Source organism: Perca fluviatilis, chromosome 18, assembly GCF_010015445.1.
Source record: "Perca fluviatilis chromosome 18, GENO_Pfluv_1.0, whole genome shotgun sequence".
NCBI lineage: Eukaryota > Metazoa > Chordata > Actinopteri > Perciformes > Percidae > Perca > Perca fluviatilis.
In genome coordinates this window covers 11,594,986-11,653,660 of record NC_053129.1, presented here as the reverse complement: position 1 = coordinate 11,653,660, position 58,675 = coordinate 11,594,986, and the positions used below count along the sequence as shown (strand labels likewise).

Sequence of the window (58,675 nt, the reverse complement as noted above, 5' to 3'; positions counted from 1 at the left end):
TGAGCCTCACAGACTTCATCACCTGCATTCTGATACACTTTAATGCACTAATTTACGTGGAAATCCCTTTATTTAGCCTATTGCGAAGGAAAACACAGATGACAATTCAAAATATATCAAAACTATAATGGAAAGTATCTTGTTACATGTCATTGCACATTTTTAAGTGGGTATATGGAAATCCTGACGCTTTCTTAGCGGGTATACCTGCGTATCACGTAGACTACACCACTGGACAGCCCTGAGACGAAACATTCAGACCTTATCATGCAGCTTTCTACATAGGCTCCCTGATTGAGACAGGGAAGCCAGGACAGAACAGGTTTGGATTTCAGAGACTGGATGAATACTCTCGTCCCCTGTCCTGTGACCTACGATGATCTGATGTGTAAGCTTTTCCTTCAGTCTCATCATACCACTATGTGGTGTTTCTGGAAATTCCACCACAGAACACAACACCCAGTACTATCAGACAATGCTCTACTCTCTCTCATTTTCAATCACAATTGAAATCATGGCTAAAACATAACAGATCATATGTACTAAACATAGAGTTTCCTACTTAAAAAAAAAGACGTTTTTATGGTGTAATGTTTATGCTCTGTACCCCTGTCTGAATTATAACATTTGATGCCATAATTATTTGGTAGATTTGCTTGCCCAGGGACTGCTGATTCAATTTAGCTTTCTAGCTAACGTTAGCTGGTTGTGGGGAATACAGTAAGTAGCAAAACACACACACACACACACACACACACACACACACACACACACACACACACACACACACACACACTCTTTGAACTCTTTCATAATCCAACGTAACAACAGCAGTCACATTACCAGAAGCACCGCACGAGGTGATCTTCTAATTCCATTCAGGAAAAGCCCATTTGGCCAATTATCATTTTCTGTTACGGCGTTACAAAATTGGAATTCCTTGCCCACTACAATCAAAGATATACATACATATTCCACCTTCAGAAAATACCTTAAAACATGGCAGTCTGATAATTATTACTGTACACATTAATCTGTCAGATTTGATGTGTGTTTGATGTGACGTAGTGATTGTTGCTGTTGCTCCATCTCTGCTGCCTGCCTCTGTTATGTCTTGTATGCGCTTTCAATGTGGCCTTTTGAGACTCTTCTCTTTTATTTTGTCTACTTCATATTGTATTAACTGCATGGACTGCTTAATGCCATTGCCATTATCTGTGCTTGTCTGTTTGTGTGCCACTTTTTTTGTATGTTTTAACCCTTTTTGTTTAGACCTGCTGTTATTATAGATGTAATGTAACTGATTTTAATATGTTAATCATTGTATCATTGTTAATCACTTCTATTGTCAGCTGGCCGGGGACTACAGCTGGAAATTAGCCGTTGAGGCTAAAGCTGCTCCTTTTACTGTATAGTTCATTAAAGGGGACTGTCCACGACATTATAAACTAATAAACTAAACTAAACTAAGCTAAACACATACACACACACACACACACATACACGCACACGCACACACACACACACACACACACACACACACACACACACACACACACACACACACACACACACACACACACACACACACACACACTTTACATGTCTAATACTGATACCCAAAGAGGTTGAGAAATATATTTTTGACTTAAAAGAACCTCTGAAACTAGAACATTTTTGGGGTATTAACTTATTAATTTAATTTCGGGCTGACATGCATCTCTTTATTGTGTCTGACGGCCATTAGTAAGCAGGTGACAAGGACATGGCAAACAGCCAAATCCACCAAAATTAAATTGGCTATCAACAATGCAGTTTTTTATAATCACTTTGCTACTAATTTCAGAACCTTGACGTCATCTTTCAAAACTCTAGACACAAAACTCAAAACGGTCATCACTTGTAACATTCAAAAAACTAATTGATTGTGAAATACCATTGAAACGTTAATTTAGATCACCCACACACAAGCTACCCATAGTTTCACTGTGTCATTGTTTGTACAATCATTAAATATTGTAGTACAAAATAGGCGATACATGTTTCATTATGGTACTAGTTGTAAATACATCCCTGTAAAAGTACTGCAGTAGTAGAGAGAATACTAACTGTTGATCAAAACCTGAAACGTATTGATGAAAAACAATACGGTACGATCACAACATAGGTATATTTGAATCAAAGCAAAATAATTAGCTACAAAATAGAAAAGAAAAGACAGTACTGTAAAACATGCAGTGTTCCTCAACTTGCTTGTACTGTAAAAAGCAAAACAAAGAAGTGATTACTGTACTTCTACATCTTCATCAACTCTGTCTTGTGGATTTGGCCACAGGTTCTCATCTACATAGCGATTAGCCAAACATCTTGGAAAAAACCTTCGGGCAAGGCGAACAATGTGGTATGAGTATATATGTATATGTATATATACAGTATATATATAAAGTATATATCATCAGTAACGAGTTGGCAGAATTGGACAAGCAATTCCAAGGGCCTGCATGCATACAGTGCAGTAATAGTCTCAAAGGTGGTACATGGGACCATAGAAATAGTGTCTGATAAACAGTAATACATTACAGTAAAGAATGATGATGAAATATTACATCCATAGATAATGTAGTCTAATTGGTTCATGCTCCACGCTAATTGGTGACAATGAATCTCATTATCTTGAAACTTTCATGATCTAAACATGGTATATTGTTTGTCTGTTTCCATACAACTATGCATTAAGAGTAATGCAACAGTTATTCTCATTTTGAGCAGTTGTATCAATTGATAGTTAGATGATTGTAATGAAATGAATAGACAATCATCTGAAATGTAATGTGTGAATTGCCTTTTGAAATAGTAGTACTTTGATGTTAAGTTGTGTCATATTGAACAGGTGATCTTTGTTAGGTTTATGTGTATTGTATCCAAGCAATTGAAACAAGTGTTAAAAATGTGTATTTACATCATTGGTTTTGAGTTTTGTGTCTAGAGTTTTGAAAAATGACGTCAAGGTTCTGAAATTACTGCCAAATACCCACCCCCTCAACCCTGGATCTCTGTAAAACTCTAACAGGACATGAGAGACCACGTTAAAAATAAAAAACGCACTTACAGGTAGCGATTACAACAATAAAAAACATTTTGAAAATGACACAATTAACCTTTACAATCAGAGATCGCACAAAAAATAGAACAAGATTTACCCCAAAGATAGACTAGAATAACATATTATTTCAATTTAGCTAAAATTTGCAATCAACAGGTACTCCTCCCACATCCCAACCCCCTTCACCTACCCTACCTCCCTCTATTTCTTTTTTTCCTTTGCTGCTTTGTAAAGATTGTTCCATTATTCTTTCTTATCTCTCTGCTGTTCATCTTAAAGTATAATCTATGCTCAAAATAAAACAAGAGAAAAGGCCAAACTACTTCAAATCAATGTTTGCATCAAAACACGCTGCTTCAAAACAATATTGTTTAAATGTACTAATTAAACCGTAACTGTGCATTATTTTATAGCAAGCATGTTTTTCAGATAGCTCCCCACTGTGTGGACAGTTCCAGGCATGTAATAAGACTATGGTAATAAGACTATCAGGCCTGTTTATTTTCCTCTAAGTTTTCTGTCCCTTAGACTTGCCGTACCCTCTGACGTCACTGGAAAGCGACAAGTAACAATGGTAAGTGAGCAAGCAATTTTCTCTGGCTCGTATATTTATTTTACTAAATGGTATTATTTGCCAATACAACATTCCTCATAGTGCTTGACACGTTGAAATTCCTGCTGCTTTGTAGTTACAGGCGGCGTTATGTCTTATTTGTGAAGTAACAACAGAATTAAAAGTAGTTAAGAGCCTACTAGCCAAAGGCTAACGTTAGCTGCCTTAGCTTTTTCCTCGGTTGGCAGCATATCTATGGGTTGGCAGCAGTCGTTATCCTAGCGCTTATTAGCATAGCTAGCTAGTCATTCATATTGTAGAGGTACCTTTTTACTTATTTTGATCGAGTTTGTTGTGTTTTATCGTGGCTGACGCTGTTAAAGTTCGTCCCAGTTAGTACAAGCTAGATATTCTAGCAGTTAGCTACCTTAACATAACGGCGACGTCACGTTAAGCGAACTTAACTAACGTTACTAGCTACTGCTAATGAGCTGTTTAGGAAGAAATGTAAAGGTCAGAATGCACTGGTAGATGGTTTTCTTCTCCGCTTTATTAACACATGTCTGATTTTATTTTAGGGTCAAAGCCAGAGTGGAGGCCACGGTCCGGGGGGAGGCAAGAAGGATGACAAGGTGAGAATGACACAGCTTCTGCTAGCTAACGGTAGTGCCACAACTTGTTGTTTTGGTAACGCTAGCCAAGTACAATTCTTTTGTGTTGCCTCTGGACTAAACTAACTCGTTTATTATTGGCACTCAATTTTAAAATTAAAGCCAAAATTACATTTGCAAACAAATTGTATATGTGACATTTGATGACAAATATGTATATGTGACATATTATATTTAGGATGGTTTTAAATGACAATTACGGCTGCAATATCATATGTAATAAACGGTAAGGCGATCGCCTTTATATTTATTTATTCATTCAGTTAGAATCTAAATTATTCAAAAATATTTTGTTTTGCCTCAGCTCTATTTTTCTCACTGTCTGACCAGCCAGCTGAACATGCTGTTCGTTAAACACTGGTCTACCACAGGCTTTATTCAAAAACGAAAAGTAAAAACAGCTTATCTACTACATGTAGGCAAATATCTCGTAGGGCATTCTGTGCCTAGGTAACAAACAAACAAGTATTTAAACACTGTAGTTGATATGTGTTTCTCGCTATTACCTTTTCTGACACGTTTCATCCCACTTTGTCCCGATTGAAGGATAAGAAAAAGAAGTATGAGCCTCCAATTCCCACCAGAGTTGGCAAGAGAAAGAAGAAGACCAAGGGACCAGATGCTGCCAGTAAACTACCATTAGGTAAGGAACTGAAAAGGCAGAGAGTTGTTTTTCATGAGAAGTGTTCCATTCTCACGGCTACCGCCTAGCATTATTTTGACTGGGGATGCTGTTTGGGACTTATCCCGGACATCCCTGGTAGAGAGATTGTAACACAATTAAAACACCTTATTTGGCATTATTGAATAAAAAGAGAACACAAAGCAACACTGCTGTAACTGATAAGGGGGTGGAAGCAGGATATTGACAGCGTTCAAGATTAAGAAGGTCTGTGAAACAAAGTGTTTGTGGTTCGACCAAATTGGTGTTTATTTATTTTTATTTTTTCAATGTACACTTTATGCTTACCGCTGTGTGTGTCTTTCAGTGACCCCTCACACTCAATGCCGTCTAAAGCTGCTGAAGCAGGAGCGGATCAAAGACTACCTGTTGATGGAGGAGGAGTTCATCAGAAACCAGGAGCAGATGAAGCCTCTGGAAGAGAAACAGGAGGTCAGTTCTTGTTACACATGTACCTCACTAGCTTTTGTGTAGTATATTTGGGTAAAATGTAGGTACAATAATCCTCTTTCCTTTTTTAGTAGTACAATACAATTGATTGAACTTTGGTCATACTACAGAACTGACAAAATCTTCACCTCTCCTACTATTTTTCTGTTACAATATTCCTGATCTTATTTTTTTTTACAGGAGGAGAGGTCAAAGGTGGACGACCTGCGGGGGACCCCTATGTCCGTGGGCACTCTGGAAGAAATCATCGATGACAACCACGCCATCGTTTCCACCTCAGTGGGATCAGAGCACTACGTCAGCATACTGTCCTTTGTGGATAAGGATCTGCTTGAGCCAGGCTGCTCTGTCCTGCTCAACCACAAGGTAATATCCACGGAGAATCCTTAATTTGGGTTACCTTTTTTTGAAAACGCATTCATAAGTCACAAGTTGTCCTGTGTTTGTGTGTCACTTGTAGGTTCATGCAGTGATTGGCGTGCTGATGGATGACACTGATCCCCTGGTGACGGTGATGAAGGTGGAGAAGGCCCCACAAGAAACCTACGCTGACATCGGAGGACTGGACAATCAGATCCAGGAAATCAAGGTGCAGTATATAATGCACTGCAATGTCAAAATGGGCCTGGGCCCTGAGTAGGCCACTGTTCAGCAAAAGTTACATAGTATTGCTTTAAAGTCACTCACTTGCAACTGAGCGACTAACTTAAGCAGATTGAAGGTTGAATTGTTTATGTATAAAACACTTCCGTTTTCTGTTGGTTTTAATAGGAGTCGGTGGAGCTGCCTCTCACGCATCCAGAGTATTATGAGGAGATGGGAATAAAGCCTCCCAAAGGTGTCATCTTATATGGAGCGCCTGGCACAGGTGAGTGCTTCCATGTTACCAACAGTGGCTCTAAAACTCTAGAAACCCAAGAAAAACAGTCACATGGTGAACAATGTTGATTAGTGTTTTCCAAAGCCCAAGAGGACGTCTGCAAATGTCATGTTTTGCACAACTCAAAGAAATGGTTACGTTCATAGTGCAGTAAAGAAACCAGAAAATATTCACATTGAAGGAGCTGAAAAAAGAGAATTTCACCTTCTTTTTTTTCTTCTTAAAAAAAGAAAAACTAATCGATTAATCTTTGCAGTTCTAAAGATTTGACATTGTTTTTTTTGTATCCACTTCCACTAAGTGATAGGGAAATGAATGAAATGAAAAATATGGCAGAATTGTAATAGTTTTTTTCAGTTATTTCATGAAGGCTGAACATGGTACCTTACTTCTTACAGTCCACTTAAAATGCACGCAAAATTATCTCTTGCTCATAGAAAATGATTATAATAACCATCACTCTTTATGATACACTGATAAAGAGAATCATATATACGGTATACACGTATGTACATGCATAGCCTAACCTTAGGTTTCCAGTTCAGTCCGGTTTTCAAGTGAAATCCACAATAAAGGTGTATTTAGCCCAGATTGACATCACTGGCAAGTTCAATTTGGTCATTAGGGACCTTTTTGTTAAAGGGCACCACAGCAGGGAAGGTGAGAAACTGTCACTGACCTCCTGCAGCCGCTCAGTGCTGCCACTAAGTCTTCTACAGCCAGTGGAACACAGGTGGAATGATTTAAAAAAAAAAAAAAAAAATAAATAAACTTCAGCAATTGTGAAAAGAAATAGACCACGGGTCCTTTGTCACAGGGTACAGCATTTGAAAAAGTCATATTTTTCCAAATTTACAAATCAAATCTGTTATTCACTGGAGAAGGGTTATAGGGTTATTAAAGGTGCACTATGAGTTCCTGCATGGTTTCAGCGCAATTTCATTTTTGTCTCAAATTGTAGGCATCTCTCCTTGATCCGCCAGCTGCCTGCCCCCTGAATATATATAAAAAAATATATAAATAAATAAGTGGCCGGTCTCGGGAAACAACACAGGGGTGGTAAACGTTAAACACTAGGGGCACAGGCTGTGCACCAAAATACAACAAAACACATTCCAGGGGCGGGGGGGGCTAGCTTGCTCTGTTTGTTTGGTTTTTACTTGGAACGTCAACAGAAGTGACGTCATGCAGGAACTCATAGCGCACCTTTTAATAAGGGTTAAGGGAAGTGCACTTTGCTTTAGCTTGGCTGTGAATTTCAATACAATCTCTTTAATAGTTTACTTTTGTTTATGAAGAACTACACATCACGGTTACATATAGAATAGCGCAGACATAACGTTTAATTCCTGCACAAATGCAAGGGGAAGAATAATCTTTGTGTCAGTCGTCATATTTCTTTTTTTACTGTCTTTTTGAGGATCATATGCACAAAGATAACGTGTATTGCCAGAATATGGGGACAATAGTAAGAACCCTATAATGCATGTCTGTAATCGTTTTAAAAGAGCCATAAAAATCTTAGTTAGTCTTATTCAGTGCTACTGGTGGCACCCTGCATTGTTGGGAACCTTATCACCTTTTTATGAACCTAGTTTATGAAATAACACAATAGATACACTGACCTATTTTTTTTTTATTATTTTTTTTAAAGGTTTTGACCAGGCAATAATACAAAAAGTACCTTCCATCTTTATTATCTTTATTATCACTATCTATTAATGCCACACAATGCCCAGATAATTTAGATTTTTGTATGTTTATTCAAATTGGATAGAGAATAGTGTTATTATATCTCAATAAAAAATAGTTAAAAAGACAACAATTGCATATAAAACCTAGTCAGTATTGCAGAAAGTGCATATATTCATTTCTTTCAGCGGTGGTATTAATCTCGTATTGATGTGAATGTTATGTTGCATCTGGATGGTGACCGAAGGAGACTAATTAACTACACAATAATATGCGTGGCAGTTTCTAGGTGCATCCGGGAGGTGTGTGACATTTAGGGCTCCTACAAACCCTTTAGAACTCAAATAACAGATTTCCGGCAGTGAAAAATACATAAAGTGTATATCCTAAGAACAAACATCTACACCGAATGGAGAAAAAAAAAAAGGACAATTAAATGAGATATCTGACAGAAAATGTCACCGGGAACTGCCCACGCATTTGCAAATGAAATGGCTGCAGCTCTTTCTCTAAAGTGACTTGAAGTGGCATTCTGTTCACACGCTTTTTTTTTTTTTTTTATTTTATTTTTTTTTTAAATGGAAAACATCTCCAAAATGGAAACATCATATATCAATTTAAGTATCTCAAAAATCCAGTCTTGGTGTTGCTGTTCTACACCCCCCCCCCCACCACCACCTATGTAATGGTGCTACAGTGATGTAGTTATTGTATTCTCATGCTAAATGAATACTTAAAAATGTGGCAAAGAGTGAATGTATGATTTATTTTATGCGTTTACCAGGCAAGACACTGCTGGCCAAGGCCGTAGCCAATCAGACGTCAGCCACCTTCCTACGCGTTGTGGGCTCGGAGCTGATCCAGAAGTACCTGGGAGACGGGCCCAAGCTGGTCCGGGAGCTCTTCAGGGTGGCAGAGGAGTACGCGCCCTCCATCGTCTTCATCGATGAGATTGATGCCATCGGCACTAAGAGGTACGCGGATGTCTGCTTCAGACTATTTCAGACAGAGAAGGTGAGAGACGGAGAGCATAAGAGCAGTGATGATGTATCACCTTTGGTGTTGGAGAGTCACAAGTGGATGACAAGGTGTTGGATTAGTAAGTGCGATAACTGGCTACACCTATATATTACGGTTTTATTTTTTATTCAATAATTAACAGCACATTAACAGTTCAGATTAACTTTTTTTCCTCATCATCTGTTTGGGAGATTTTGAAAATGATGTAAGCGTATTAAACTAGAGCAGGGGTCACCAACCTTTTTGAAATTGAGAGCTACTTCATGGGTATTGAGTCATATGAAGGGCTACCAGTTTGATACACTCTTCTGAAATAACAAATGTACTCAGTTTGCCTTTAGTTATATATGATTAGTAATGATTAATGATAGTTATATATGATTATTAATAGTTATATATGATGATTAATGATAGTTATATATGATTATTAATGATTAATGATACTCGTCTATGTGAAGACACTGATCATGTTAATGATTTCTCACAATAATTATCAACAATGACTTAACAAGGTGGGAAACTTATAATAATCAATATTCAATTTTAATTTTTAGAACAGTCCTGAGGGCTACTCATGTGGGGTTACCTGACCCCTGAACTAGAGTATACCAAGTTTATTATATTCATCAAATTTCAGTATGCACATCACACTTTGCAAGTTTGTTTGTCAGGTGGCCATGATATAATGCAGTAGCTGTAGCTTTCTTCCTCCTTTCCAGAGAGGCACCAGGACAGGACTAGTGTAGAGAATACAAAATCAAAAACTTTTTGTCTGATTTTCATAGCAAAATGTCAACCAAATGTAAAAAAAAAGACAGTAATATTGTTAGGTAGGATATTGACTGTCTTAAATGAATGAGCCTGGTCGGAGGTTGACTCGCGTGAATAATGAATGAGCTAGGCTACTCTCTAAACCCCGTTAAATGGGTTTGTGCTAACAAGACTGTAGGATAAACAAGTCTGAAGTCCTGGAGTCTGAAGCGCCATGTAGTGGATTCTATAAATTCTTAAAGTGCTCATATTTATGCTTTATGGCTTTTTCCCTTTCTTTTATTGTGTTATATATCTTTTGTGTGCACGTTATAGGTTTACAAAGTGAAAAGCGCTAAGTCCACCCCAAAGGGACTTACCATCTCCAACAGAAAACACTGTTCACCAACTGCTCGTAACAGCTCTGCTGTTGTCCAGCCTTTACTTCAGAGACAAACGTGCGTCACTTTGTAACACACGTTATGAGCATAATATGAGCACCTTTTAACATAAGTGTGTATTTCCTCTGTGTTGTGTAGGTATGACTCTAACTCTGGCGGCGAGAGGGAAATCCAGAGGACCATGCTGGAGCTGCTCAATCAGCTGGATGGCTTCGACTCCCGGGGAGACGTCAAAGTTATCATGGCCACCAACCGGATAGAAACCCTGGATCCAGCCCTCATCAGACCTGGTCAGTCCCATCCTGTCGGTCTTACAGACCAGTCCCTCCAGAAGAACGCGATTATGCAATCGCATAATTCAATGCATAATCAGCCAAAGTCTGCATATTTATGCAGGGGCCGCAATTTTTCAAATACGTCGCTCTTTCGCCGCATAAATTGCCGATTTCCGCGCAAAATATGCGGGGCTTGCATGATTCCATAATCCCCGCATTTTCATTGCAAAAAAGTCCCATATATCTTAGCAGAAAGTTGAAAAATGTTGCGTTTACTTCACACAAGAGCAGCCATTTTCCCGTGTTGCCATGGGAACGTTATGAAGTGATTTTTTTTTTTTTTTTTTTTTTCTCTTTTTCATCAAACCGCAGTTTTTGCAAGTTCCTGCAATTTCCTTGCATAAAATTGCATAAATATCCCGCATATTCCATTGCATTTTTTAAGAACAAGTGCTGCATAATCATGGATTTTTGCCCCCAACAATCACAAAAAAACTCTTTTCTGGAAGGACTGATAGACATTTTGGGAAATGGTTGTATTCTGCTGAGTCATGGCAGGCAGTAGAAATTATGTTAGATAGATTTAGATTTTTTTCCTGACGTTTTTGACCCCTTTTTTTCAGTTTGTTTTTGCTTTTTCCAACGTTTTAAATTGTTACATTTTTCTTCTACACATTTTCAGCGCTTATTTCTATGTCCCATATTTTCTGATATAAAACAAAAATTGAAAACGGGTCAGTTTGACCTGAAGTCAACACAAGGGTTAAAACGTTTATCCGTGTTAAAGGTGGTCACCACTGCAAATGAATGTACTTCCTCAAAATGCTTTCTCATTGTTATTTCTTAAAGACTCAGAAGAGTAATTCATGTTTCCTCTTGACTGAAAACATGTTTTTGCTAATTTCAAAGATGAATTATTCATTTGACCTATTAGCAGTTATTATTAATTGGTTTTAGGCTTGCACTGAGACTGTTGCAGTATGGTCAGTTGATCAGATGTGCTTTAAAATGCTTTACTGTAAACAACTGTAAAAGCTTGGGGTTTGGGTGTGGGCAGAAAAACATTTTAAATTGGCAAAACTGTAAGACGCTCTTTTCAGCAGGTTGCAAGCAGTTTATGACGTTGTAGTTTTCTTCTTCTCTCCTCCTCCTCCTCCTCCTCCTCAGGGAGAATCGACCGCAAGATTGAGTTTCCCCTGCCGGATGAGAAGACCAAAAGGAGGATCTTCCAGATCCACACCAGCCGCATGACCGTAGCAGATGATGTCACCCTCGATGACCTCATCCTGGCTAAGGACGACCTATCAGGAGCAGACATTAAGGTAAGCAGCGACCACAGTCCACTTACAGCTGCAGACTGGGTTTCCCTCTGATCTCAGTAGCTGGTACGGCTGCACCATATGAGGAAAATATCAAATTGTGATTATTTTGACTGATATTGTGATTGCGATATGATTCACGATATTGGAGGGAATGATCATTTTTGTATCCATTATTTTTATTATTTTTATTTATTTCTTTTTTTTGCGAGGATCTGTACCAAACAAAGATTTTTTTTTTTGTCTGAAGGATACGATTTGTAGGCCCGGGACGTCTCTGCAGCACCACAATACTTTATTTTAGAATGGTTTGACACACATTTTGCCTTTAACAAATAATTGCGCCCCCCTCCCGCCCCGCGATTTTGATCTTGCACTAGTTCATATTGCAATATCGATAGAATTGCAATTAATTGTGCAGCCCTAGTAGCTGGGTCCAAAATCTACTTAGCAGTTTGACTTTTTGACCTGCCACATCGCTCTTCAGATCTTACAGATAAAGGCTAGGCCAATAGAGCATGGCATTTGCCAACAATAGCCCACACTTACATGCACTAGGCTAGGGCTAATGGTTTCGGGGGAGGCATTTTTTCTTTGTTTTTTTCTTTTCTTTTTTACTCTTACAGATGTGAGAGTACACTGTCTCCACAAAAGAGTGGAATAAGCAGCATGGTTGGGGTTTTGTCCAATCGAAGTGCATCCTGTCATCGAAGATGTATTCTGTTTTTTGTTTCCTTCATTTGCTCCGGGGTGGTTCAAGGGCCGTTTTTCAAAATGATTGTAGTATCAGCACTCGTTTCATTGTATTACGTTCTCCATTTAAAAAGATCTGATCCCAAAGTTACTGTACGTTGAACTCTTTACTTCTCACTGACTCAACTCTGCTGCCCTCATGTGGGAATCTGACAGAATTACATTCAAGAGTGGCTTTCCAGCTGTCTGCATGATACTTGAATATAGATAGGTTTTGTGTAGATTTATCAACATTATCACGTAAATGACGTCAGTCATTTGCAATAGTTGGTATTGAGCAGAAAATAATTCACCAGCTGCTCTGATATCTCATTCTGTCGGTGTTGAAAAACCTAGTATGAACCAACGTGTACGTTTGAGTGCGATAACTCCTTGTCCCTTTTGTGGGCCTGAAAGGTGGCCGAGGCTCATCCTGTAGTCTGAACTGTGCTACCTTTTGAATGATGTCTCTTTTAATTTCAAAGGTGACAGGTTGTCATAGTGGAATATAGGGCTGCACGATTATGGCCAAAATGATAATCACGATTATTTTGATCAATATTGAGATCCCGATTAATTATCACGATTATTTGTTGATTTTAGCCAAAACAAATTTTATTGTCACATAATTATATAATTATAACTGCTTTTACATCCATATTGTGCTAAATTCCTACTAATACATCCATATTGTGCTACATTCCTCCTTTATTGAAGGATACTGTGAAGGAGTATGCCATTTCAGCTGTTGTGCGACCGCTTTCCACACATGCATGTTTGCCGTGAAAGATACAGGCAACGCAATTTTCTGTTCACGTTAACGGCGCATGTGGTGCCTGGTATGCCTGGTATCTACCAGACGAAATAGCTACGCGGATTTCTGTGGCTCATTACACTGCCACTTACATGTCTGCGTTGCGCTCTGATGCTCCGAAACCCACGTTAGAGGCAACATAAACATCGCTGAATGTCACGCTAGTAAACACTAGTAACACGTTACACAGCAGCTAACGTTAGCCACAGTAGTAACTGGATTAAACACGGCTAAAATGCTGACTGCTAAACAGTGTAGTGTGTCTGTATTTCACTGTAGGATTCCAACAGCGGGACGTCCAACAGTCTGCTGCTAAAGCTATGAGCTAAAAGACACAAACTAGCACTGGTCACTGCTGTTGTCTGAAAAACTACACAGACGGGACAAAACGTTGCATTTACTGGTAAACTGGTAAACATCATGACCGGCTTATGATGACCGACTGCTACCTGTTGTGGAGTTTTCCTCACGTTACTCTGTGACTGTCTACATCTAGAAACTAAGCTGCGCGGTGCAGGGAACAACTCTGATTGGCTCATGGAGACATGTGATCAGACAGTGGTTTATGGAGCGCTAGATTGGCTTTGCAAAAACTGTTCTATCAAAGGAATGACGCATTTTAAATATCGCTCGATCACGCAAATTTGATCGTGGGAAGCCAAAATCGTGATCGTGATTAAAATTCGATTAATTGTGCAGCCCTAGTGGAATACAAGTAGAATAAAAACCACCTACAGCCAGCTTTAGTTAAATAATAGTGTTTATACATTGTCAAAGAAATGAATCGTAGTTTCTGTTAGAACTCCAAAGCAGCTATTTCTGTATTTTAGTAGTTTTGTCGTGTTGTTGTTGCATGAGTTACTAGTAAACCCTGTTAAGCAGGAAAGTTAAGTTGACACATAAGTCCACTTAATGACCAGACACAGCGGAGCATTGTTACTGCTGCTCCCCCACCGTGTTCGACTGAGCTTCCGCAATCATTCTTACTGTGGTGGAAACAGTGAGTGTATGCCTCCCTTTTTTTACAGAAAAAATAAATAAATAGTAAAGCTGAAATCAAGCTCGACCCTTTGTGTTCATGTCCTTTCCCCTTTTTCTCCTCTGTCCTGTGTCCTCCCAGGCCATCTGCACAGAAGCAGGCCTCATGGCTCTGCGGGAGCGCCGTATGAAAGTCACCAACGAAGACTTCAAGAAGTCCAAGGAGAACGTCCTGTACAAGAAGCAGGAGGGCACGCCGGAGGGGCTCTACCTCTAACCTTCAAACTTTTTCGGTTTCTCTCCCTCTCAGCCCACCACTCACCCCTACTCTTATCTATCGCTGTGTGAAAGAGAGGAGGCAGCAGTTGAGTTGTCTGTCTCCCCAGAGAGTTTTGATATATTTTGTGCATGTCATTGTCTGGCTTATCCCACTCTCCTGTTACCGTTATGTGATTAAAAGGACAACAAAAATAAATGGTGGTAGTGTGCAAGTCATCATTTTTTTTGTATTTATTTTTTTTTTTTCTGGAGCGTTTTAGCTCGCAGCACCCTCGCAAATCTTGTTTGTACAGAGGCAGCATCTGTTGACGTCTGCCGCTTATTGGATTTCCGTATATTGAGTTCATCGCCGTTCTGTAATATCTTGAGATAATTAATCGCATGAATTATTCATTTAGTTCGGTCTCTGTGCCCCTGGTGTCACAGACGGAATCCATCGTGTCAATATGCAGTCATGGTTTTGGCCTTACTTGTGTTCTCACATACTTCTCGGAGGACGATAACCCTGTAATAGCCATATCCCAGAGACGAGACAAAGGCCTGAAGGACTTCCCCATTCCCTCCCCTTTTTTTTTTTTAAAAGAAACATTCTCCACTAATTATTAGAATATTCCAAGGACTTAAAACCACCCTGACTGTAGCATTTTGCTCAGACATTACCTCCAGGACACACACACACACACACACACACACAGTCCTTGCTTCACTCTTAAATGTTTAAGGGGACTGTGCCTCAGCAATAGAGTTAAAGTGAATGTTGGTGCATGTTTTGGTTTTTGCACATTATTTGTGTGTGTGTGTGTGTGTGTGTGTGGGTGTGTGTGTGTGTGTGTGTGTGTGTGTGTGTGTGTGGCGGCGCGAGGGGATGAGGGCAGTCTGTGATTTGATTTCGCTGTCTTGAATTCAAATGAGCCTTTAAGTTATTACAGCGTGCTTAATTCAATCCAGCTAAGCTGCCCTTGCTGCAGTCTGACATGCGGAGAACGGCAGTGTTGATTTAATTCCTCTTGATGTGGAGCCATGTGTAACTCCGTGCTCAGCAGAAAGTGGCCCCCATGCAGCAAGCATCGAAACCACTTTGCAGGGCCATCTCTAGGCTCGGGTGAGAAGGGAGCTGCTGCTGCAGCAGCCCCCTCCTCTGAGAAAAAGAGAGAGGAAAGAAAAAACAAAAACACTCCTTATTAAATCAGTCACGCATTTCAACTGCAGCTCATACATCGCAGCACATTCAGCAAAGGGAAGAACATTTAAATCAAGCGTGGCGTGTTGAAGCAGAGAGTCCGGGAGGGTTACAAGAAGAGGGGTGTGCACTCTAATGAGCCATTTGCCCTGTCAGCTCAAGGCAAACTGGGTTGGGTGTTTCTAAAAGCACACAGATACTGATGATGGGGGGGGGGGGTGATACGGCAGGGCTGAACATGGTGGTGGCATTCTCTGAAATGTCACATCCGCATTATTCTTCATTCACGACGTGTACAGATGCTGCTCTAGTCGATAGTGCTCTGCTTAAAAGCAAATAAAAGCTGAAGATTGTAAATTCCTTAACACAAGAAGGGACAAAGAACTTCTTAAGAAATCCAAAAAATAAAAACTAATATATAGCATAGGATGGCAATATGGTGAAGATCAGTTGTTTGCCCTGCAAATCTTTAACAACAATCCTATATTTGTATACTTTAAACTGATATGCTCAAAGTCTTGCGTGGGTGCAGCTGCTGACTAATCCTTATTATTAGATACCCGAGTTTAATTTCTCCTCTGCAAGGGGCAGCGAGAGGTTTAAGCTGAGCAAACGGTTGCAGATCCCACATGTGCAGGGAGTTAACAGGAAAATAAATGGCAATGCTTATTCTCTCACCTCTGTGTTGCTGCCAAGAGTAAAGCAGTCAAAAAAGAAAATGTGTGTGTTTGTGTGTGTGTGTGAGGTAGTGACTGGGAGATGCAAAGCAGTAAGAAAAACGGACATCTGCTTATACATTATGTCATTTCAGGGCCGCACACTGAAGAAGTCCTATGGTTAAGAAGTCCCGAGTAGTTCCAGTAACAAATGAAATGGCTCAACTGGAGTTAAGAGTTACTAGACCGAGCTGCAGAGAGATGTGTTAAAAAAATGTTAATGGAGACCTCTAACCAGTTAACATGGAAAATTAGGAAGTTTGTTTATCTTTAGCGGATCCACATTTGCTGTAACAAGTGGGACAAGCTACTCTCCCTGAGGTCCACAGGGGGAAAAATTTTTTTTCATATGATTGATGACTTACATAATTATGCATATACAGGCAATTAAATTGAACATACAGCATTAGTTTGTAATGTAATCAGCAGCACCGAAGCATACTCTATACAATCAAATGTGCAGTCTACAAATAAAAGAATAATAGCCTACGCTTCCCTGTTATATTCTTGTTATAATAATATATAAACCCTCTAATAGTCCAGACAACCTTAAAGATATCTAGGACTCAATAGAAATCTCTTACGCTAACTAATGTTATTCAGGATTTCCTGATAAATAACGGTCAATTATTCCATTTAATGGATGGCTTGTACAAAACAGGCTACCTTATGGACCTTTTTTTCACGGCAGACATTTTTTGACTTGTCATAGTAGGAAAAGCACAGCTGGAATTGATAACCCTAACGATGGCTCAGTTCCATCAAGTGTCCCAGGAAGCTATTTCAGTGAGTCAGCATGAACAATACCAGGGCCTCTCCTGAGTGGAATGCAGCCATCATTAATGGTTTTAAATACACCTGAGCTTTTCCTACTCTGACATGTCAACGTGTCTGCCGTGAAAAAAGGTCTAGTATATATTGTCTTGAATGTGTAGGCTATGTAAAACACACCTAATAGGCTCCATTGACCCTGAAGGCGCAACACACACACACACACACACACACACACACACACACACACACACACACACACACACACACGGATACTCTTCATGGAGCACACACCTGTGCCTGTATGAAGTGTGCCGCCTGGCTGATGTAACCGAGCCGTTCATGGCTTCTACGCTTTGTCCACTGGGTGGTGCCTGTGTCAGGTCACTTCACACACTCCAACAGGCAGGAGGACTACTATGTGTGTGACAACACCGCGATACTATCCGCTTTGACAAATCCTGCGTCGTCATTCTAACGTTATAGCCTATCTACCGAAACGTATTGGGTTTTACTGAGGAAGCAGACATCATGTTAGCTTATGACACAACAAGCTGTTTTTTTTTTCTTCTTCATTAAATGCAACGCAGCCCAGTTGTTTACCGTTTAAATAAGATGGCACCATGCTTCCCTGTTAATTACACGTAGGCCTACCACTTTGTAGTAGCCAATAGTAAGTCTGCGCACTTCCCATATCGAGCCTATCAAACATTTACCCCGCACCAATGAAAACCTGTCGCATTTTCCGTCCGTCTCGACCAAATAAATCCAAAATATTAACAGACTAATAAATCGTTTGAAACACGAGGCTGAAAGGTTCGCTGGTTTTTAAGTTTCCTTTTATTTATATTTATTATATTTCCATCAAGTGCCACTGCCTGGTGCAATGCAGGTCCCGTGTAGCCAATCGATGCGGCCGACACATTGAGTATAATATTGCAGGTCTGCAGCGGCCAATCAGAAACGCCATCACACACCGGCACAGCAAATTCTCCAGCGTCAAGCAGGCGGCTTCCTGCACTAGAGGTATCCTTCCGCGGCTGAAAACTAGTACTCTGTGTTGGGAAAATCGAACTCTCTTTCTGGAATAATAAGAAGCCAGATGGATGGTAGTTAAAGCACCATTTAGGATTTTATATTATTTTTAATTTCTTTTTTTTTACATGAAGTTCACAATTAGCCTATATTCAGTGAAGTTGAGAGGTCTATCAATTAGTTGCTCCAAATTTAAAGGCACAGTCTGCATTTTTTTTCAATTCTATGAGTTTAATTATGGTGTTCAAAATTGCAACATATGGCAATACTATTGCAAATAAAGTTATAGCCTAGTTGCTAGACTTAAGTGTGGAGCCATTGTTTTTTTTGTTGTCTCTTTCCAAATTATATTTGTTATTATAGTAATTTTGCCAAATGCTTCCACATCAGTAACTTTCGATTGTTGATTTCTTTTGCCATGATAGGGACTATCCTTACATTGAAATGACATGTGATGGTTATCAGGCAGTGGAAATACGAAGAAAGTCTCTCTAACTAAGACAGACAGCTGCTAAAAATCCATACAAGTTAGTGTAGGCCTACCATTTACATATGGGATGATAAGGATGGTGGCTCAGTTCAGCTATAGTTTTTTGCCCACTCAAAGTTAATTCACATCTTCATGTAAACCATAATGCCCCAATAACTATTTAGGCTTAACTTTAATTTGCAGGCTTAACTTTAATTTGCAACTGTTTAATTATCAACTGTTGGTGATATAGAGCAAATATCCAAGTGAACCTTATTACTTAAGACTCTGGCATTGTTTCCTGTGATAGAGATCAACAGTTTAGTAACTGTTGGTTGTTTGATCCCCATTTGTAGGCACATCTTAAAAACATCCTCCTACACATATGGGTTTATAAATAATTAACTAAATATCCACTGCATCCCCAGTTATATAGTTTAATATGAGTTTAAGGATGCACTCCATGCACTGCAGGCGTTTCAGCCCCGGTGATTGGCATGTCTTCTGCTGGAGGCCTGCGCCGCTGCAGCAACCCTGAATTGAAATAAGGAAGTGAGTGATCAGTTTTAGTGTGGCGGAGGGATACACAGGCAATCCCCATTCTGGCCACGGCCAATATACACACTCCTAACCCGCCAGTGGAACTCCATCTAAGGAACGACCACACTCCTAGTCTGCCTCCACAGACCAACAAGCACACAACCTATCCGACATGGTATGTATTGTCATTCATTCTCTGTAGTGGGAAAACGTGTTTTAATTTTAGGAAAGCCTGCTTACTACAAGTGTAAACCCGGTATAGCTATCTTATTGTTTTTTCGTTCCTGCAAGCTAACGTTATTTACCAACTTACAGCCATTGATTCCGCGTATAAGCTAACTTACATACGGAAAACGCCCGCAAACCGCATTTTATATGTTCCAGCTAGTGCATGGGATAATGTGAAGCCTTATTGTGGCATATGTCTCTTTTTGTTATGACGGATTTATTTATGAAATGATGTTCACCTTCAAAATGGGACCGTATTTCCTCATAACTGCGCAATTCATACAGCGTTATCGGGTATTCGGCTATATCGGGCCAAGTAGTTGGTTCACGGCTGCATGGTGCAGATCGAATTAATTCTTGGACTAGATTTAGTGGTATCGGAATAACTAGCAAGCTATTCTGGGTCATTACGGCATAATTCTGCAGCCATAAATGCATTAGAGTGCATTTTACAATCCGCCTTAGGAGCTCAGGGAAGCCTAACGTTATTAGAGACATAGGTGAGCCATACGCTGACATGTATCCATCAGAGGCATCGTGTATCAAGAGATAGCCATGTTTTAGTCTCTGTTTCCGCTATTCACACGGTTTGAACACGGTCAACCTGCGAATGACGCTCCTTGCTGCATTTGGCTTCCCTTTTTGTATGTTGCACCATCTTCGCTCGAGCCGAGCCGTGCCGTGCCGCTCCATGGTGGGGAATAGCACTATTGTATCTCGTCAGTGTTCCGCAACGGAAACGGACCATATTCTGTAATTACATGGTTATAGATTGTATCGCCGGGCCCATAAAGGCTACTAAAAAAACCGATATGAGAAGCGGTTCCGCCTTATTGCAGGCTCTGAGGGTTTATCTTAGGCCATGTTATCTATTTGTGTTATGTCGGCTGATTTGGTTGCCTCTTTGCAAATTTTCGATGTTATGCAAACGTGGTAGTGCAAATGAGTTGTCCGAGAAGCTCTTTCTGACACTGGCCACCACAAAACATCAACAGCTGTGAAGTTTAGTCGGATTTTTCCAAACCAACATAATACCAACTATTGTGAAATATGAAAATTACAGGACCATCATGCTACCCTACAGCTTATATATATATAAGTTTTTTTTTTTTTAAATGTCATGTATTATTCTGTAGCAACTTGCATTCTGTGAAACTGTGTTTCAGTAGGCCTCAGTGACTTGCAAAAATATATTAACATGTACATTACAGATGTTGGAGACACACTTTCTCTCTTAACACACACACACACACAGACACACATGCGTGTGTGCGCGCGCATACACACACACACACACACACACACACACACACACACTGACATCTGCGACCAGCTAATGAAACAGAGCCCCTTCACTGGCTACGTCACATAAGGAGAAGTTACCAAGTGGAAGTGATCTGGATGTGGAAAATAGGCCTTCAAACTAATCCATTGATTATCAAGCCTGATAGATCATTAATGGCCCGAGGGAGTCAAGAAGCTGTAGACCTCTCCCCCCCCCCCCCCCAACCTCCTCCACCCCTACCCTCCTCTGCTGTGATCAAATATCCCACGTATGGTAGCAAGCTGCGGTACAGTTTCACGTTGCGATGCGGAGCAGTAATTGGAGTGTGAAGGGGAATTGTTATAGCGTTAGCCTGCGTATCATCATCTCTGAAAAGTTTAATCCACAGGCGTAAGCCTCTTGTCTGCATCAATACGGCCATTGAAGTGGAAACAGCCTCCCCCATTGAGGTGGAAGTATCGAATAAGTAGTCGGACCATACTATGGCCCTATCCTATTCCTGTTACGCTCTTGTTTGCTGATGCATGTTTAGTAACTGGAAGGACATCCGATCTGCTGCAATGAATAATTGATATGCTTGACGGCAACACCTAGCCATGTTCCATGTTCCCAGTGTCTAGGAGCGATAAAGTGCTCTCTGTGGTCCGGAGGAGTACTCAGCCACCTACTACCACCACCAGGCCATATGGTGGACCAGCCTTGTCCACAGGGTGTGTGGGGATGCTGGTGTTGTTTACACCCCACCCTTTCTCTCCCTCCTCCCCTCCAGACACAGCCCGGCCCGAGGCCTCACTGTCTTTTGTCCAGCATGAAAGAGAAGAGGCGTTCAGCTCTCTGTGGACCTCAGTGCTGCTATAGAAAAGCAGTGTGCGACCTGCACGGACTCTTTGTGTTTGTGCTTGTGTAAGGATGAATGGAAGATGGGTGTGTGTGTGTGTGTGTGTGTGTGTGTGTGTGTGTGTGTGTGTGTCACACCCATCTGTCCGAGTGACAGCTGCTTGTGCATCTTTCACTTGGTGAATGTAGAGACGCTACTTGAGGAATTGTTTGGGCGCCTCACAGTGACAGCTCAGCAATAAAAAAATAAAAATAAAAAAAGTAAAGAAGAAGATAATCGTTGGCGTTCCCTTGCACCATTTTGCATCCCCTGTCAAATTAAACCTAGTGTGAACAGTGAACGATGCAATAGGGCTGCAACTAACGATAAGTTTCATAGTCGATTAATCTGTTGATTTTTTTTCTTTTTTTTTTTCTTGATTAATCGATCAGTTGTTCGGTCTCTAAAACGTCAGAAAACGGGGAAAAATGTGGATCAGTGTTTCCCAAAAGCCCAAGATGACGTCCTCAAATGTCTCGTTTTGTCCACGACTCAAAGATATTCAGTTTAGTGTCACAGAGGAGAGAAGAAACTAGAACATAATCACATTTAAGAAGCTGGAATCAAAGAATTTTGACTTTTTGTCTTAAAAAATTACTCAAACCGATTTAATTGATTATCAAAATAGTTGGCGATTTAATTTGAGAGTTGACAACCGATCGATTAATCGATTCATCTTTGCAGCTCTACGATACAGTATGTTTGTACATGGGTAATATGACATCAACTGAGAGCACAAGGTATTCCTCGCTGTCCCTGTGAACTGCCTCCTGCCTCCCACAGTCCTGTTTGGAGCGCATTGCTGTGGCCGGCTGCCCGGGCAACAGTGGGAGTGGTTGACCCACTCATGCCAGTGAACTGTTGTAAGACTGGAAGCCTGGCAGTGAACAAACCCTGCCCATAGGAGTCTGTGGAGGGTGAATCACAGGGAGTTTCCTCCGAACAGTATGTTACATATAGAGAGAGCAAAGGGATACATGGAGGGGAAAGGTCTGGAGGAGGAGGAGGAGGAGGAGGAGGAGGAGTTGGTATTGGCGAAAGTCCAAGTGCCAGGGAAAGAAGGAGGACAAAGGGAGAAAAAAAAAAAAGGAAGGGATGGGCCGGTAGTAGGCCTGGTGGTGCAGCAGCACCATGAGGCCCCAGCAGCTTGGGCCTAAGCCAGGGGAGGATCCATAGCACTGAGTCACCAAACCCCACACCCAGTCCACTTAGAGAGACAGCAGGGGACAGAGAGAGACAGCAGGAGCGACACAGCATGACAAAGAGGGTGACTAAGGGAAGATAGGAAGCAAAACTTATCAGCAGAGAAAGAGAGGAAAACGAGATGGGAGGGACAGAAGAAGAAATACACGGGCGAGAAAGATAATATCGGTCAAGCTGGGTGGCACGTCGGCATCGGCAGAGCTGTTTTGTCTCTTGACATTTCCGACTCTCAGAGATGGAAATGGAGACAGGCAGAGGGTGCAGGGAGGGAGAAGAATAGCGTTTGAATAATGTCAGCTAATTGTATGAGCGCTGCCGATGTTGTTCGTGAAAACCCCTCGCCGGCTGGATCGATCCGTCCCGTGGCTGCTGCTTACTCAAGCCGCAGGGAGAGGCCTTTCTGTTTCTGAAAAGTTAAAGGTCAGCTCGCAGTGCGTCGTCTGCTAAGTCTTATCGAGGCCAACCCAGTCTAGTCGATACCAACCGATTCACTTCAATGGCTTGATTTACAAAACTAAATACACCTCACCTCCAAACGTTGACTTTACAAGTCTCTGATTTCCACAGCCGTGAGAGTTAAGGATGACTTTGTTATTGGATGTTAGCTCGGCAGTATCCACAGGTGGATTGCTTGTACGTACGCATAAACACCGATGGGCTGGAGGAATTTGCTTTGAGGCAGAACTGGCTACTCTGACTAATTCACATGGAAAATATTGGGTGTTGAGGAAGAATGCCATTAAAGTGTGTGTGTGTGTGTGTGTGTGTGTGTGTGTGTGTGTGTGTGTCCTTGCTGCCAAGCACAATGATGTCAGTGTGGTCTGTTAACAATAATAATTAAAGACACGTCTTTTTTTTTTTTTTTTTTATATGAAGCAGCGATGGGAGGTAGCCGTGGGAGTTATTTGCGCCTCAGGCTTTGTATTCACACTTTACTGCTGAGGGTATTTGTTTGGAAACAGTAGCTCCTTCACAAAGATGCTTGAATTGTCTATGTAAAAAGGCCTGGCGTTGGATGCTCGCCTGCAAGCCATTTTAAAGCATGTGTGAGTCACTATCGGCCTTCACAGAGCCTCAGCTAGCACAGGGAACAGACCAGGAGGGGGACCAATCTGCACCAACCCAGCAGGCCTTTTTATTTATTTATTTTTTTTCCTTCCTGTTGTTATGACCATGGAAACCACTCCCGTACTGATATGTCCTGAACCAACCTCGCCTAAGCACTCGTTGGCGAGCAGTCGCTCTCGCGTGGAGCGCCATTGCGGAGCCCACTTTTTGACCGTGGTGTGAGTCAATCCCGTGGAGCCACTCATCAGCCGGAAATTTAATTTTGTGCAGTGCCTTTTTTTTTTTTTTTAGAGTTCTCTACGTGGTAGTCTTTGAAACAAACACAACCTTTAAAAAGACATCTTGATAAAGTATCTGCAGTCAGTGTGAGCCAAGTATTACGGTTTAGTATAAACTCCAATTGGCATTAAACTATTGCAGAGACAACATTTATTTTCCATGGTATGATTCTGCTTACAGAAGAAAAGGCCATTTACAAAAAAAGAAATGTAAAGGAAATCTTAAATTACAAATATGGAAACAAGTCTTGGAACCGCTTAATGCTCCCATCCCCAGGGCACTGGCTGCTAACTAATGGGGCTAGTAGTTAATTTTGGCTGTTGTTATTGTTAAATCTTGGCAGTCCTGAGAGCAGATTCCAGCTGAGGCCTCTGGTGATGGCCTAGCACTGGGGCCAACAGACCCCTGAACACTGGGGCCAGTGTTGAGCTGTGTGGTGGTTTGTGGGTGGGGACAATGAGGAATGCAATGACGCAACAGTTTGGGATTTGGAATAGTTGCCTTATTGAGAAATTTCATTGTTTGTAATCCCCTCCTCCTTTTTTTTTCCCAACCACAGGCTGACCAACTAACAGAGGAGCAGATTGCAGGTATGAACAGAGAGATTTTTTTTCTTTCTCCTTTGTGCCCCCTCATAGCAAAGTCCTTCCTTCACATATTTACTGGCTACTGGTGAACCACTTCCACTCTGTTATCCTTTTTAAACGTCCTCCGTCACATGAGCAAGGCGATTTTTCCCATAAGCTGTTGTGGTTGCTTCCACGTCACATATGGAGGGCATAAAATGAAACCCAACGTCAAAGGATTTGGCAGCCGCCCTCCCTTGGTAGATCATTAGCTTATCAAAATGTATGCGATTTTGGCAAAAAGATAACTCTTAGTGAACTGTTGTTGTAAACGTGGCAATTATTTCTGTTTCTCTAAATGTATTTATTTGTATTACATTTTTATGAATTGTATGCACACTAACACTGTATTTTTGATTTTGTACGTCTACATTAGTCTATGTACTTTGTGGATTTTATATAAGCCGTTTCTACCACCCCCTCACATGTATTTTTGCATTTCTTCAATGTAATTTATTTTGTATGTTCTGTGAAACAACTAAACTAAAATGAACAGGAAATAAAGGGGGGGGAGGAGCATTTACAGCATGTCATGAGTCAGGAGGAAAACCTGCGAAGCAACCGTGAATAGACAGTTTTCCAGACAAACGTACGAGTAGTTTCGATCACTGAGGCACCTTGATATTCTTGATAAATAAATGATGTGACCTTTGTACTAAAACTGTCTCTTCTCAGTCAAACCCCCTCTGTGGCTAATTAGCTTGTGCTAAGACTCAAAGGCTAATGCTCACTATTGCCTGCACCTCCCTGGATGGGTTGTCATGGTCCGTAGTTTAGAAGCCTGCTCGTACACGCTGGTGCAGACATTGAGACATTCTTAGAGTAAAACCGGTCTGCTTTTTCCAGCTTCCACTACTCTGCACCATCCCCCCCCCCACCCAGTATGAGATAAGATCCCTGTGTGGTTTCAGAGCTCGACACATTTACAACTTCCCTTCTGTCCGCTCTCATGTGGGCCAATTTACAGACGAGCAGGACCGTAGTTAACAAAGCCCCTTTAGTCACAAAGGGATCAATTAACCTTTTTGGACCTGACTGCAGCGCCCTAACATGACCCATTTCTGTTAGCTGCATAGCAACGGTAACCTAACCTCTCACTCTTACCTCCACACCCCCCCCCCCCTACAGAGTTCAAGGAGGCTTTCTCCTTATTTGACAAGGACGGTGACGGCACCATCACCACCAAAGAGCTCGGCACCGTCATGAGGTCGCTGGGCCAGAACCCCACAGAGGCCGAGCTCCAGGACATGATCAACGAGGTGGATGCTGACGGTCAGTACGCATACTTGACTTACCCATGATATTAACAGCTGTGAGTTACTCATTACTGATATGACGATCATAAATGCGATCCCTGTTTAAAAGGTCATATCAGATGCCAGATAAGAAATAGATCTAGCAAATGCGTCTTGATTGGTTCGAAATGGCGATAGTTTGAAGAGGTTTAGAATCGGCAGTAGCCTTAGAGACGAAGCCCCCTAGAATTTCCCCTCCCACCTGAAGGTCTTTCGGCTGCCAGCCTCGTTTCTCCTAATCTCAAGCCAACCTTCAGCCACTGGAATGCGTTTGTCTATTTACTTATTGTAATTTAGTCTTTAATTATATTTGTTTTATGTATTTTAATTTATGTCAAGTGACTGACCCATGGAAAAGCTTTAAAAAAAGTAACAATCGTTTGTTCCCTCATTTTTCTCCCACTTCTTCCCTCCTACACGTACTGTATTTTTTTGTCTTTTTCCATAAACACTCGTGTGTCTGTGTTTTATTTGTATTTTCTATCAATAATCTCAATTTGCGAACATATTTGGTTTTATTATTAAAGGTTATGACAGGCTGATACCTTGTACTTTAACGTAAGCACAATATGTTGTTAATGCAGGACTCTAAGGCCTACTTGTTACAGAATATTTTTACTCTGTCACTATAGTATTGCTACTTTTACAGGATCTGAATAGGTCTCTCAAATTTCACCTTAATGACTTGAGTTCACAATAACAACAAAAACTATCTATCTCATATTGTGTATCAGTCTACACTGTGTAATAAAGTATAAAGAGTGCCCTTTTATTGTCCTTGTATTGTGTAGCGAGACTGGGAAACGTGAATAGGATGGTCCATAGGTGCGAAACAAAACATTCACTCAGATGCTGTATGCAGTAAAAAAAAAAAAAAAAGCAAAATTCCGCAGTAATAATAGGCCTCCAATATGAAAGTAGTATCCATAATCTATCTGCCTCTAATTCGAGCTGATCACCTGTTAACAGTCGCATTTCAATCAGCTGCTACACATTTGAATAGGCTAGAGAGACAAGCTGGACAACCTGTTTGTATGTTGCTGTGCTGTGAAGAGGGGTTCACTGTCATGGAGTTCTGTTAAATATCTCTCTCCCTTAAGCCATGAAGCAGTCCATGGGTTTGAGTTTTCTACGACATACTGTATTTATGACCTCTGCACATTTTTTCAAAAACATGCATCAGCATGAAGCAACAGTGACATAAAACAGCGACTCAGAGGGGTGCAGTGTGGCCTCTTAACAGCAGGTGTGGACAGGAAGGTAGCCTGCACTGCAATGCCAATGTGTTTGGGGTCAGTAAACTCACATGGCACAGTAGGCTCACAAACATTGCAAAAACAAGTGAAAGAAGAGAAAAAAAAAAAAAAGTATTCAGCCAAGTAGCACAAGAAGAGGGAACTTGCAAGAAAGGGAATCCCTGACACGTCATAGTGTCGTCATAGTGTCGTCACGGTGTCTCGGAGCCAGCTATCACCCGGGACAACCACAGGTGTATCGTTGCTAAGGAGCCGCTATCGCTGAAACCACGTAGCTTGCATGTTGTTTAAACATTGTAATAATAAAACATAAACGGAGGAATGAGTTTGTGTTAATTTTGAATTCAGTATGGAACCAGATAGGGCTGTGCAATTAATCGAAATTTTGATCGCAATTACGATTTCGGCTCCTAACAGTTACAAAAGCAAGCGAGTAATCGCGAAAAACGATTATTTTGCACATTATTTACCAAGTAAACAAGGGAAATTTCACAGTTCAAGGTGTTCTTGCTGTTGATTTGTTTTACTGTTTCTTTTTTTTTATTGTTTTTATTCAGTAATTGCAACATCTTTCCAAAAGACAATGACATGATTTCAGTATTGACCAAAAAATTTGTGATTTAAGATTTTTTTTCCATAATCGAGCAGCCCTAGAACCAAATGACAACGACAGTCTTATAGACTAATTCAATTGTCATTTTCCACTATGTGCTCCTTTGTTCTGCACAACAGGTCTTACGACTTTATTTAGGCCAGCATTAAGTAACTTTCAGATATTTCTGGTCCATCTCGTCTCCCAAAACGCCTCTTGGGCTCAGACAAGCTCCGGCTTTATGCCTGGCTTAACCTTCTTACAGATGAAGTCTTTTTTTACATAAGTGCCAAACGAGCCTGATGGGATTCTAATCCGGTGACTCTGGCTGTTTTCACCCAGTCAATTTCATTACAACCTTACGTTAATGTATGTTATTTTAACACCTACAATCTTTTCCAAACCCTAACTAAGTTGCGTTGTTGCCAAAACCTTAAGTACATACAGTTATTTCTTACTCAATATACTTCATTTTCCACTGTATTGCTTTTATTTTCATGCAGTTCTGTTTTTACAAAAACAATATTTTCACGACCTGACCCAACATTGATTTGACCATATAATATATGTAATATACGTATGCTCTGTGTAGGAGGTGCACTCCCTCATACGGTACACATCAAATATGATAAGAACAGCTGATTTCAAGCCAGTAAACGGCTTCAGATACCACAGTCACTGCTCCTATGGGTGGATAGATAAACCATTGCAACTGGTGTACACACACGGACGCTTAGGGGCGTTACGAGTCGGCCCAGTGCAGGGGTGTCTTGTTCCGGGCCAAGGCCAGAACACAGCTGGGATCGGTCACGGATCTGCCTGGGTCCCAGCACGGAGACACAGGAAATTCTAGGTGGCTTCATCTGTATTCTACAAAACCGTTAATATTATTGTGCTTCACACTATAGACTTCATCTTACACTTGTTAAATCTTGAGATTGGACCTCATACACAGTGCTAATAGACAACTCGGTCATCATTTCTGCTAAATCCTAAACAGAGGAGTGGATTCATCATGGTGTGCCCGGGAATGTCTTGCATGACAAAGACAGCAGGGATTTACATCGATTTTGTTATTCGTTTTCTATCCGGGGCCGGGTGAAATATGTCAACATATACTCAGTGCACTAATGGCCTAATTTACTGGGGAAATGTATTCAAAAGCTGGATAATCAGCAAATTAAATTGTTAATTGTGTACGCATTTTACAAAGGCTATCGTGTTTTGATATTTAGGTTAATAAGGTGATGCCATTATGTTCCCATCAGCAGTTCATTTTCTGCTCACACCCCCATTTTTAATCAGTGAAATGACTTTTAGTAAAATTCCAATTTTAGTTCAATACTAGGAGGTACAATTCCTTGGGAGATATATCCATTAATTTCAGTCATTTTTGGAGGAATAGAACCATAATTCAACACATTACCGTTTTGTTGTTTGACTTCCATGATAAAAACCTCCGTTACAAAACTCATGAGGGATTAAATAGAGCATCCATTACTGCCCCATCTCCAAGCACATTGGTGGTGTTGTTGCCCACCTCCCTCCCTTTCCTACCAACTGCGAACCAACTGTCCAAGCCAACTGTCTGGCCAGATTTTCAGATGACACGTCTCTCTCTGTGTCAGCAGTTTAGTCTCTGTGCGTTCAGCTCCATCATAGTTGACAATGTCAGAGATATGGAATGCGCGGGAGGTGCGTTCAGTGCTTGTGAGTAGAGCAGGCTACGTGTCAAAAGACTGTCAGCGTTGGCACCCATGCTGAGTGCCATGATTTATTCGCCCCGTGAACAGAGGTTCACCACGTCCTCCACTGCAGTGGGTCTCTCCAAGGCAGCACTGTGAGTGATGTTAAAGGGAGTATGAAAGACAGAAAAATACAAAGAGGAGTCAGAGAAGTTGGCTAGTAGCTCCCAAGCTGACCGTCCTTGGGCAGTAGAGTCGAGGCTGTTAGCTGTCAGTGGAAGTTCACCCCAGTGGTGCTCTGTCAGCTTATAGGATTTTGTAAATGGGACCGCATTGATCAGGAGAAATCCATTGCACCGCAGCTTGGCTGCCCCTTTATCGAAACGTCCTCCCACCATCCACAGCACTCCCCAAGAGCAAGCGTACACACACACACACACACGCATATATATACACACACATACGCGCACGCACACACACACCATCACTAACATCCCCTTGTTCTGCCTCTGCCTCCCTTGGCTGATGCAATCTAGGTCAGACAGCAATGAAGCTAGTAATGGAAAATAAAAGTGGTTACATAAGGCCTCTCTGCGCTTTGCACATCCCGTACCCAAATCGGCAGCCATGGGATGTCAGCTGGCCCCATTGAAAATCAGCTTTATTTACCAAACAAGGAGGCCGTGGCAAAGTATTCCAATGAATGGAAGGGAGGATGGAAGACTTGTGCCAGACAGAGAGCTGTTAAAAGAAATAGTCTCTTGGCTATTTGATTGTACAAGCCAGACCGCAATTTATGAACAGTGTGGGTTTACAGTAACAAACGGAAATGTCGCTGTTAATCTTACAACCGCACAGATCGGGAAACGAGCTAGCCAAACGTGCTTGAAAGGATACAGGAGCCTTCCATATTCCTGGCATATGACAGACCATGCTTAGCTCCTATGTAAAAGAAAAAGATTAAAACAATTTAAATATGGATTAAAATAACTGTGTGACAAAAATATTCGCTTTAGTCCACAGCACATCACTCGTCATCATTACACAACTCTACATTTTGATTCTTATCACCGGGATGGAAGTTGGCTTTATGATGCAGGAGAAACGATGACACCACACACACGCACAAGTGCGCCGAGAAGCCTCAGCCTTCGATAGTTTGCGTCAGCACCTCTTATGTGTAATCGCACCATCTCCCACTCGGTTCACTCCTTATATTCTCTCCTCTTCACAGCTCCCTCATCTCCATCTCCCTATCTACCGCCCACTCCATCCCTCCCTCTCTTTTTTTTTTTTTTTTCTCTCTATTTCCCTCCCACCATTTTCGATCTCTTCCCGCCTGCCATCCACCGTATCTTCATCCCTCCTTGCATCCATCCCTCCCCTCCTCCACCGCAGCAGCTGGCTTGAGGTGCAGTTAAGCAGACAGCACTCGAGGGCTGCCTTGCTGCTCTCGTCATTGTCCCCCTCAGATGATGGTTTTCCAGTTGCAGTCCTGCCCTTCTCCAAGACTGTGACAACCCCCCCACCCCTTCCTTCAGCGTCCCTCCCAACCCCCAGTGGCAGCATGTGTTCCCTCGGTGCTGCTGGCTGCCTCTGTGTGTTAGATAACAGGTCCTTAGATTGTTACCCCGAGCTATGAGATCACCATCTGCCCCATCACATTACTGCATTCCTTTTCGTTCCACACACATACACACACACACACACACACGTCCATTCTCGCGCTTCAGTCTCTTGTTCTCTCTCTATCGCACTCTCTGAGGCGTTCTCTGTCATTGGTTAATCTGCGTACAATCCCTCTACCCCATCCGTCCCACCCCAGGGTTAATCCTCTCGAGTACTTTGCCCTCGGTGTCCCTGACCTCCTCTTCAATCCCCTGACATTTAGTTTTGTCAGTTTTTAATTACAATACACCGCCCACACTCCCAACATCTCCAGGTCCACATAAAAGATTTCCCAACCAACCATTCCCAGTCGGTGGGGCCGCTGAGTTCCCTCACAGATCCTTCCTCACAGATCCTTCCTCCGTCAAGAGGGTCTGATCCCCTGCTAATCCTGTCTTGACAAGGGTAACATGGATATTGATCCGACTGCACTCATACGTACACGCATACAGCAGCTGTCATTAGCACCAGAAAACACAGTGTCGTCAACGTTGAAGGGAAAGGGGGACAAAAAAAGGATTTAAGGGTGGAAAGAAGTGGACATGAGGGAGGGAGTGTGTGTGTGTGTGTGTGTGTGTGTGTGTGTGTGTGTGTGTGTGTGTGTGTGCCAGTGTTTCTGACAGAGGCACCCGGAGAGATGAGCCTTTAGTTTATCCAGGCTCCTTGAAGGCCAAGCTACAAAGTATACTAGTATGTCTACATTATGGATGACTGGCCATGCCCCCCCCCCCCTGCAATCCTGCTACACTGTGTATAACATATGCAACATCTTCCCTGAGGAAGAAAAGGAAACCCACCCAACCCTCCCCCTTCCTCTGAGCCAGCGGTAGCTGGGTTTATCAGAGGAAGCAAGGTGTTTACTAAAATGATTTTCAGCGCTGCTCCTCTCTCCGCGATTACTAAATGTCTCAAGTTGCACCGTCACTGACGGGTACGCCTCTGGAGAGAAGTTATGGTCCATAGGATAATAAATGTACGTGCTAGTGTCATACACAGGAGGGGGAAAGAAGGGGACTGGAGGACTGAAAGAATATGAAGTCCTCCCGTCCTCTCTGAATATTTTCAGTTGCTTTTCATCAGCCAAATGCTGGGTTAAATTATGTTTAGTTTGCTTTTAGGTAATTGCAATTTTTGCTGATTAAATGTGCCTCATTGATCGCCCCTTTTCCAGGTAATGGAACCATTGACTTCCCAGAGTTCCTGACCATGATGGCCAGAAAAATGAAGGACACAGACAGCGAGGAGGAGATCCGTGAGGCTTTCCGGGTATTCGACAAGGTAAATAAAGGCTTCAGGAGTCTAATGAGGAAATTATAGAACAGTTTCTATGCTTGGCAAAGTTTTAGCTCTTTTTTTTTTTTTTTTTTTTTTTTTTTTGTGGCGCAAGAAGTCAAGTCTTTTTAAATAAGTGTGATGACTCACAGGTGAGATAACTAAAGCTGAAGACATGCCAGGCTAGTGGTAAATAAGAGGTTTTGTCTTGCACCTAATTTATCAATCTGGTGGGAATTGTTACCCACCCTGCCAGTGAGCCTGTGGGATTTTTCTGTTTCACACATTTGGTCCCATGGTGCATTGTTTCCAGGACGGAAATGGCTACATCAGCGCTGCAGAGCTCCGTCACGTCATGACGAACTTGGGAGAGAAGCTAACGGACGAGGAGGTGGACGAGATGATCAGAGAAGCAGACATTGACGGAGACGGACAGGTCAACTACGAAGGTAAGATGAAGACGCTTGTTAAAAAAAAAAAAAAAAGGAAGCGCGTACTAAAATGTCATGGAGCCCAAATAGCTTTAGTTTCTAGGCCACGGTGTTAAGCTTTTATTAAACAAGGGGGACCAGAGCACTTCATTTTCCAAGCTGTGTATTTCTCTGAGGGCGACTGCAAGACAGGCCAGCCACACATAATAATAGTTATTAGATAGGGGCTATAGATGGAGCCTGCTGAAACAGAGATGGGAGAAAGCCATCCTTCTGAATTATCATCAGTGGGCCAGTGAGCCTTTCCACTCTTTCTTTCTTGCTCTCCCTTCCCCCTACTGTCGCTCCCCTGGCACGAGAGACTGCGCTCATTTTCTAGAAGGCTGTTGATATGTTATGAACGGGCCAAAAGCCTTGGCTGAAAAGCACCCCCACTTCTATACTCCCATTGTACCACAGACAGAATATGTACTCAGCAGACAAGGAACGTCTTCTCTTATTTATTTTCTATTTTATATGTGCGCGTGCGTATCGCCATCCACAACTGTAAGCACAAAGCAAGAGCTTTTTCTAGTCAAATGGGTTTAATGAGATGAACATGGAAGCCGTTTTAGAAAGGGGACACTAATTAGGATGTGTGTTCTGAACCTGTTCAAGTTGATTAAAACATGAATAAAGCATTAAACGATTTAGCAGGTGACTGCTCTTAACTGGCAACTGGCTGTGCCAAAGCCTTAAAGCTGATGTCCTTATTGTCTTCTGTCCTCTCTCTTTGTCTCTCTGCAGAGTTTGTACAGATGATGACTGCAAAGTGAGGCTTGCCCGCCCCGTCCTGTCCCCTCTTAGAAGAAAAAAAAAAGGAAAAAAAACAAACAAACAAATCAAAATGTTTTACTTACCTCTTGGAAAAAAATAATGTTCATTTATTCATACTGTTTCTGTATAGAAAATAATTGAATGTTGAAATGAAATATCCTTCTGTCCACACAGGAAAAATATACAAAAATTATACAAAAATAACTGCATGAAAATGATGGTTAGTGATCCTGTCCCCTCCCCCCGGAGATCAGTTTAGCATCAGTACTTAACAAGTAAAAATAATAATAACAACACACCCTGTAACTACAACCTTCAGACTTAAGGCAAACGCATTTTGCGAACTCCTACCAGTTCCATTTACTAGTGGTGAATGTCTGGGCTGGCCATCTCTTCTTTCTCTCTCTGTTTTCTGTTCTTCATGCATGCAGCTTGAGACCGGAGCACTAACCTCCCTGCCCCCATCCCTCCTCCGGGCTACCAGAGCGTGCTGATTCCACTATAAGCTGTCCTCTTGTTGGTTTGGTACAGTTTTTTTGTATTTGGAGAGGAGCCCTGTACTGTTAAGATGAGAGAGTATACCAGGTTCTAACTCAAGCGTTAAAGTGGAATGGGACTTAATTGTATGCTAGATAAAAAGAGAAAAAAAAAAAGATGTACAAAAAAAAATACATTTTCAAATGTTTGGCATGTTCTTTTTGTTTTTATGTTATTTGGACGGCCATCTTAGTAGTTGTGCGTCCTGCCCTTTGTAAAGGAGGGGGGGACTTAAAGAGTCTTACGGTGAGCTTTCTACTTTTCTTTTTCTTTTTTTTTCTTTTTTCGCTAAGATGGAGTGTCCGTCCTCTTTTCTTGCAAGAGAGAATCACTGGCCTTCACTTTTTCTTCTTCTGTTTCTTGACTCAGACAAGTGAGGGGTGTACTGTGTTCGCAGCGCATGCTGTTAGGAGTGTCCGCACACCAGTTCTTCGCAACTCTTCATCTGAGTTCAGTTTACATTCATTCCAAGTTGTACATGCTAGTCTTATTTTTTTTTTTTTTCAAATAAAAGACCATGAACTTTATCATGTCTTATGTCATTTTTATTATGTTTGATTGCGAAAATGATCTGTAAGGACAGCTTAACGAGTCAGTGTGTTCTTCACCGGCTAGACAAATGGGTCAATAAATGATTATAAGCATGGTTCTCTCCGTGTGCGGTGTCAGTGGGTGATGTTCAGCAGAGGCAGGACTCGCCGTGTGTAATGCGTTGCTCCGTTACATGGCGGTGAGGTTTTGGAGAGAGTGAGCTGAAAACAGGAGGGAGAGGCAGCAGAGTATGTTTGCTCTCGCGCTAAGCGCTGGATATACATACACATCTATGACGCCTCTCTTCTCTCTCAAGACCCAGCCGGTTGCTAGGCAACAGGAGCATGCTGTAACTGGGATGTTTTTTTTTTTAAAGGCAAGTGGGAGTTAGAATAAACCATCCTGCTTCTGCTGATGACTCCATGTTGGCTTGTCCTAGTAAGGCAAACCAGGCCACAACGCTACTGCCGTGTGCACTTTTAAACAGCACACCGAGGACAGGACAGGAAGGTCTCTGCCATGCCTCCGACACCATACTCTAAATGTCTTAGAAGTCGAGTAAAAGCTGCAGTGTTTTAATATCTTTAGGCTGTAATTTGACCATGTTTGGAAAAGGAGCAAAGATAGCCTGAGACAGCTCTCCACCCGCCTACAGCATGAAGCGAGCACTTCCCTTAATTGTAGCCCTAACATAGGCATACACACACACACACCTTGTTCTTTTAACATAGGCATACACACACACCTTGTTCTTTTAACATAGGCATACACACACACCTTGTTCTTTTAACATAGGCATACACACACACCTTGTTCTTTTTACACAGAGACGGGGCGTGGTTCTGCTTTCAGGGGGAAAAACAGAACATTCTCTGCATTCCTCATACACTCATAATCTCTGTAGATCGGTCTTAAATTAGGTACCATTTACCAACTCTGGAAGTTTCCCGAAAAGTTTCCCGTTTTCAGCGAAGGGAAGTGGAGAAGTGTGCAACAAGAAGCAGAAGAGGAAACCCTGCCTAAATGCTGCCAGTAACTGGGAAGTTTGTCTGTTGTCCCTTAATTACAGCCACAGTGTTTGTTTTTGAAGAAAACCAGGCAAACTAATGTCCTCCGCCTTCCACAGCCCTCCCCGCAGCTCAGCCGAGCCAATAGGAACTGCCGTTAAGTTGATTGACAGCTGGGACCGAAGCTCTGCTGTTCCGGGCTACCTCAACTAGTCATGGTGCTCAAACCTTAAAAATTTTATTGGAAGAAACAAAAGCAGAGGTCATATTTCGAGCCTCAATGAGTTCAACATTTTAAAAATAAACAGGATATTGTGAAAAGAATAGTCATATAAATACATACATTAAAATCCATTAAATTCCAAATTAACTCCGTAAATTATTCAAACTTAATTTTTTAGGTTTAATTTGTTCATTTTCATATCAAAAAAGTCTATTTTATACTTTCACTCATAATTCCTGGGTGCCAACAGGCACTAGCTATCATACAACAATGACAGACTTTTGTCTTTTGACTCTTTACAAAGTTGCTCATCTTTCTATAATGACGATCTTAAAAATGACAACACTTGGTGAATGAACACAACCCAACCTAGCTAGTTAGCTTGCTAGTTTGGTAGCATGTAGCATTGTTAAACTAAATAAAAGCACAGTTCGCTGTGTCGTTGCACTGTTCATTTTCAGCAGCAGTTAGTTGGCTTATTTTGAATTATTTATTGCTGTTGATTTCGCTAATAAAGGCTAGCTAGCTTGTCAACATTTTTGTTGCATTTGTTGAGCCCTGCTAAGAAAGGCAGGGGCATCATGTGATTGGCATACTTGGCAACCTTGAGACCTCAAAAATAGGGAGGACATCAATACCATACATTGATGTCTGGGAGTCCTCCCCCCGCCCACACATCCCATGTGGATGCCTAAGTGAGGAGGAACAGGAGGCTCTCTCAGTCTCTGGAAGACAGCTGGGTACCCAGCTGTGGCGGAGGAGGGCAAGCCGCTCCCCCCCCTCCACGGATTTGCGTTTCCTAGGATGGCAAAGGCGCCCTACGCTGCCCTACTCTATTCGTATCTTAACCCTAACCAATCTCACTCCTAATGCCTACACCTAACCCACTCCAGCCGATGAAGGCAATGAATACTAGCCAATCAGTGGCAGAGTAGGGTGGGTCATGCTTTCGGCATCCTAGGAAACGCAAATTTGCATCCCCGTGATCCCTGAGTCGGGGGTTCCGTCGCACTTACGCATACATAAACGCGGTCAGCACGGAGACGAGGTGTCCACCAGCAGCCGTGCCTGACTCATCAGTCAGAGTCTTAGGGCTTATGCGGTACAGTGTACATAGCCAGTAACAGGTTGTGATAACGAAAAACAGGTGTGAAAGGGTGTCATTACTTAATCGGGAGAAATACGGGAGAATTGCGACCGCTGGAGGAAACCGGGAAAGGGTAATGAAAAACGGGACTCTCCTGGGAAAATCTGCAGGGCTGGCAAGTATGGCGATTGGCTGAAAGGTGACGGGACGGGCCACAGGTGATATGATAAAAAACACGTTGAGTTCAACATGTTAGTTCCACTTTGTATTCATTTGATTATTTATTTCCACACATGCATACCCACAGAAAAGGTGGGCCACCAAACAGAAGACAACCCCACCAGGATACGACTCTGCTGGTTGGTTTACATGCCGACCAACCAATGAGGCAAAACCAAACACGCCCTGTCTCTACCAATCCCAAGACACAAAAGGGTGCGGTTTTGGTTGAGGCTGTGGGTTCCCTTGAAAGAGGCCTCCCCTCCGCTCGGTAAAGGAAGGGACACTTGAGCACCCTGGGGGTTAAATTAAGAACATCAATATTTCATGTGTAAATGAAGCAGCACACTGTGGAGGCAGTAATGCGAGAAGGATTGACTGGGCAGAGGTATCATGTATCAGCGGCTCTGGAAAGAACAGGCACACGTATGAGACAGGCCCATGACATACAGCAGGAGTGTGTATGTGTGTGAGGGTGTGTATTCTCTATATATATATATCTGTGTGTGTGTGTGTGTGTGGGCAGGTGCAGACAGGGCATGTGTGCAGGGACATGGAGCCCTGTTTGTTGGTCTGGTGTCCAGCTGTATTAGCAAGTTAAGGAAGCGGATGAGGTGAGCTGAGCCAGACGTGACATAAATATGGGGAAGCTTCTGCCACTTTCTGATACACACACACACACACACACACACACACACACACACACACGGTAGTAGAAGTCCATTAGCACCAGCTTAATGTGTTTTGGATTTTGTTATATTGAGCTAAACAAGCATATTATGCTTGTTGGCGGCGGTGAAGGTGGCAACATGTTAAAAAGAATGGACCAATTCTCGCTAAAGTTAAGGCCACAGTGTCACAAACACTCTAATAAAGAACGGCAGAGAAGACCTTTTATAATGGCTTGATCTTTACACTTTGGCACTCACACTGTGCACACACACACACACACACACACACACACTAATCTACTTGAAAATGTCTCTATTACGTGCAGGTATGGACCTCAACCTTGGGCAACACAGGAACTTTCCTCCCACTTCATCACCGTACCTTTTTCCTTTAAAGCCGTCCTTTCCTATTCTTTATTTCACTGTATTATTCATGCCAAAAAAGCAGAGACACCTACAGTAATTAGCCTGTATGGATTTAGCCATAATGTTTGTGCAGCCTCACTGGTTATTATGGGCCTTGGAGGGTCGTTTTCAGCGTGTTTCACTAATGACGACTACAGAGGTAGTGGAGCAAAGCACTGCAGGGGGTTTGGCTGTTCTTGCTCCTCGTACTCTGCAATGCAGCGTGTCAACCACCCCCCCCCCCCACCCCCATCACCACCATCCCAACAAACCCAGCTAAGCTCCCCTCTAAATCAGTCCTGGTGCCTTTTCAATTACTGGGAGCAGCGTGGGTCTCTCACTAACTCTTTCTCTCAACCTCTAATAGCCCCATCTCTCGCTTTTTTATCCTCCTCACTCTGTCATTCCCTCCGTCTTGATTTCTCGCTCACGTCGCCCTCTCTTGTCCTCTCCCTCTCTCTTTCCCCCTCATTTACCCTGCTCTCGTCTCTGCCTGCTCCATTTGTCTTACACTGCATTTTCATTTTTATGGACTCCAATCACTCTTCCTAGTTTTTTTCCTCTTCTGCTTCTTTTTCTTCTTCTTCTTCTTCTTCGTAGTCATAGCGTCAGTGTCACCGTCACCATCTTTGGGCTTTTCCTCACCGGCGCCAGGCCTCCCTCTATTTACCCAGAAGAACAGGCTCATCCATCGTTGATTGTTGTGAAATATTACGGCGGTGTCACGACAACCAAGCCTCCCTGAACCTCATGCAATATTCAGAGGCGATGATATAAGATTCCTGCTAATGAAAGAAAACAGCAGGCAATACAAACAGCCCTTTAATAACGGCCTGGCAGAACAGCCTGCTCCCTATTGAGCTTCAGGAGTACAGTCAGCTGGTTGTGGTGAGAGGCTGAGAGACCAACCCGTTCTCACTCCCAACTCAAGTCAAATACTGACGCTTGATCAGCGACAAACACAGGAAAACAGGACTTTCACACCAGGAGACCAGGGTTCATGTCCCGTTCTTGTTCCGCCTTTCACTTAAACATACATTTTGTAACCCTACCCATGATCTTCTTCTAACCCTAACTGTCCCGTTTTTGTCCCGGATGTGACTTAAATGTAAAAGAATTTAACCCCACCCACGATTTTTCCCTAACCTTTACTAAGTGGTTTTACCCTGCACGTTGAAAAATTACGCCAAATCGGTTCCGACACTGAGTGTCAGAAAGTCACGCAAAAAGGGGATGGTCCCCGACCCAGAGCGTCCAAAAAGTGACGCCAACGGGCCCGACCAAGTGCGTTGAAAAATGACGCCAAATGGGGGCAGCCAGAGCGTCAAATATTCAGCGGAATTACCAGGGCTTATCTACATAACAGCCACCATTATCAGCATTGTAGGGACAATCTGTAGCACGGGCGTTCACATCCAGTCATGCAAAACCTTCTATACAGTATATATTGTACAGGCAGTGACGAGAGACATTATGGGATGGTGAGATGGCCCGGTAAAGCTTTACATTTCTCCTGCTTGTGCTCTGGATATCCCTCACGTTCTGATGCACACACAAGAAATGCATGCACATGCAAAAAGCAAATACGCCCACTCACATATATGCACGCACGCACACACACACACACACACACACTATACACATGGGCAGATGGGGGGGAGGATGCGGGGGTTGAGGGGACTCAGTGGCAGTGGATTGCATCAGCAGCTCCTCCAATGGGGATGGAAGAAGAAAAAAAAAAGAAATAGCGAGAAAGATCAATGCGGAGAGACCAATCCAAAGAGACCGGAAAGAGATGCAGAAGGGGGAATGAGGAAAAAAGGGAGGGAGGGAGGGAGGGAGGGAAAAGGGAAGCAGAGAGCTGGAAGGAGGAGAAGGAGGGGGAAAGAAAGCGCTGAGTTGGGATCCTCCTGCAAGGGATTTCCTCCATCTGATGTATCCCACCTCTCCCCACCCCCTCTTTTATTTTTTTTTTATATCCCACAACGTAATTTTTCCTGGGCTCACTACATATTCCTTGCCAATACCCAAGTGGCGCCGCTACCTTCACTTCAAACACTACTATCGCTGCTGCAGACCTACTGAACCATGTAGTGCGCCGTCTGCACAACAGCTCAATGTCAAGCCCCTGCAGATTGGCACCAACCTGACACTGGAGAGAGGGATGACGAGGGGGAAAAGGGAAGGAGCTATGAAGGGGCAAGAGAAGAAAGGGGGAAGAGGAGGGGAGGGGTATTGGAAAAGAGGGCCAGTCTTGCAGAGGCAATGCAGAGGCAATTTGATGCAAATGCAACATAATGCAGTGGTGCTGGGGGAGGCACTGCAGATGAGACGGGGCAAGGACGTCCAAGGGAAGGCTGTTAATCCAAGCCCCCCCATGGGCACGAGGGACGGCGCTTGAAATACACCATTGACCCCGATGGACGTATACTTTGAATTACATATCAGCATGCAGCGGAGCAACAGTAACTGCAAATGAAAGTGAGAATGGCCAGAGCTCGTCCTGCAGTCCCAGGCGACAGATGCAGGGCTGCAACTAACGATTGTTTTCATCTGACGATTATTTTCTCGATTAATCGATTAGCTGTTTGGTGAAAAATGTCGATCAGTGGGTCCCAAAGGCCCAAGATGACGTCCTCAATTGTCTTGTTTTGTCCACAACTCAAAGAAATTCAGTTTACTGTCACAGAGGAGTGAAGAAACTAGAAATTATTCACATTTAGGAAACTGGAATCAGAGAATTTTTTTTACTTTTCTTCATAAAGAATGACTCAAACCGATTAATCAATGATTCAAAATAGTTGGCGATTAATTTTTGCGGCTCGTGACAGATTTGTTTGATACGGCATCCAAATCCAACTTCTACCCCTCCTTCCTCTAAGCATGCGCATAAACATTCATCAACTCGTGCACACACTCGTATAACAATCTACGCACACATGCCTAGCTGTTCAATTATTCATTACCAATATACGCACTGTCTGAGCAAAACACAAACAGCTCAAATGTACCTTGACATAAAAGAAGCCATTACTGAAAATAGACTGGGCTTTAGGTAATGTAGACATGGAAACCTACGCTGACGCAGTTTGGAGTAATACAATTTTCAGAAGTAATCTTGTTTCAAGTCTTGTCAGACCGCGTACAGCCGGAGAGCCACAACACCATTCCCTCCTCCCTCAGCGAACAGTCTGGAGAATGTTCCCCTTAAATGTTAACGTCCTCCTTTTCTGATTTAATAATTCAATAAAGCTAAACTTAAAATGGTCTGCCCTCTCTCAGGGCTGCCAGGAACAATTCAATTAGCCAGAAGACGTGTTGTGACAGCCTGGTTTATGCTTAGACCCCTTTATTTGTTTCGTCGTGTTTGTATAACCCCTCAGCCCCAACTACCTCTCTGTCTTCCTCTCCCTCTCTCTCTGTCTTTCTGTCAGCTCACCCTGCGTTGACAGTATATTACAGCGCCAAGAAAGCTGAGGCAACTAGCCGACTCAGACTTTTTCTGTCCTGCTGTGACGAGCCACGGGCCACATTTTTCCGCTGTGGGGGTAAAAAAAATAAAAACCTGCTGTCAAGGGGTAGTTGGAAGAGACAGCGGGGCTGAAATGTGATGGGAATGGCTCTGCATTTGTATAATATTGTATGTGAAAGGTGCTGACAGGCAACAGCGTGGGAAGGGCAGAGCATTCATTCCCAGGATGGGTCGGTCAGCCAGCCGTCAGCGCAGGCTAATCCGGAGCTGTGTTGATTGACAGGGGCTCAACTGTCAGCAAGGGAAAGAGCCTTGTTCTCAACACCACACTAAAGCTTTTTTTTTTTTTGCACAATAGCATCGCCCTGCAGGAACACGTGTCACGTATAAAACCTCAGGCCTGAAGCAGAAATGGGAGGTGACTATTTGCAGGTTAGGATACGGCCAAGACCTCAACTGACCCTGTACAGTAAGCAAGTCTCGAGTCTCAATCCAAAGATAAAGAACATATTATCTATATACAATAGATAGTAGTTGATAGATCCAAAATTATACCAGGGCACCATCACATAGAGGATGATTAACCATTTGTATTTACTTGCATTGTCTGTCAGCACTGACATATATGGTTATACAGTAAGTTACCAATTTAAAGTTTAAAGCTTTGCTGCGTAACTTTTTGATATTAACGAACGTCCGTTACATTCAAGCCGTTGCCAAATTAGTTGCTACGAAGCTAATTAAGACTATCAGCTCCACACAACTCCCTCTGTATTTCTCAGCATGGCTGTGTTCAGACGCTAGTGTCGTCCAGCGACATTCCTGCGCAGAAACTCGAGTGAAGATAATGACCTCTTCTGAAGAGTCCATCATGTTCTTTTAATCCTCCGTGTCCCCCTTGGCCACTGCGTGGTGAGGGGGGTGAGGGGGGTGCGCGATCACGGAAGGCTTGTATCACGTGGATGCGCTGACAGTTTTGTTGTCATTACTTAGAATTCCTCATGCAGGGGACAGAAACTACACACAATAGCTTTAAAAGCACAATGTAATAGAATTGAATACAATAACATAATAAATAGTGAATCCCATCTTTGTCAAGCTTTAATAGTTCAGTTATGCAAGTATTTGGTCGTAATGAACGATTGCCTAAGTAACAAATTTCATGGCAATATCCAACCAACAATTGTTGAGATATTTAGTCTAAACTAAAGACATTGTGGTGGTGCTGGACTGTCTTATACTGAGAGGTGATTCTAGTATTCTGTGTGGATGGACACAACAATAGAAACACCTTTCAATAAAAGTTGCAGTTGAGTTTAGCCGACAAAAACTGACCGTCATGCGGCGCCGTTAAGTTTAGGCACCAAAACGACTAGTTAAGATTAGAAAAAAAGATGGTGGTTTGGATTAAAACACCGGTCCCCTTAAGTAGTTCTCGAAACACAAACACACGTTTCCTGGGTGAAAGTCTTGTATTTTCCCTTTAACTTCTCCCGGGGTACGAACTCCGCACCCCTGCTTGAAAGCCCTGTGTTTTATGATTTATGATGCGTTTTATGCATTTTGGTCATTTTGCTAACAAATGGGATGGCATCCCCCCTCAAATTGCCTCCAGCTATGATATATCATAGGAATATGATAGCAGGAGAACTAGATGGACAATTTAGCAAATGGCTGATGACATTGTGGAGCATTTAGCTAGAGCCAGATATTTCTCTCAGGAGTTGGTGTAGACCAGAGACAGAGCTAAAGGGAGAGGGAATATTGGACTTACATTCGCCAGGTGGCCAGAAACATGACTCCAAATCAATGCAAATGTTGCTCTGTGTCTGCTGAATTTAAAAACTTTGCTAACGTTTACCAAAAGTTGGACTAAATATGCAGCAAGAAAGGTTGAAAACTGATTCCGATACTGAATCTGAAAAGCAGATACCTATGAAAAATGCACAAATCTTTGATTTTGTCAAAATTAACATGTAATGTCCAGCCATCAAATTGCCAATGTGCTACATTAACTAAGGAAGATCAGCAAACTCAGTCATTTGCTTTAAATAGCATGGAATTGTATTAAGGCCTTACGCATATGAAAGCGAATGTGTGTGTGTAGATGCAATCACAGAGACAAGGCAGCAGGGTCCTCTCCGCCGTGTCCACCCACACAGAGGCCTAGTCACCAGGTGGGCGGCCGGCAGTCCACTCTCATTGGCCAACTGAGGCCGCCTGTCCATTGGAAAGAGCGAGAGTATGGTTTTCCCAAAATAAGATGATTTTCCATCTCGTCATCTCCCCACACAAATGTACCCCTGCCGCAGTGATGAGCACGGGCTGATTCAGAACAGAGAATTACCTTGATATAAATAGTTATGCCATCATCCTCCTTTGATGAGTCTTCGCCGAAGATTTAAAGCGATGGTTAAGACTTTCGAGAATGTATGTGAGTCATCGCGAGCTTGGGAGGCCCGTCAGTCCTTGGCTCATTCTTACTTATCGTTCAAGCAAATGGAAACAGACTTATGTAAGGTTATTGTAAATGCAAGTCAATGGGGTTAAAACAATCACACGAGGCAGCATTAAAACGCCTCCCTAAGTGGTTCACATCATATTGTTACCAAGTTCCTTTGGTTGGACAGAAAGTCCTTAAAAAAAACTAACTTAAAAGGCATTAGTGAAGGACTGAAAATGAAATAGGCGTTCTTGTCCATAGTTATGTGACCGGACATTCCCTATAGAGCGCTATATCGTAAATGTATCCTCAAATACATAGCATTATCAAAGCAGAGCTTGCTGTTTGCGTTGCTAAGACGTCTTTTTCATAAATTTTCTGCAAAAGTGAAATTAATTTATTCCTTTTCACTTCATTCTAAAACCCATCATGGTCTGCTGTTTGAGCAGCCGACTGAAGTCGCTGGGCAAAGTGCTTCTATCTGTTCGACTGTCTAGACAAAAGGGAACCTCTTTAATCAATTCAGGTCTTCCAATCTCTTGGAGTCTTTATTGGTTTTTATTCATTACTGAGCAACACTGTCCTGTTCTATTGTTATTTAATGCTCATTTGATATTATTTTGTCATTCCTAGTCAAAGAGAAATAATATGTTCAATCTATTGACATAAACCTCATCGAAAAGGTGTAGCGATCAATTTTCTAGTCAATTTGACACCATACATAACATCATACTTTCTTCATTAAACCCTCACTGATGTAACAGAACCGTGCCATGTGCTGAGAAGAGTCAGTCACTTCTTCATCCCTTTCCTCTCCCTCTCCCTCTTCCTCTCCCTCTGATTTCTCTCTAATTACTGCCTAGCAAACTAATGAGGAGGATTCTTTCGTTAAATACAAACAGCAGCCTGGCCCTTAATTAGCAACCTCTCTGGCTTGTTTTTTGAAAACACTGTGGCAGAGAGTAGAACGTCTAATAAACGCCCAGACCTAGCTGACATTGAGACAAAAATGAAGGCCTTGCCATCCGACATCAAAATGGCGGGGGGAAATCATTGAATTGGCGTTTATGTGTATACGTTGTATGTGTGTGTTTAAGAGACCTCATCTTGCTCAATAGTCTGTTCTGTGCATCATTGCTTGCTGGAAAAAGAGAGGAAAAGCCTCATAGGCTTTGTTACACCAAAATGGGTTAGCAGACGTATCAGAATGATAAGTGTAGTCAGCATCTTTTATTTGTTTATGTGATTTGTTAGCTTGTAACTGGCAGTGGCTGACACAGTGTGTTCTCACTCTCTTTACTGACAGTCCGCTCTGTGCTGGAGGTTTGGTTTCTTTTCAGGGTTTTGCATATTAGACAGCAACTGGCTTTCAAATCTGTGACGTACCGCATAGTTTGCCCGGTGTACGTTTGAAACTTAGATTTTAGGGAAGTGCACAGACATTCAGTAAAGGAATGTGAAACACCTCTCTAATGACAGACTTTGCACAGATACAAGTCAGTATAGTCCAGGTCTGACATAAACATAAGAAAAACTAATTTTTTTCAGTGGAGGGCATCTCTAAAGAATACACATGATGGTCAAAACTAAGATAAAAATAAGATTGAAGAATGTGAAGTATTCTAGAATCAGTGCAGCAAAGGCAGAGGATGAGGAACTAGGGATGCACCGAATCCAGATTTTTGGGGTTCAGCCGAATACCGAATCCACTGGTTAAGATTCTGCCCCCATCCTCAGTCCATTAACACAGTAAACGCATTATTGAAGTAAACATGTAGCTTGACTTGAATCGCCTTCTTTTGACTGAAAGTACTGCCAAACAACACTTTTTCTGCTCACAAGTTCCATTTTCCCTTTCTCACAGCCTACTGCATCGAACGGTCCACCTACGTAAACACCTTCCCGTAATCGACGGCGGCGTCATTACAGCGACCAGCATAGCGCGCGTACTGCAAGCGTAGGCTTCGGTTCAGTGGTAAAAAATTCTACGGTTCGGCAGAAATCAAACCCCGTCAAAAAGCCCAATATTCGGCTAAATCCGAAGCCGAATCTTGGGGAAGAGGTAAGAATCACTTCATAATGGATTTTTTTTCTTGGGATAATTTTCATTTGTTTTGGGTATACTGAGAGATTTTGAATCAGATTGGGGATGGAAAATACACTTTTTGTCCTTTTCTTAATCACAGTTAACCACAATGTAATTTATTTCTTTTCTTCTCAACACACACATGCACGCACGCACGCCACGCACGCACGCACGCACGCACACACACACACACTATACAAAAGCATCAAAAGCATACTTTATTAAAGTGCTCAAGGCAAACTGGATAGTAATGGAACTGCTGTGTTTAGTGTCAAAGGCCCAATCTGAGCGCACAAAGGTCTGTGCCATTAAAGCCAGTCCAGTGGTAATGGAGGGTGAAAGGTTAAACACACAGAGGCACAGCTTGTTGAACTAAAATTATCCTTTTATGCCACATTCCTCTGGGTTAAAGAGTTGGATTGTAAGTAGGGGTGTAACCAGTCCTTCCAGAAAAATGCGGAGTTTTTTTGTGATTGTTGCGTGCAAAAATCCTTGATTATGCGGCACGTTTTCTTAAAAAATGCGATGAAATTGCAGGAACTTGCAAAAATTGCGGTAACTTGCAAAAACTGCGGTTTGATGAAAAATAGAAAAAAAGTGATTCCCCCAACATCCTGCTTTTCGATGATGTTCACGCGCGGCGTAATATATGTCACTTCATAACGTTCCCATGGCAACAGGGGAAAATGGCCATACGGCGTGACAAAGCCGAAGTGTGGCGTATTTGAAAAAATGCGACCCACGCATAAATATTGAATATTGAATTATGTGATCGCGTTTTCTGGAGGGACTGTGTAACGGATCACAAAACTTCACGGTTCGGATTGGGGAGGGGGAATTTCAGTGATTTATTAAAAATGTGATAACAATAACTTTTAACAATAATAACTTCTTTCACCAGTAAATTGCTGTTAAATTACAAAAACAGATGAGAAAATGATATTTTACAATAACTTTAAACGAGGCTTACCAGTTTCAAGTAAATGCAACATTTAGTCAAGTCTGTGTTGTTTTTCCGACAACAGCAGTGACCAAGTGCTAGTTTGTGTCTGTTAGCTCATAGCTTTAGCGGCAGACTGTTGGACGTCCCGGTGTTGGAATCCTCTACAGTGAAATACAGTCACACTTTTACACTGTTTAGCTGTCAGCATTTCAAGCGTGTTTAATCCAGCTACTAGCTAACGGTAGGCTAGCAGCAACGTCACCTGCTGCCAAGTGTAACGATAGCGTTTACTAGCGTGACATGCAGCGATGCTTCTGTTGCCTCTAACTAATGTTTCAGAGCATCAGAGAGCAGTGCAGACATTTAAGTGGCACCGAAATTAGGCAACCGGTACCGGTCGTTTAGGGATTTTAACATTCCGTTCACGTGAACAGAAAATGTTGTTGTCTGTATCTTTTCAAGGTAACCCTTCATAAAGATTTATCAGCCTACATAAAGTAACAGCGACAAAGCTATTTCACACACACTATTATTATGGTTAAACTGTGCAATTGATTCGCGGTTCACGTGCATTCCGAACTGTGAGTGTTGATCCGTACGGCCCACGGACCAACTATGGTCCGTTACACATCTCCCTCATCTCGCACGTCCACTTTTGTCCCTCCCCACACAGCGTGACTGCTTACTAAATGCCACTAAGCAGAGTGCTGGCAAATGGGGAGTGGGAGGGGGGGGGGGGTCGAATGAAAGAAATGCACTTCATCAACGGTTACCGAGGAGACCCACGGGGGGACTTTGAAGATGAAAACCTGAGACGACGGCAGTGGCCCGCTGAAACTCGCCACCACCGGCCGAGGTGTCTTCAGTTTCCGCCGGAGCACCTGTATGCAGCCTCTCTACGGCGACGGCCAATCACAACAGCTCGGGTGCCGCCGGCTGGCGAATGACAGATGGCCAGGGATCAATCGAGGGCAGCGGGTTGAGGGCCAGCTGAAGTCACAAAAGCAATATTTGAGGAAGATGAATGGAGCGCTAATGAGACACTGGATCCTAAATGATAACAGAATGTTTATGCGAGGTGACCTGAGACGGCTGATGAATAATAGAGAGGGGGTAGCCAGGCGAGGGCAGGTGAACTCTCCGGGCTGCGCTGAGAGCTCAGCTCAGAGCCGGACCAGCTACAGGCCAACATTTAGAGGCTCACGTTTGGGCTCATGAGAGGGGGATCATGGGAGAGGGGCAAACAAAGGCCAACAGGCACAGAGCCCGGGCCAGCACCAGGCCTGGAGCAGGACCGGGGTCACCAACACGGGACAGGTATAATGAGTACAGTGATCAGCAAACAAATGACAGCAGTAGGCTTGGGTATTAAAGCTCTTTACTTTATGGTAGTGATGGAAATGTGCTCATAGTGTGTCCTGATATACAGTCATGCAGAAAAAGCTAATATCTGGTCAGATTCTTAATCTTGTTTACTTATTCATTCATCAGATAGTTCCTGATTTTAATCAGAAATTTTATTTAAAAAAAGGCTTCTATTTAGGCTACAGTAGGTTAAAGCAGTATATCTGCTTGTGGTTAGGCATATAACATGTGTGTGCTTGTAAAAAAAAATTAAATACATAAAAACTGTGTATATTCCATTTACAGCAGGGGTGTCCAAACTTGAGTGCCAGATTTGAGAATGTGAAGATGCCCGGGGGGCCAGTGGTCCCTTCTGAAATTTTTATTTTCATTGTTACAATTATCCTAAAAAAAAAAAAATGGTAACGTAACCAATTCAACGCCACTCAGGCGTAAACAAAAAAAACAAAAACATTCTGTAGTCAGATAACTGAACACACTGTATGGAATACCTTAAACTTGAAGTTGATAAATATCTTAACCTCATGTTCATTTTAAACATGACTTATGTGTAATGCAAAGTTTAACATTTAAAATTTACAACATATGACTTCTGCTCTTGTCTTTCACAAACCGAGGCTGCAGGCCATATGAAATCTGGCCGCGGGCCGTGATTGGCCCCCGGGTCGGACTTTGGACATGCCTGATTTACAGAGATATAACAATTAGCAATGCTTTTATATTCACATTCATTTTGATACAAGCACCAAAACTCAGCTATTATATTGGCACGAGTATAGAAAAACACCTGTCATAGACAGCAGACAAAACACACTTTTTGGGTGTTTGGGGATGACAAAGTGTGTGTGCAAAGGACCTCGGGTCAAATTCGAAACCCGGGACGCTGGCAAGGACTGAGCCTACATGGGATTAGTCATCAGATTAATCAATATCAAATGTTAGTTATGGATTATATCTTATTTTTGCATTATTTAGTCAATATAATGTTAGACAGTAGATATCACTTCTCCACAGCCAATGTCTTTAAACTGCTTGTTTTACCTGACTACTAAGTCAGTCAATTTACAATGACATAAAACAGAGAATACCTGCAAACTCTCCCATTGATTGATTGATTTTTGATTGATGGATGATCAACAAAATCATTTTGGTTATTACAGTAAATCTGTTCATTTTCTGCCAATACCCAAGGAATCTCAGCGCTGCACATTCACACTCACATTCACATCTATTTGAAATTTGAAAGTTTCCAATTCAGCTCACCTGCTTTCTAAATGGCTGTAGAAAACCTGACACCTGGAGGAAACTCACGTGAACACGGGGGGAGAACAAGCACCTCCGTGAGATTTGAACCGCGGACCTTTGAAGCTAACCTCTAACACAGCTACAGGCAGGTATTCATTTGGGTTTTTAAGAGCAGCTGGAAGGTTCTGGTTTAGCTGCTGTTAACCCTGACCTGATGAAACTTTAATGAGGGCAGGTGTACTCTTAATAAACCCACTGGCAAATCCGTCTCTCAACCTTTTTGAAAGTGCTCGCTCATATTATTATTTTGCCATAATAATGCATAGTTACGTCACACTGTGTTTAGTTATAATCGCCTCAGAAGCAGAGCAAATTTGTTGCTAAAAAAATCCTTTTGGAATTATTCAGACTTGAAAATGGTTGGATGATAGTGAATTCCATTAGTGCGTCCTCTCGCTTTTCTCTGCGTCTTCCTGCTCTCTCTTTTCTCTCCCTCTCTAAACCATTAAAGGATGCATCCGTTTCACAATAAAAGCCATTTTTCCCCCCTTCCCCAGCTCCCTGCATTAGCCTGCTGACAGATAAAGGGAACAGAAGGTTTCCTTATAAATAGGACGCAGACACCTCTGCCTATTCATTTTCGCTTTAAACGTGCACGTGGATGGATGGGTCAGGTAGAACGGGGCTGCCCTTCGCTCTGAGGGCGCTCTGTCTTTATGTATGTTCCAGGACGCAGACTGCAGGGGCTTAACACGCACCCCTGGGCATCACAGAGGCTCAATGAAGCCAGCGCATAAAGACAGCGCGCGCCTGCTCCTCTGCTTGCCCTCCTTCTGACGGTTACATAAGATGCAGGCATGCCGGCGCTATGGCAGCCGGAGGTGAAAGTAGGCCTGTAAAGCCAAAGGGGTGACAGTAGTGTGTGTGTGTGTGTGTGTGTGTGTGTGTGTGTGTGTGTGTGTGTGTGTGTGTGTGTGTGTGTGTGTGTGTGTGAGTGTGTGTGTGTGTGTGTGTGTTAGAGCGGACCATGTGAGAGCTAGAAGCGGTGGGGGATGCTGAGGTAAATGAAGCCACTAGTGGACAGGAAATTCTGTTTACTTATTCATAAATAGAGAGCTCTTGGGCTGCTTTTTAACACATTCACGTGGTGTGTGTGTGTGTGTGTGTGTGTGTGTGTGTGCTTATTTATTTATTTATTTTTAAATGTAAAGCAGAAATAGTTACACACGTGTACATGAGAATTATGTAACAGGTGTAATGTCAGTGTCAATGTCTTCTCAGAGTGTCACCCACTGGTCTTGACGGAGACAGGAGTACACACTTGTATACAAAATGTAAAAGCTTTCCACAATCTTGATTGACACGACCTCCCCCGACGCCAAAAGGTGAACCTGCGATGAAACATTGATTCACCTCAGCGGTGCACACACACACAAAGCCTAGAACCCGATACGCCTCGAGCGGCCCCTGTGGAACAACACGAGGCTTTTACCAAAGACAAGAGGACCTCATGAATATTCACGTTGCCAACACTGCTGGAGACGCAACACAATTCGCTGAGATCAGCGTTGAGAAATCCACATTGGGCGAAAACACACAAGTACACTTGTGCTGTACAGTATGCATGCATTGCGCTGGCGGGGCTACTCTCTCTCTGTCTCTCTATTTCTCTGTCTTTATCTGACATCTCGGCCGCCCATGCACATCCAAATGTCCAAACGCATGACACACACACACACACACACACACACACACACACACACACACACACACACACACACACACACACACACCCTCGACTTAAATCCACCTACGTGCTTTCATGTTTACGCGGTCTGGCTGGTGAATACTGTTGTCTACATCTTCACTTTTCCTTCATGAGGTCCTTCGTACACAAATCAAGACTTTATCTCTATGTTATAATTCAGCAGCTGTCCAGCATACGAGCTGGTTGATATTAAAATGTGTGAGGGAATTATTTGTGATGAATCCATATGTGGACAGCTGCTTCTCTTTCACATTATTGGCCCATGAAGCGCACACATGCTAGCATCGTAATGAGCTTGACCTCGGCACAACCTGATGAATTGATTTGGAAAGGCATCACAGCGCTTTTGACAAAATTCACACTGTGTTCTCCCTCTCCCTCTCTCTCTTTTGTGTTTGTGAGTCAGTGCTTCCCATCATGTCCTCGGATGGCTTGCTCAGCACCACGTGCTCAACACCTGCCTTTCAGATTCGCAGTTTGCGAGTTGCTACAGCGGCTTCGACAGCACAGAGGCAGACACTTGATAATAAACGGAGATGACAGCCAATCTGATGTCAGCTTTGGAGAGTTGTGACGAGGCCGAGCCTATGGGCCCAGACGGTGACAAGTACCCTCGTATTACTGCTGTACTCTGTGATCCTCTGGCAGCGTTGCTCAGCTCACAGCTGTGCTTTTCACATTTCACTTTTCACTCTTTGAGTGAAATTTGGGTGACACAGGCACAAGTTGAAGCCAATTTTGTGTAGCTTTCCATTACACTTATTGGTTTATCTAAAGTATATTTGCGATAGCATGGCTCAGAGGACAGATTCGACATATCTACTGGTGAAAGTAAATACAAGTGTACTTCCATGCAAGCTTTTACATCTGCTCTTCTAAAACACTTAGTTTGTTTGGTGCTGCTGGGAGAAATCCTTTGAGCTTCATTTATTTTCAGCCGTGATAGCAACACATTGTATTACTGTAAAAAAACGAAGTAGAGCTGAATCAATCAGTTGATTAATCTGCAACTATTAATCAACAAGAGTCTACAGCAGCTTTGTGAGGTCGTACTTATGGTGCGTTCCATTTGTACTCGGAAGTCGGATTTTCCGAGTTCCAAGTCGGAAATTTCACCTGGAACGCCCCCTAAAGTCAGATTTCCGACTCGGAAAGTCGGACAAACCCCACAGTATCCCGAGCAAAGCCGACCTCAAAATCCAACATGGCAACATCAACAGTAATCAAAGCGGTTGTAACATCCAGTTTATTAGTACTTCTGTCTTATTTGTGTGTCATTAAACCAATCGCACACACAGTCCAAGTTCTATCTGTCAACATGTTGCTATGATGTTTGTATGCACAGTACAGTAAAACGTAATACGTTGTCATCAACTGGTATTGCTTACAATGGCTAACCTGGCTAGTGCAAACATTCCAACTTGTTGTACTGGAACGCCATCAACTCGGCTGTGACGTCACTCCCAGCTCCGGCTTGTGACTTCTGAGGTAAATGGAACGCAGTATTAGGCCTAGTAGTAGTATACGTACTGTACACGGGTATTTTGAAAAGTGGTTTTTTTTTCGTTCGTTTGTTCTCAAAAACAACCCTGTCCAAGAGCATGCCAAGCCAACAGGGGAAGATGTTGGCCAATCAGAAGCCTGAAAAAAACTGTTACCGGACTACCCACCAATTACAAGGTCTGGCGGTCTCGTCCAAAACCAGCGACGTTGGTCTGTGTCGTGGCAGTGTTGGATTATGTAGCGGTGACCTCCGTAGCACATTCTGCCACCTCCGTTCCACAATATAGTGGAAGAGGAACTGTACACTTATGTGTAAACATGTAAAAAGTCCTGCTAGCGAGCCTGTAACCAGGGGTCTCATTTATAAAACCTGTTATGCAAGAAAAAGTTGCGTGAAGCAGGGTGAAATTTGTCGTCGCAACATTCCTCGCAATAGTTGGGATTTATAAAGAATTTCCATACGTAAAAACGTTCCCAGTTTTCCGCAACCTTTTGACCACACGTGTGATCGTGCGTAACACTCCCAAGGTTTTGGAGACTGCGTTTTAGTGAACTCCGATGGTGGAAGACGCAATTTGTAAAAATATATATAATCATAAAAGTAATTTGTGTGTTGTGATTAGGTTGTAATCAAAAGGGTGGAATGTAATGGGAAAAATTACATTTAAGCATAATTCCTTACATTTTTATGTTTTATTTCTACTTTAATTCTCTCACAAATGCTGAAAGAGTTTATCTCATTTCCACATGTAGATTCGCCCTTAAACTATCTCTAGTTTTCCCATGCCAGTTAAGATGTAACTGGGGGGGGGGGTGAAAGTCGTACAGGGAGGAGGAGGTGAGATGGCTCCGAGATGTCTCTTGTGTTTTTCCTGATTGTCTTCATGTGTATCAGATTGCCTGTAAAAATTGTAGCGTCATAATTAGCCAAGTGCGTGGGTGCTGTCACTCTGAAGATGCATATAAGCCTGGTGTTCTTGTTCACTCATTTGAGGGACTGACTCCACACTGGGCTGCTCTGCCTTTTGTGAAATCATGTTGCTCCTATATGTCTTATTTGTTTCACTTTACTAAACTTTGAAAACTCTTCCCCTGCTGCAACAGGAAACTTCCATTACACAGGACCGCATGAGGTAACGCATGTCCGTATTTATAACGAGAAGAGTGTTTTTGCGTATGAAAATTCGGACTTTTTTGCGCACAAAATCTTTCAGAATAGAATCTACGCACAGTTTTATAAATGAGGCCCCAGTACTATTTTGGCCACGTCTGCCATTGCAAGAAATGTTGCCTCATTTGTGACGCCTCACAAAGGTAGGTGACCGCTCACACAGCCCAGTAGACTTGCAGTAAGTCCGAAAAACCAAAAACACACACACCTCAAAAGAAAAGAAAAAAAGAAATGGATCACACACACCATGTGCTATTTGCTCAGTTGGTATTAACATTCCCTGACCTGCGTTAGAGCTTCATTAAAATTGGAACATCAAGTGAATATTTTAGAATGCTTAACTTATATATAGCAACGTGCGGTGAACTCACTAAACTGGGCTCAAGTCATTTCCTCTTTAAGTCGTCTTTTCATTCAGTGAATTATCAGATGAAGTAAAAAAAAAAAATAACAATCACCAATAAAAAGCTTTGAATCACCTGCTGTTTATTCATTTTGGGGGAGGCAAATGTGCATCATGTCCAACAAAGGACCAAACTATTTAAAGCCCAAGTAAAGGCTTGATTTATAAATGTGACATGTACAGAGGGACTAGGATTGAGTGGTGAAAGAGTGTAAGAGAGGGACAAAGTGATGTAACATTAAATAGGCAGTTGAAGTGGAGGGACTACCACATAGAGCAATGAGACGGAGACTGTAGTTTAAAATGTGGTGGTCATCCCCTGATGAGTCGCTGAGTTACCCTTCCCGCCTGCTTCCCTCCCTGCACTCAGCCCCACAGCACTTTCACCTTTTAATCTCTCCCTCCAGTTTACTGGAATTAAGGACGCTTCAGCTCCTCTCAATGCTGAACCTCCCATGAGCCTCAAACGTCACTCTCCTTTCTTTCTGGAAGATTCCTTGAAAGAAGTATGCAAATGACAATTCTGATGTCATAACATATACTGTAGAATGTAATCATGATCAACTTTATTTAGGGCCACAATGAACAATTATTTGATTCATTTTCATTTACCTCGTTAATGTAGTGAATGACTAATCAACAGGACTTGCCCCTCCGTCTAGACCAACAACAGCCGTTCCGCCACACTGAAGCAACAGTCTACTGTATACCGGTTCCATCTGGTTTCAAGCATTTCAGAGATTTGATGCTAGAATGGATGGTCCAGAGGGAAAGGCGAAGGCATGACCCGCCTCTGATTGGTTGATCGGTTGGTTAGGTTTAAGGAATGAGGAGTGAGATTGTTATCTTTATTCGTGACCCGACCAATGTGACGTGAAAGTGGCAATAACCCCCCATGAGACAGCTAATTTAGACTTTTTAAGTGGTGGAGGGAAGGGGGTGGGGGGTTAACCATCTTAGAATAATGGGTGAACCCAATTCGTAATAGGAGTTTTTCCTGTTCTTCTTATTCAAATTGCGTGAACAAAGCACAAGTACCAAACTCTTTTAGGGCTGGGAGAAGTAACTGCTAGGCAACCAGCGGAGACTCCAGTGACCTTTGGACAGAGCCAGGCGAGCTGTTTCACCCCATTTCCAGTCTTTGTGGTAAGCAAAGCTAACCGGTAGCTAACCGCTAACCATTATATTTAATCAGAGGTGTATAGTCCAGGTGCCAGAAAGTAGAAATCCTGTCCAGCAGCTGTCCCAACCATCACTAAACCAGCTCCTCTACAAGGTAGATGAGCTCATTAGTGAAAACACCTGTTCTAGATGTAGAGGCAGATCCAAAAACATGGCAGGATTTTTACTTTCTGGCACCTGGACTATACACCTCTGTATTTAATGGACGGACACGAGAGTGGGATCTATCTTCTCCTCCATCTAACTCGCCGCCAGAAAGCAAATAAGGGAATTTTCCAACATCTAACTACTGCTTTAGTTAAAATCACACTTTAATTAAAATCAAGAATAAGGGAAGAAACCTTGGAAAAAGTGTGCACTAATTTAGTTTACCTAGCTTCCTCAAGCAAGGTGTTCCACAACCTAGAAGCCCTGATGACAAAAGCACGACATAGAGTCTAGACTGACGGACATGGTGATTCTGTTATTCTTGGGTACACACATCTACACCTCCTAAAGGCATACAGTGTGACATAACTTCAAATAAAGTGTACGCAAAGTGAAAAGTCCCTGAAGGGATCTCGGATTCAGTAAATCTATATAGAAATTATGAGAAAGCAGCGCATTAAGTGTTATCATTGTGACCCCTCAAAGTAAAGTGTTGGCTAAAAGCACCCTGAGGCGGCAATCCTTCTCGTCTTTAGACATGGTTCGTTTCAGATCTTGCTTACATCCCCTCCCCCTCTTTTACTTGCATCCCAGCGGTCTTTGCTGTCCATCAAAAGCCCTGTGTTAGCATGTGCATGTGAGTCAAGTATGCCATTATGACGGGCGGTACTCTTGCTTATCTGAATCCATGACGTCTGTCATTCTACGTTTTAAGTGCAAAGCTTATTAGCATTTTGCAGGGGTTGTCTATATGGGTGCACATACCTTTACATGCTTATATTATACATATGAAGAATTCCAGTAGTGGAATGCAAAGCTGTGAGTGCACGTGTTTGTCCACACACACTCCGAAGCCAAGCAGGTCACTGAACAGTAAACCACCGGGGCCAGCTAAGAGGCAGAGAACAGTCTCATTAACGCTGGGCTATCTCCAGTCTCCCCATTCCCTTTTTTTTCTGTATTCAAACACCAGAAAAACAAGCTTTGTAACTTGTCAAAGGGCGCCACTTAAGGGTTTTCTTGATGCCTGAAAATGAGTGGAATAGGGAATTCCTCAGAGGAAATAGTTTCACAAATTCAGAAGATGAAACAGAGAGAAACAGTACCTGTCTGTGCAATGTGCTCTGTCAGCATCCTGTCAACAGCACACGCAGCCAATTAGGACTGCAGCCAAATTGCTGGGCGAGCTTTCTGTTTCTCACTCCTCTGACAAACATACACATCCTGATATGCACATACATGCAGTAAACAAGGTCAGCACACATTCAAATGAAGCATGCCTGTGTGTGCTTGTGTTTACGCACAGATACAGTATAGGCACACGTTTTTGTACAGTAAACAAACAAAACCTGCATCCCGAACGAAAGAAAGCCTGGAACTAAATGTTGATGCAGGAGAATCGCCCTGACTACCAAGTCTCTGTAGTCTCTTATCCTGTCGCTGATGCCAGTTGGCCATTTGACTACATTTCCATATTGAGCCTGCACTGAGCACAAGAAGGCTCAGCCTGCAAGAGGCGGATAAGGTGTGTGTTTATTTGTTTGGGGAGATGTTGCTGAACGTGATACCCTCTCTATGTGAAATCATGCCACTGGCTGCTGAGCCCATCTAGACACACACATACAGACAGAAAAGGACAAAAACACACAGCCTTTCCTATGCAAACACACACACACACACACACACACACACACACACACACACACACAAAAACATTGCCGCTGCCTGCCTCTGCCATGCTACAGTGGATCCCGGGGCTACTTTGCATATCAGACCTGACATAATGAGGAGATACTGTACGGTGTCTGAGGACAGTGAGTGTGGAGGTGGAAGGTGATACTGCCACCTCTTCTGGTCAGCTAAATAATCCTGACACATACAGGCCTGCCAGCCTGTTGGCGCGGCTCAGTTTCAACGTATCAAGTCAAAAAGGGAAGAACTGCAATGATTAGTCAACAAAACGATTAGTCGATCGAGAGAAAAATAATCACCAACTATTTTGATAATCGATTAATCGTTAAAGTAATTTCTCATGCAAAAATGGCAGAAAAGACGGCGATGAAGTTTGTATTGCCTTTTTTCTGTTTTATATCATATTAAACTGAATATCTTTGGGGTTTGGACTGACAAAACAAGACATTTACATTACCTTTGAGAAACTGGAATTTTTACTTTTTTAAAGTTTTAGGCAAAGGTTAGTATTTAAGAGTTCTAATATCACATCATAGGCCAGACTTAAAATTATATGAGAACTATCCCTCAAACAGAGCTCTAACAGCTTGGCCACTTGTCATCATGAAACTCCTCATTTACAATTTGCATGTAGGCAAGTAGCCCTTACCAGGTGACAACCAAGCTACTTGAAAAAAGTGCAAG

General features: G+C 42.5%; 2 protein-coding genes across 2 annotated transcripts; both read left to right on the top strand.

Annotated features, from left to right (window-relative positions):
- Positions 1–3,600: 3,600 nt before the first annotated feature.
- Positions 3,601–14,815, top strand: LOC120547092 (26S proteasome regulatory subunit 4). Its single transcript, XM_039782501.1, has 11 exons — positions 3,601–3,677; positions 4,235–4,288; positions 4,874–4,970; positions 5,317–5,441; positions 5,640–5,825; positions 5,920–6,048; positions 6,231–6,327; positions 8,816–9,005; positions 10,341–10,492; positions 11,645–11,799; positions 14,463–14,815. The coding sequence occupies exons 1-11, from the start codon at positions 3,675–3,677 to the stop codon at positions 14,595–14,597; spliced, it is 1,323 nt and encodes a 440-aa protein (XP_039638435.1). The 5' UTR covers positions 3,601–3,674; the 3' UTR covers positions 14,598–14,815.
- A 4,515-nt stretch (positions 14,816–19,330) lies between these two features.
- On the top strand, positions 19,331–33,957 carry LOC120546716 (calmodulin-1). Its single transcript, XM_039781838.1, has 6 exons — positions 19,331–19,485; positions 24,810–24,840; positions 26,005–26,148; positions 32,544–32,650; positions 32,958–33,093; positions 33,862–33,957. The coding sequence occupies exons 1-6, from the start codon at positions 19,483–19,485 to the stop codon at positions 33,888–33,890; spliced, it is 450 nt and encodes a 149-aa protein (XP_039637772.1). The 5' UTR covers positions 19,331–19,482; the 3' UTR covers positions 33,891–33,957.
- The last annotated feature ends 24,718 nt before the right edge of the window (positions 33,958–58,675 follow it).

Excerpts from the sequence above, each read along its gene's own strand:
- LOC120546716 (XM_039781838.1), top strand. Across the intron at positions 24,841-26,004 it reads AACAGAGGAGCAGATTGCAG|AGTTCAAGGAGGCTTTCTCC; the intron begins GTATGAACAGAG and ends CCCCCCCTACAG. Across the intron at positions 33,094-33,861 it reads CGGACAGGTCAACTACGAAG|AGTTTGTACAGATGATGACT; the intron begins GTAAGATGAAGA and ends GTCTCTCTGCAG.
- LOC120547092 (XM_039782501.1), top strand. Across the intron at positions 4,971-5,316 it reads TGCCAGTAAACTACCATTAG|TGACCCCTCACACTCAATGC; the intron begins GTAAGGAACTGA and ends TGTGTCTTTCAG. Across the intron at positions 6,328-8,815 it reads ATATGGAGCGCCTGGCACAG|GCAAGACACTGCTGGCCAAG; the intron begins GTGAGTGCTTCC and ends TGCGTTTACCAG.